This window comes from Mustela nivalis (genome assembly GCF_964662115.1).
Source record: "Mustela nivalis genome assembly, chromosome: 2".
In the NCBI taxonomy this organism is placed as follows: Eukaryota; Metazoa; Chordata; class Mammalia; order Carnivora; family Mustelidae; genus Mustela; species Mustela nivalis.
The window spans coordinates 40,427,158-40,481,751 of record NC_139021.1 but is presented as its reverse complement, the minus strand read 5'-3'; the positions used below and the strand labels follow the sequence as shown (position 1 = coordinate 40,481,751).

The 54,594-nt window shown below is 43.4% G+C and overlaps 1 protein-coding gene across 9 annotated transcripts; it reads right to left on the bottom strand.

The window, feature by feature from the left end:
- Positions 1 to 224: 224 nt before the first annotated feature.
- Positions 225 to 29,565, bottom strand: TP53INP1 (tumor protein p53 inducible nuclear protein 1). Of its 9 annotated transcripts, XM_082722855.1 has the most exons (8): positions 29,097 to 29,233; positions 28,496 to 28,766; positions 23,730 to 23,865; positions 22,380 to 22,431; positions 10,506 to 10,764; positions 9,579 to 9,936; positions 6,241 to 6,278; positions 225 to 5,097 (listed from the first exon to the last, which is right to left on the bottom strand). In XM_082722855.1, the coding sequence occupies exons 5-7, from the start codon at positions 10,615 to 10,617 to the stop codon at positions 6,257 to 6,259; spliced, it is 492 nt and encodes a 163-aa protein (XP_082578981.1). In that variant the 5' UTR covers positions 10,618 to 10,764; positions 22,380 to 22,431; positions 23,730 to 23,865; positions 28,496 to 28,766; positions 29,097 to 29,233; the 3' UTR covers positions 225 to 5,097; positions 6,241 to 6,256. The 9 variants fall into 9 exon arrangements, with proteins under 9 accessions (XP_082578981.1, XP_082578975.1, XP_082578982.1 ...); XM_082722849.1 differs by lacking the exons at positions 6,241 to 6,278; positions 29,097 to 29,233 and adding an exon at positions 29,452 to 29,565; XM_082722856.1 differs by lacking the exons at positions 23,730 to 23,865; positions 28,496 to 28,766; positions 29,097 to 29,233 and adding an exon at positions 22,633 to 22,788.
- Positions 29,566 to 54,594: the final 25,029 nt, after the last annotated feature.

Here is a 54,594-nt window from a genome sequence, read left to right as displayed (position 1 = left end):
AGGTACTGGCTAGGAGTCATCCTCAAATTCATGTTCACTTAAATGATTATTCATTTCAGGTGAAAAATTTTAACATACTAATTTTATATAAACTTTAAAAACAATATTTAAAGTGCATATTAAATATTTTGGATAAGTAAAACTAAACAGCAAGTAATTTAATTAAGTTGTATCTAGTTTTAAGACTGTGGCCATAAAGATAAAATAAGAGAATCTGACGAGTGTGAAGTTAAAGAACATTTTATTTATTGACAGATTAAAAACCACAACTTAAGTAGTGCAAAATGCACCACTGAACCCAAATACAAAGAACTGGTGTTAATACACAATGTTTAAGCCATGCTACACTTATTTTTGGCAAAGTGCTGTATTGTTTAGTCTGTGTAAAAAACTGACCATCTATGAACCAATCAGTATAAAAAATTCTATAAAAACAGAAAAAAATTTAGATAGTGGCTCAAGAAAACAAGCTGCCATTTATGCATAGATGATGTACAGTATATAATCCAACCAAATGTCCCTTTTGAGTTTTCAAGTTGAAAAAAATTTTATGTCCAGAAATACATGGAGAAGGCACATAGTACAATCTACAATACTCTTCAGTCTCTAAAACTGATGCCCTGCCCTTGTAAAGCAAGTGTGTTCACAATTATACTTGAGAAGAAACCCCACACCACTTACACACACACACACCCACACACACACAATTATTGATTAAAATTCCAAACCTCTGGAGGAAAACAACCAAAAAGCAAGCAAAACCACTCATACACATCAAGCCTGGATACACACACATCGAACTCCCCAAGTCCTGATTTGGTTTTTAAGAAGACCACCTAGAAAACAAATATTAAAACTTCAGGCAAATACAGAGCTAAATGGAGCATTTAATAATCATACAATTAAAAAAATATGTTGTAAGGAAAATTCTAAATGATATACAAAACATCCACTTAAGCTGCCTTCCTTTGAATAGTAACATCTCTTCCCACAGAAAGGATACTGTTGCAAACAGAAAAAAGAGGTCTTTATCTGTATGCTTTCTAGTACCTCTTTCTCCACCCCCAAACCACTGTAACTGGGGTCATATTTCAAGGCAAAGTGGTATATGGCAAGGCTGACACCACTGGATTAGGCAAGTTTTCTAAATAAAGCATTTCATATAAAATTTTAAGCATTACAATAAGTAGATAAGGATGCCATTTATAATGCATCAACACAGCTGATGGCAGTGAAGCCATCCGAGAGAGTAGCTGGACTTCTAAAAGAATTTAACAAGTATGAATGGGCCTGATAAAATAAAAGATAACTTCAAGGTAACATTACAAGCATATGCTAGTATCTCCAGTATCAGGAGCAGTCTTTTTACTGATTCTAAAAACAAAACTACCTGGAAACTCTTAAACATTCTCCACTAATCCATTTAAACTTAAATGTCTATCTTCCAGTTGGAATCCTTCATTTTTAAATTTTTGCTTTCTTTTGTTTCCAATTAAAAGAAAATGAGAATAAGAAAGATACTCTCTTCTGCTCTTTTTATCGAAGAGTATAGAAAGACAGTATCTTTCCTTGAGGAGGAAGAGAAATAGCAAAGACACTCAGATTCAGTGAAGGTGTACAGATGACAAACCAGTGTACTGCACAGATCTTAGAAGTAAAATCAATAGGCGATGCTGAACGGCCCTCTCAAGTTTTAAGGAAACTGTCTTCTCACTAGAATCAACGTTCTGATACACAGACTACCTGGGAACTGGGAAAATGTCCAGGAAATTAATGTAGAAAAAACTCACCGGAGTAGAAAGTCAAAAATTCAATCACTGTGCACCTTCTGCAAAAAATTCCCCACCCACCCAACCATATAAATGCATTGCCACAGATGATAAATAATGGATGGTTTGTGTTCACCTTACAGTGCAATATATAGTTGAGAAAGAAAAAGTAAAACATGGAAAATACATTATAAAATGTTTTATTAACAAAAACACAAACTTTGAGAAACATGGTGCATTTTTAAAAACTAAGAAGCTCATTCATGAAGCACTGCTTGTGTGCACCATACAGTCCAAACTTTTTCCAAGTAACATTCCATATTATCAGTCTAGAAACCATCAGAACACTAAATTCAGAGGGGTCTGATTTCTCATTGCTTAAAGTTTTAATAAATATGCACAAAAGCATATTGTAAACCACTAATATTTACAACAACAGAAATAATAATTACCTTATAATAAATTGCATTTTGGCCATGTTTCAAAGAATATTTAGCAGGTCAACATCCTTCTGTTATTATTGGTCTTGTGTCTCACACAGAGATGCCTAACAAACATCTAATGATCAAGAACTTCAAATGAATTGTGTAACCACTTTCTTCAGTTCTAACATGTGCCAATTTCAGGCAGAAACCTTAGATATTGATATAAAAACCACAGTCTGATAGGACAGATGGCTTGGTTAGCCTAAGAAAACATCCCCAAGACTGAAAGTGTTGCTTCCCAGGTATAAACCATAAAAAACTAGGTCTCGATAAGGCAAACAAAAAAGTCAGTAACAGATAGAGACGTATTTTCAGGTATCAGGAAATTTGAAAAAATAATAGTAAAAAACCCCCAAAACCATTGCTATTTTATATACAAATCTGTTCACGCTGCCAAACATATTCTCATGGCTGAACTTCGGTAGCTTGTGAGGTACTAACAAATTGCATGTAATATATGAAAAAAAGAGACCCCCCCATGTATTCAGAGGCTTACATCCAGAAAACATTTAGCTGGTCTATTTTCAAGTTACCGACATATGGCCCTAGAACAGATACGGTGTAAAAGTACACACCTTCATGAAAACTTTATCTTAACCACTCAGCTCTCGTAAACACAAATAGTAACAAAGTAACTTCTAGCTCAGTTTGACAAAACTTTACAGACTTGGCCCCTCATTAGAAAACAAATAAATAAAGGGGTAGTCGAAATGGAACGGGAGTAAGGAGAGAAGGCAGATGTAAGACATTCCTGGCACTTCATCACGGCCAGTGGAAGGACCAGCTACTACCACCATCTCATGAAGCTATTTAACCTCTTCTGACCCCAAACATCCCAGTCTAGGCAGAAAAGAGCACAGCTCTTTACGTAGGTTAAAAAAAAAGAAAAAGAAAAAGTCTCCCATAGTTCCCTGCACCGAACTGTTACAGGGTTACTGAAAAATATAATACTTCACATAACTATATGCTTTTTCCCTTGAAAACCTTATATAGACATGTACTTATTAAGGTTGCAGAAGAGATGGAAACATAAGCTATTTGATTGCAAAGGTGATACTACTGATCTGACAGTAGAATATGCTTTGGATTGTGTATGTTTTAGTTACAGAGGAAACTGGTGAATGTGGATGGCTCAGCAAAACCCATCACAACTGCTAAGAAATAAAGTGACTGGCTGGAGGTACAAAACAGAGTTTCTGTGTGTTAACTGGCCTCGTGTGAATCGAGCCCTGAACGCCGGCCTCGTTAGCACCAACACTCTGAAGAACAGCTGTGGCAGAACACCGCCACAGGCCCCCTCCCCCCATCCCTATCATTAGATTCAGTAGAGAGGCCCTTGGAATTTCACACAAGGTTCAGCTCTGGACAGCCCCGTTCCCATCAGTACACAGTCCGCACGACAACGGTGAGGAAGGTAAATACTACTACTAACCCCATTGGTGGAGGAAATAGAGGCCAAAGTGGTTAAAGATTCTGCCTGTAGCCCCAGTTACAAAAACAAGGGCTCCAACCCATCACTCTTCATTTGGATGCGAGGACAGGATGTCACCGGGAATCCCTCCTCGGCCTCACAGGACAGGTCCATGGCAGAGGATGGATCACTGCATCAGAAATACAAAATCTACTTCTTTTCCCTTGGACAGTCATAAATAAGAAGTCACTAAAGTGCCTGGACGAGTACTTCTGAGTCGACGGCTGACAGGAGGTGGCAAGTGGGCAGAGCTGACAGGAAAGACTCCACACAAGTTAAATAGTGGACTAACGGGTATGTTGTAGATGTACATTTCTCCAAAAACAATTTCACAGGTCTAACTGAATCCCGCTGCGTGGGAGACAAGTGCTTTTGTCCCATGATCTCTGTACCACGTCACACAGTCACGTCAGAATTACTGAATGCACTGTTCACTAATACTTAATGTACCTGAATTCCAAAATGAACTGCATGGCTAATCTGGAAAACAAAACAAAATAAAACAAAACAACCAACCAACCAAACAAACAAAAAAAAAAAAACCACAAACCTATATACACAGAAATGTATCAAGTTTTCTTTCAAGAGAAAGTTCAGCCATAATTCCATTATATCTATGGCAACTATCACCTGTTAATGCTCATGTTAGTGTGTAAAAATGTATTCGTTATATACAGAAAAGATTATCAAGTACTGGTCAATAAAGTGTATGGCTGACCCTGAGAATAAATTCTTGCTTACTCAAAATATTGATTAAGTAATACAAAATAAAATGAAATTGAAAGATGCCTATTCTCATACTTGGGAAGAAATGTCTTTAGAATGCGAACTCATGTACACCTTAATAGATTTAAAGACATCCCCAAACACCAAACACTGTAACTGTATTGATATGTTTCCAAAAATATTCTGAAAAAATTTACAAAAAAGTGTTAAAAGCAAGGCATTATGTGATATACAGCATGTAAATCTGGTTTTCAAGATAGTGTCTAAACACATCGATAAAACTATGTGATTGGTCATCAGTTGGCTGTAAAGAAACAGCATCTTCATTGTCCGTCCACACGCGTCCGTCCACACACATATAAACAAACCAAGAGAATCCAACCAATCTTGAAATTCTTAGTAATTGTACTGACGGGGGCAGGGCTGATGGACAGCCCAGCCATTGTGCTTGACTTGCCTAGAGTGGCAATCCCTGGTAAGATTTTGGCGACGAAGGCTATTTCTGTTCAAAGACTGTCTTTCACTATGTTCTTTTATCCACTGGGAAGGGCGAAAGCTCTTGGGTTGTTCCAGAAAAGCTGTATGCGCAGCAAGAGCTGCAACGTAGCAATGGATGTGCTGCCCCATTTCATTTCGACTTTCCACTCTGAAACAGAAGAAAACGGGACTGTATTAAGTAACAGAGTATGTTATTAATGAACTTGAAAAAGGTACTTAGTGATTCAATTTGCCCCACTAATTTGTTTATGGTTGAATGAGAGCTTAGTGTCTCATAGCTGACAGACAAGTTTATCTTTCGTGACTACACTAACTGACAATGACAGAAAGGAGAGGACGGTTTTTCATAGAAATATGTCATATAATCCACGGATGGTTAATTAGGTAGACTGTATTTTTCTAAAAAGTGCTTCACATTTTGAGTGAATTTCAATCAGGCAGCAAATGCATTTAGATAAGATTTTCTGTGAGGGGGACGAACATTTATTGATTATCTGGATTGGCCAACTGTTTTGCAAATGTAGTGTATTTAATTCTCACCATAATCTTAAAAGGAAAATGTTTTAATTGCCAAGTTTTACTGACCAGAAAGCTAAGGCTCAGAGATGTTAATTAAGGTCACTATTATTACCTCATGCAACCAAGATTCTAATACAGGTTTTACTCCAAAGTCTGTGGTTAGGAAGGGGGTTGGTACTGATGCCCTAGGCTGGCTGCACCTTCATACACGTTTTCTGTCTATAAGTAAATGTTCCAGGAAACAAGCTTTAAACCCACATTTAATAGAAATATGCATAAGAAAATTCTACTCATTTAACACTTTCTGGATAAAAAGCTACCCGCTTATTATAAAAAAGTTTTTCATTGATATCGCAACAGGGCACATTTTGGAATGGCCTTTGCATAGTAATGTTGCAAAGACCTGTGGAGAACACATCTTGAAATATGGCTACAGATCACATGATTATTCTATGTTTTCTACATTAAAAGCTATCTAACAGGATAGATATAAGTTATATCAACACATGACAGGAAGAGTTTTAGGAGTTCTAAGGGTTATTTTATACAACAAGGGCAATTATAGATTATATCTGTAATCACTAGAGGAAAACACTATAGTTTTTAAAGATTTTTTAAAAAATAGAATTAAAGGGGGTCACATTAAGAAGCTAATAGGAAGAAGTTAATATAAAGAAAGCAGTTTGTAAAAGGTGGGCATTTTGATACTTTGGGCTTTCTGCTCAGACTGATTTTAACACATATTACACAGTCTCAAAAGGAATGTACTTACTCTGCGCCAGTGAGTCTTATAAGCAGCTTTTCCTGGCCCTACAAATGTTAAATGGTGAACTATTAAATCACTAGTAAGATTTAAAATGCTATTTAATTTTACTGTTAGGACATGGTGCATTTTCTGTAATTAAAACTGGTTTACTATGGGTCATTAAAGGCACATGTATTATTTAAGATTATGATAGCACACAGACCTCATAAACAATACTTACAAAGGCCAAAATACAATAAAACATACACTCTGAAGCCCATCTGTAATTATGAAGCACCTTCTTGTTACATACTTTACGATAATATCCCTAAGGATAGAAAGGATAGAGGCAATCTAACTTTTGAAGATACCATGTTTAGGAAACATAGATATTTACTACATAGCCATCCAAAGTTTGGTAACACCTGATCTATCTTGGTTTAGTGTTTTTTTTTTTTTTTTTTTAAATAAGGATTTGAAATCCAGAATAAAGGTGTTAAAAATGTTTAGTTATTATGAAACTATGATAATTTGCAGTACTTTTGAAGGAATTCCTAGAAAGTGAAGTGTGTTCTTTTGATTCTATAGATGGAAAAGTATCTATTTGTTTAACTTTCCTGTATGTTACATCAAAACATATAACAAGATGGGGGCGCCTGGGTGGCTCAGTGGGTTAAAGCTTCTCTGCCTTCAGCTCAGGTCATGATCTCAGGGTCCTGGGATCGAGTTCCTCGTCGGGCTCTCTGCTTGGCGGGGAGCCTGCATCCCCCCCTCTCTCTGCTTGCCTCTCTGCCTACTTGTGATCTTTCTGAGTTAAATAAATAAATAAAATCTTTAAAAAATATATAACAAGATAAAGAAACAAACAAAATACAAAAAAAAAAAAAAGATCATTCTGACTGCATCAAAACAGCAAACACATAACTAGATGCAGAGTATGATCTTGGATGGGAATCTGGTCTGGACAAATGAGATGAACTATTCTGGGCTCCAATGAAGAAAGCTGAGTATGATGTGAATAGTAGATGAAGTGAAATTTTACTGAAAAGAAAAAGGTTCAGATCATTTCCTAAAGAAGCAGATTATAAACAGTATATACAGCTTGATCCCATTTAGGTTACAAACATGTGCGTGTATGCGCGCGTGTATGTGTGTGTATATGTGTTTGTGAGAAACAAGTTGGAAGAATGTGCCCTGGGGTGTTAACAGTGTGCATCTCTGGGGCGTGCAAATGTCTTTTTAAACTTTTTAATTTTTACATATTTGCATTTTCTAATTTTATGCAAATGCATATATGCTGTTTCTGGAATAATATTATTTACAAAGCTGTTGTACATATACACACACACTTTAAACACTGAGAAGTAAATATACAAACATCAGTTTTGTATTTAAAGTGAATTTTTTAAACATTTAAAGTGACTATTAATCGTGCTAAACTCTTGAGTGGAATTCTACAGAAGTGAAATCAGAATCAGGTGGGAAGCATTTCTGAGAAATGAAGAAATTAATTTGAATCAATCATATGGCAATTTAATCAATACTATGTCCTAAAATTTTGATTTTTTTTTGTTGGAATACCTGAAACACTGATCTCTCAATAAACTTAAAGCGCTGAATCAGGTGCCAGTTAAAGTAACATTTCCCACCAAAGATCTTACCCAGTATAAAGCCAGGCAAGTGTATAAGCAAATTGTTTCTCAGCTGGGTAAAGGATATGTTTATCCTCATAGAAGATCACAAGATTACTTAGAGTATTCAGACTTGCGAGTGCAGCAAACTCTGGTAAAGTTAAATTAATGAGCTGCCTGGGTTTTGTTTGTATCTGGCAAACAGGAAATGGTAGAAGATATATACAATGATCCAGTTAGTGGAGTTAGAGCCCCAATAATCTAAGAAGAGGCTCTTTGGGTTATAGGACCAACTATGGGAACATTCTGAACGGTTCCAAACATTCCATGTCACCTGAAGTGTATGGTATGTAGTGTAGGTATGTAGGAAATTAGGGGCAGCATCCCCCAAATACTGTTTAACAGCACATTCCACTACCATGCACTGTGAACAACCAGACTTTGGGCTGATGAACATGACCATGGGCTTTCTTTCAGCAGGTGCAAGCATCTTGAATATACTCACGGGATAAAGGCCATAGGACGCCTATAAGTTTGCTTTGAAACATATCAGTCTTTACTGACCAGGCCCTCAGCCTATCTGTCACTCAAACAGAGCCTTTCAGACCTATTAGGACTTCCATATAACAAGAAAATATTGTTTGGGTATGAAATCATTCCTCTGTAAGGCAGAAAACAACTCTCTGGGGAACACGTTTTGGTAAAATTGCCATTCTACTTCATGTTTACAATTTGTCAAGTTTTTGAGGTTAAGTGCCATTTGATGTGACCCAGCTAAGACTACCTGGAAGAAAATAAGAGTTTTAAGATATACTACTCTTGGGGTGCCTGGGTGGCTCGGTCGGTTGAGTGTCTGACTCCTGATTTCGGCTCAGGTCATGATCTCTGGGTTGTGAGATCAAGCCCCACGTCGGGCTCTGCGCTGAGTGGGGAGACTGACTCTGCTTAAGAGTCTCTCTCCTTCTCCCCTTGCCCCGCCCTGCTCGCGCGCTCTCTCTAAAAAAAAAAAAAACAACAACAACAAAAAAGAAAGATATACGATTTTTGTTGAATTTGATAGCCCAAATAATTCAGTGTATAAAGTGCCAGTTACATTGAGACAGGTAGCAGAAATGCCAGTCTTTTCTTCTCTGTCACCATCAGAGTACTATAAATCCAACAGCTCTTCCTTATATAATCAGAGCCATGTTCTAATGGACTTTTTTTGAAAATCTAAAATGAACATGTTTTTCACACCATCCACTACCTTGTGCACCATGCACACGCTTTCACAAATCTCTAACGAGATTACTTTGCATCTTCTAAAAAATCAGCTTTGAATTGTAGTAGAAATAAATAAACTCCATGTGAAACAGACTGCTTGTGGACAGAGTAAAATACAGTCAACCCCTCAACAGCTCAGGGGTTAGGGGCGCCAACCCGTGTGCAGTGGAAAATCCACGTGTAAGTTATGACTCACCCGAAGCGTAACTGCTAATAGCCTACTGCTGACTGGGAAGTTTACCAATAACATCAACAATCAATGAACACATATTTTGCATGTTAGAGGTATTATCTACTGTATTCTCACAATAAAATAAGCCAGACAAAAGAAACTGTTATTAAGGAAATCCTAAGGAACACAAAATACTTTTATAGTCCTGTATTCTGTTTATCAAAAAAAATTCTCTATACAAGCAGACTCATGCAGTTCAAACCCAGGATGCTCAAGGGTCAACTGTACTCACAACGTACCTGGGGCTACTTGGGTCAGGACATTCATTGGTCCCACAACTGGCCTCACTGACGCCAGGGCAGGAATTATGCACAGCATAGACAGACATGCTGGGATGTTCAATGAGAAGGTTTTCCAAAGGACTGGTTTCCACCTTGAGAGTGGTTAATTCACCTGCAGTAAAACATGGGGGAGGGGTGATAAACCAGCTCTCCTCCATCGGACAGGACTCAAACTGGAGAAAGCAGGAGTCACCAGTATCAGCCAAGCACTCAAGAGATGCAGGTAAACAGGAAAAGACTGGTGGGTGCTCAGTATGTGACTCTTCACTGATGGCTTCGGCTTTGGCTTCTGCTGCTGAGAAACCAGGGCAGGCATCTACATCGTGGTCCATGTTCGTTGGTGAAGTCCCACGGGAACATGAGCATCCCGATGGTATCACATTCAGGGCACAGAAAAAAAAGAGAGGATACTATAAGCTGATGTTCACATTCTCTCTTCATTTAGGTGAGACACAAACCCATTTATGTTCATTCGTAATGACAGGAAATGATTTCTGAGCACCCAGTGTGTGTGTAGGGTGGTGTAGCACTGCATAGGATGGGTCATGGTGGTTTCGTGGGAATGGGTTTGAAGACTGCGTCTATCCTGCTGAATAAACGTGATGAGCAGCATGGGTCACTGTTCGTCTAGCACAGGATTTCCTATTAAAGTGCATCAGATGTGAACAGACTATGAGAGTTGCAAAACTGGAAGATCTGACGTCAGTCAGTTTCACTGACTGATCATCTGGCACGGGATGTTTCACGCAATTTTTTTTTAGACAATTCTTGCTTATTTACTCTTAAGGCTTCCAAACCTTCAGAGTTACTGGTTTACTTATGCAAAAACTGAGAAGGACGAGTTTCCACTTTTGCTGGGATGATTAACAGCTAAGAATACCTTACCTATGAAGTCAACGAGAATCCATTCTTCATCTTCTTTCTCACTGAATTCCGGTTCTTGGTTGGAAGAAGTATTGACTTCACCCACAAACATTTTATTCAGTCTCTGGAACATGGTTAAGGCAAGATTGAGACTTTGGCGGGATGTCTTTACAGCTGAGATCTCAAAACACTGTCTTCAGTCTGCCTGATGGCACGACAGGAGATTAAAGTGCACAGGGTGCTTATTCAACTTAGGCGAGAGCAAGGAGAGTCGTTATCCCTAAAATAAATAGGAAGAGAAGGTCATTTCAAATCAGCACATATTTATACAATATGTGTGTGGTTTCGAAAGCATGTGCCCACACACACGCACACACCCCTTTAGAAGAAAGCTCATGCCTTGGCCTGTAGCTACAGCCATTCTCTTCCTATAGGGTCAAACGCAAGAAATGTCAAACACAAGAGATCTAGCACCTCTTATTTATAAACCATTATGAAATGAATACTCAAAAGCAACCTGTACATAAATGTGAGATGAAAGGGAAGGAGCTGGTTCTTTTTCACATCTGTGCTTTCCTAAGGGATAAATCTGACTCATGTAGTTCAAGCTGAAATACTGCTTTTCTGTAAGAAAAGCAAACGCCAGATACTAAGTCTTGCTGTATGACATTCAGTGCCCAGAAGCTGCCAAAGGAAGCCTGCAGCAGGACTGGACGGCCACCAGCTTTCCTCGGCTCACCTTCTCTTCTGTTCTGTTCTTCTGTAGGACTGTAAGCATACCTAATTCCACTTAAAAATCAGCAAGCATAATTTGACCTTCAAAACAATTCCTACAGCTGGCACAGAGAAATTTACACTGCAGAAAACTGAGGAGGACAGCAGCGAGCCACAGAAATCGTTGACTGCAGGTGAGCAGGAAGGTAATGTGGCCCGCACACCTGGGTTTAAATGCTGGCTCTGCTGCTTTTGGAGTTAAGAAGTTATACTACTTCAGTGGGCAATATTTCTACTTCATAGAGTTCTGGTGAGTTCTTATTTTTGTTGTTTTGTTTTTAAAGGGTGAGCATGTGGGAACAGGGGAGCAACGAGGGGCAGAGGGAGGAGAGAGAATCTTTAGGCAGGTTCCATGGTAAGCGCAGTGTGGGGCTTGAGCTGACGACCCTGAGATCACAACCTGAGCTGAAATTGGGTGGCTCAGTGGGTTAAAGCCTCTGGCTTCGGCTCGGGTCATGATCTCAGGGTCCTGTGATCGAGCCCTGCATCGGGCTCTCTGCTCAGCACAGGTTGAGAGGTTCTCTCTCTGCCTGCCTCTCTCTCTGCCTGCCTCTCTGCCTACTTGTGATCTCTCTATCAAATAAATAAATAAAATCTTAAAAAAATAAAAAAAGAGTAGAACACTCAACCAGCTGAGTCCCCCAGGAGCCCCTCTGGTGAGTTCTAAGTGAGGAACTCTGGCCTTGTCTGATCTTCCAGAATTCCAAATACATACATATATATATATATATATATATATATATATATATATATATAAATAAAATACACACACACACATAGAATTTATAAATAATATAAACATAATATTTATATAATATATAAATAATTTATAATAATTATAAATTATATATTTATTATATATGTGTATATTTTATATGTGTGTGTGTGTGTATAACCATTTCTCCCCGTTTACCTGATAGTCATATCAAACCTAACACACACCAAAGAGAACTTTTAATTTCCACCCCCCCACAAATTTACATGCACTGTCATCCTTCCCTTTCCCAGCAGCAGCATCCAGCAGTTATTCAGGCCATAATCCTAGCAGTTGCTCCTTCTGCTCCCCACCCAACCTCTCAACCAAACTTTCACCAGGTCCTGTTGACTCTAGCTGCACATGTGCCCTACATCTGCCCACTTCTTGCCACCACTTTCATCCTAGTTGAAGCCAATCTAGTGGGTGTCCCTCTGGACTCTGCCAATCACTACCTCCCTGATGGGTCTCCCTGATCCTACTCTTGTGAAATGGCATAATGCAGGCAACCACTTAGGCACTTGGCACAAAGTTCTCAGTCAACGTCAACTATTATTCTACAAATATTAACTGAGTACCTATTATGCATCAGGCAGAGTGCTGAGCACAGGGGAGGCAGCAGTGAATACGGGCCCTCCCGTGGCAACCATTAACAACCCAATGTGATGAATGCCATGGAAAAAGTACGGGGTGTTCCTCCAATCCAGGCAGGCAGAGGTCAGGAAGGACTACTGTAGTAAATGACTTTGGTCTTGAGAGGTCAAGAAGATCAAGAATGGAGGAAGCCTACAGAGGAGTGAGAATGTGGCAACCTTCTATGGGACTCAAGATCCAGACGGATGGTCATGAGCGCAGGCTGGGGGGGCTAAGCAAGAACCAGATCTTTTAGGACCTTCTAAACCAGAAGTTACAGAAAGGGAAAAGCCAAGGATGACCCTCTACCAGAAGCCAATGGGGGGGATGATGGGACCATTTAGCGGAAAACGTATACTGCAGAAGGTGCTGGTTGGGCATTTTGGACATGCTGAATTTGGGACTCTGCAAGTCACGTGCTTGCTGTTGTCTAGTGGGCAGCGGAACATTTCCAGGGCTTTGGAGCGCAAGGGCATGGTCTCAGCTGGGGGCACGGATTTGGGAAGTTGTCAACACAACAGGGCTAACAGAAACCATGAATAGATGAGACCAGCCAGGGATGGCGAAAAGCTTCTGACACTCTTTCTCATGAGCATCAGCCTTGAATCCGTAACTTCAGACTCTTGAACCTTTGCTTTCAAAACAGTCATCATTTTTAGCTGGAAACGTAGTTACAGTCTGTAGTGAAGGAGATTCTTGGTTGACGTCTTTATGTGCAAACAGGACTGCTACAACTGTTTGGCATGCTACTACGAATGTGTAGTACTACAAATGTGTGTTCAAATAAATGACATTTGAACACTTTTGTGGTCACAATCCGTCATCATCCTCCATTAATTATTAAAAGAGAGTAAACAGGAAACATTATTTGCATAACCAGTCTGCCAGAAACCCTTCTGGAAAGCAGCGGGGCCAAATCATGAAGGCTGGGGCTTTAGTATAGAATTCAAATTCAGCTTTATGTTCCATGTAAGAGACGTTAGATGAAAAGTGTGCTTGTGGGCGCCTGGGTGGCTCAGTGGGTTAAGCCGCTGCCTTCGGCTCAGGTCATGATCTCAGGGTCCTGGGATCGAGTCCCGCATCGGGCTCTCTGCTCGGCAGGGAGCCTGCTTCCTTCTCTCTCTCTCTGCCTGCCTCTCCATCTACTTGTGATTTCTCTCTGTCAAATAAATAAAAATAAAATCTTTAAAAAAAAAAAAAAAAAAAAAAGAAAAGTGAGCTTGTGTAGTTTGCTTGTGTAGTGCCATAGCTATATCCTAAAAGATGAGCTATGACAAGGTCTGGTGTAAATAAAGGTTTTGGCATATAAGCTATGAGGGAAAAAAGACACTTAAAGAATCTTCCCCCCTTGGGCGCCTGGGTGGCTCAGTGGGTTAAAGCCTCTGCCTTTGGCTCAGGTCATGGTCCCAGGGTCCTGGGATCAGGGCCCGCATCGGGCTCTCTGCTCGGCAGGGAGCCTGCTTCCTCTCTCTCTCTGACTGCCTCTCTGCCTACTTGTGATCTCTTTCTCTGTCAAATAAATAAATAAAATCTTAAAAAAAAATCTTCCCCCCATTTCTCTTAAATTATGAAGGCATATATTGGCCCCAAGTACAATCCTGTGTCTGCTGAACTAGTTGAGAGAATAATCTTAATTATCTCTAGAGTACAGGGCTGGCCTCAAGCACTGCATCAGCTAGGAAGCTGGAGTTGCTGGGTGTAAAGCAGAGCACCCCACAAGGGAACCCCTGCTCATCCTGAATGAGCACCTTGTCCCCCAACATGAGGGTAACTTACTGGGGCCCAGGCCTATAAAGTGGAAGCTACAAGGCAGAAAACAATGCTGGTGCCATTGTGGTTTTGGACAGCTGTGGTTCCCAGCTGCCGACTGCCTCCCCCGACCCCCGCCCCAGCTACAGCTCCAAATCCATGAGACAGAAGCCAGCAAATGCCTAGAACAAATACAACTCTGCCACAGGAAAGGTGCCTTAGGAGGAATTTTCCACGGGGCAGCACAGTCAATCTTCTTTTGGTCTCCTGAAGTCCAAGGCTACCTTGAGATATCCCAAATGTCCTGCAAGGGCAACCAACCTTGGGTGGCCCGAGTATTCAGGAGCCCAACCAGGCAAGGGAAGAGCTCATTTTCATCTGTCCTGAGTCATGGCTCAGATTTAAATGACACACCTGTGGAGGCCCCTGGGAAGGAAAAAGACCAGTTTGGGGACAGGTGGAAGGAGGGCTGGCCTGGGGACAAGCAGGAGAGGGTTCTGGTGCTCTCCCTAACATAAGTGGCTGGAGCTAAATGATCTAACCCTTCTGAGCCTCAGTCTCACCACTGGAAAAATGGGGAGAATGTGTTGGATCACCTCTTCACTCTCCCGATAGACCTCTAGCACAATGAAGAAGTAGGGTTAGACTAACTATGGCAAAGTTCCTTTGGCCTTGCTTTCTGTAGGAGTCAGAAAGAACAAGGAGCTGCTGGAGAGCCCCAATATGCTGAAGCTGTTCAGTGGGTGGCCACAAGGCACATCAGGCAAACGAGCACTTGAAATGACTTGTATGACCAAAAATCTGAATTTTAAATTTTATTTACTTTTAATCCATTTCAAACTCAAATTTGAAAGCTGATAATTGAGCCAATTTTCAGAAACTTCCAAGTATGTTCTGAACAACCGATTAACTATTTCCAATGAAAATTGTACATCTGAATCAAGACGTGATATGTTTAAAAATATACACCAGAGTGTATGTGCAAGGAAGACTTAGTGCCTCCTTGAAAATACTGTAAAATATCTCAAAAATTTTTATATTAATTGTATGTTGAACTATAGTAATTTTGGAATATGTTAGGATAAGTAAAATATGTTAATAAAATTAATTTTACCTATTTTTCTTTTTTAACGTGGCTACCAGAAATTTAAACATACATATAACTCACATTACATATCTCTATTGGACAATGTAGTTCCAGAAAAATCTCTCTAAAATATTGAGAGCCTCACCTCCTAACTGCCCAGGAACTGGCCCTACCTGGTCACTGCCATGCTTCACCTTCGCTCCTGCCCAGGAATGGAGGCTCCTAATGCGGCTGGATCTATGCGGAGCTGGAAGTCCAAGCACAGCCTCAGACTTCACTTTTCATTACATGTCACAGACATTTTTTTTTTAATTTAATTTTTTTTTGAAGTAAACTCTACCCGCAATGTGGGGCCCGACCTCATCACCCTGAGATCAAGAGTCTCTCACTCCACTGACTGAGCCAGCCAGGTGCCCCGGTCATGGACTTTTTGATATTTACAACTCTAGGGCAATGATAAAACTAAAGTGAAAATTCCAGAGAAAGCATGTGTCCTAAGAGGACAAATTTACAAATACAATTCTGGAATTTAGCAAAGAGGTAGGGTCAAAGAAGGCGAGGTAAGGTAGCACTGCTATTTTTGGGGGCATCTGCAAACTTTCCACAGTAACTAACCAACCTTAGCCAATCTACCAGGGAAGTCTCATCCCAGTGGAGAAAAGAAACAAAGTATCTGGGCCCCAGCATTTCAAGAAGTTAGCTTTGTCCCTGTTTTTCTGGCTCAAAATACCTTCCTCCCTCACCAATAAATAAATAAATAAATAAATAAATAAATAAATAAATTTTTAAAAATTCATTATAAAATTAAATAAAACTACATTATAAACAGTTTAGAAGATAGGGAAAATAACTATTTCACTGCTTTGTTGCAATACTGTTAGCATTTTATGCATTTTCTTCTCCACATAAGGTTTCTTTTTATCAGGAAGTCTAGTGAATGCAAAATACTGTATCCTGCTTTGTTACTTAACATTTCATCATTAATGTTTTTCCTATTATTACAGGAGTTAGAAATGCTCTGTGGGCAGAGAAAGGTGGCTAAGTTTAATACTTATGGGGAAGAGCATTCTAGTTTGTGAACTTAGAAAAGGCGTTGCTAGTCTGTAAGAGCTTGTTAGAATGATTTATTTTCTTATTTTTGAGACAGGCAAACAACCAATAGGCACTGTGGCTCTGGAGGTACCCTGCTGTGTTTGAAATCTTGGCTTTGCTACCTGCAACTTGTGTGAACTTAAGGTATTTAGTAACCTTTTGGTGCCTCAGTTTTTTCATCCCTAAAATGGGGAGGATAGTGCACAGATTATGTGTGGATGTGAGGATTAAGTGCGTATCCCTCAGACTAGTGCCTGACAACAGAGCAGGCAGCCAGTAAATATTAACTCAGAATATTAAATATAACTTGGAAAACTTAAGTCCATTCCAAGCCAGCAGCATGAATGTAAGCCACTTAGCATCTTTGGCTCTGAATGTCTTCCTCTGCAAAATGTTTATATAATAATCAGAACTACAATCTACTGAATACTTACTGTATGTGGCAGTGAGTTGAGGTACTTGTCACATGTTACTAACAGGAAACTGAGGCTCAGAAATTAAGTAACTTGCTCGAAAGTGACAGAGCTGGTCAGGTGTGGAGCGGGCATTAGAACATAAATCTGTGCAGTTCCAAGTATCTTGCTTTTCCCTGCACATGATTGCCCAGCCTCCTTTTGGCCTCAACTCTGGTTCTATGAACTTCATAGAACAGTACTTTTCAGCTGGTTTTGGCTGCCAGTAGGAGGCTCCAAAAACAACATTTTTAAATTAAAAAAAAAAAAAAAAAACCCAAACAAAAACAAAACCACAACTTCGATGATCTAACTTTGCGAACTATGTGTACAGTTGTGGCTTCCTGACGGTTTCGAAATATCAGGTGGCCAACCTAACACATCTTCACTGAAAAGCAGCCTCAAAATGATTTTTCTCTTTATATCCTACCCTATTTTAGAACAATAAACATGCCGGTTCAAGTAATTTAGAATTGATTTTAAACTGCAGAAAAACCAAGCCAGGAAAGCTGTCTTTGCTTGTTCCGCTTCTAATCAGCCTATTCAGCTGGTCATAGTGGATTACTCTCCTCCCAGAGACCCACCACTGTCTGCCCTGAAGGGTGAATGACAGCGGACAAAGACAGCAGTGAGTGGTTATTCCCAGCCTGTTAACCTTCAGTTTTTAAGGTAGGGCCATTCCCAAGAGAAATAGGAGGGAACAACAGAGTGAGCAGGCAGTCACAGAAAAGAACAAAAGACAGGAAGAAAAAAACAAAACAGCCCTCGCTCATATAAGTTAATGAGGTCCTGGAACCAGGTAGCGGCCTTTAAAAATTATGCTCCCAGTTCAGAATTATAGGGTCTGTGACTTAAAATCAAATGCTTCCCAGAGATTTTCACATCTGCAATGAACAGTACGTTTCAATTACCAAGCAAATGATTTCAGGATCTTGGGGGTACCTCTTTATTACCTCTGTTCAATGACCTCATGGGTCACACTCTCTCCTCCCCTTTTCCAAAACTACTCTGCATTTAGAAAAGGCTCTTTTAGCAACAAATGCCCAAATACTTGGACGTTCCAGACGGAAAGAGGTTCTTCCTTAACTTCTCCTCAACTGGAAGTCAACACAGAAGATGAGGAGAAGAGGCAGTTAGGAAATGTAACACAAAACGAGGAATGCCCACGTAAAATGCACCTGCAACTTTGAAAGGGAAAACACCATTTCCTTTTAATTGGTTGTGTGGCCTCGAGTCAAATAACTTCATCTCTCTGGGCCTCGGGTTTCCTATCCACAAGATAATGAAGCCGACATCAGAGGGTCTCCGTGAAGAGCAACTGAGACAACTGATGCACGCTAAGCCCTCCGCATAGTCTAGACACTGAGGAAGCGCTCAAACGGCGTCCGGGAGCAAAACGAGGAGGATTTTACCGGTGGCGGCCAAGTACAGGGCCCCTTCCGCAGGTGCAGCGTCAAAGATCAGGTGGAAGATCGAGCAGGGTCAGGGGACACGCAGCGGACCCGCGGACACCCAGGGCGCTTAGGCGGCGGTGGCCGCGGAAGAGAGGAGGGTCCCCCGCGCCGCAGGACCCTCGGTGCTAGGGGCGCGACCCGGGGCGGCGAGGGCTGGCGCGGGAGGCGAGGAGCGAGAGGGGCGCCCGGGCGGTCCTCCCGGAGTCCCCGACGCCAGTCCAACGGCCGAGGGCAGGAGGAGGAGTGGAGGGGAGTCAGGAGGGGAGTCAGGGGGAGGTCCTGCCGCGGCCAAGAAAACAGGCCACGCTCGCGGGAGGAGGCAGAAACCGAACACCCACCGCCGCCCCGCGCCCGGCTCGTCCGCCTCCGCCCGCACCCCGGGGCCTCGGGCCGGCCGCCGCGGGGGGCAGGAGGCGGGAGGCGCGGAAGGCGGCCGGCGGGAGGCCCGCGCGGGCCGGCCGGAGCCAGCGGCCCCGGGGGCCGGCCCCGCCCGCACTTACGTGGGCCCGAGCGGCAGCGGAGACGGGCGGCGCAGGCAGCGGGCGCGTCGCTCGGCGGGGTCGGCGGGGAGCGGCGCGCACGGGCGCGGGGCTGCTGAGGTAGCTGCGGCTCCCCGGACGGCGGGCGCGGGGCGCGGGGCCGGGCCGCCTGTCCCGTTGCTGGACCACTGGCCGCCGGCGGCCCGTCTCGCTCCTTTTGTTGTTGTGCTGCGCTCGGAACAGCTGATCGGCCGCCCAGCCCGCCCGTCGGGCCGCCCCGCCCCGGGGCCGCGCCAGGCCCGACCCCACCAATCGGCGGCGCGGGGGCCCCGGGGCCGCCCTGCGAGAGGTTGTCACTAACGCACGTGACCTGGCGGCGAGCCGGGCGACGCTCTCAAGTTAGAAACAAGCCCGGGCAACAAAAGCCGGGGCGCCGTGGGACGAGAAGAGGGGCGAGCGGAAGGAGGGCGAGGAGCGTGTGTGGGGGGCACCGGCGCTGGGGCGACCGGGGAGGGGAGCAGGGGAGGGCCGGGGCGAGCAGAAGTGGGAACCCGCAGGAGTGTGGGGGCAGAACAGGAAGGGTGAGAGGAAGAGCCCCGACCCCAGCGACCCTTTGCCTGAGTAAGGGCCCGAGGGTTTGAGGGCACTGAGGGATGGAGGGCCATGTTTGTGGGAGAGGAAAATTAAGGGCGTTGAGAGTGATGGAGGCCAAAGACCCCAAGGGCCCCGTTCGGCCCATTGTAGGGGTAGAACCTTAGACGTGACCCTGTACCGGCAGGTCCACTTCTTGGCCTTTTTGGGGAAGAAAGTCTGGCTCCAGATGCGGGGGATGATGCTCCACTTAACCTCCTTTTTAAGCCAGGCCTCATCACCCTGTGGGAACTGACACTGGGAGCTGACTGAACTTGCCTACAGCCTCAGGATTCAACCTACAGCAGGCAAGACAGAAGGGGCCGTGAGACCAGGGCCCAAGGCAGAGAGGTCCGTGACCTGGAGAGGTCTGCTCCAGCAGACCTGGAGGAGAACCTGGAGGAAGGAGAGTGGAGAGCTGCTTCTTCCCCAGTCTCTGCATCCAGGCTCCCATGTGACCCGGGGAGGTTATGACCTCGGCCTGACTGTTGACATACCTGCAGACCGTTGGCATTCACACGGGCCGGCCTGCTCACTGGTTATTCATAGTGAGAAGAAGATGAGATAGTGGGCTGGAAGACGCTTTCCAAGCCTAAGCTCTGTATGCAGATGGGTGGATTAACTGTCTGATAGAGGCAGGGGAGTCACATAGATGCACCTCTGCTCTCATGTGGATCCTGTGTGGACTGAGATGCAATTCTCCCACGCAGGGTGAAATTTATGGCAACCACTGACAGGTATATCATACAGTATCTGAAGGCCTCTCACATTCTGACCTTCCCAAGAATCCTGTGGTCAGCCCATTTCCAACAATACTGGTTTTAAAGGACGAAAATCAAAGTGCAGGGATTTGTTACTTTTTTTTTTTGTTTTGATTTTTTTTTTAATTTTAATTTTTTTGTTGTTGTTGTTCTGATACCCAGAAGTAATAACCAAAATATGGTGGCCATTGGACTTTTTCTCAGGAGGTAGACTGGGGCTATAAGTTGGACTGGATAACCTCATGGAATTGAGTGTGCTTTAGATTTTAGGTTTCAGCAAATCAGGCACACTTATGTTTTCTCTCAAATGTTATTGCTACCTTTGGAGCTCCGTAATCTCTTCCTTCTTCTTAGGAATCCCTGAAGAGACCATTTTCCCGTTAAAGGCGTGATGATTAAAAAGTCAAGTTGAGACCTACTTTTTCTAATGTGATAAGGTTTATCAACTGTTAAAGGCCAAATGTGAAAGCATACAGTACTATGTTATGATAGTGGAAACAGTGTGAGGTAATTGATGCTTCCAAAGACAGTCACAACAATATTTCTTTCATCATAAAGTGGAGACTATTTTTCTTCCCCTTGAATCTGGGCTGACCCTGGGACTGCTTTGATTAATAGAATGTGGCAGTGATAGTGTTCTAGGATATCTAGGACGAGACATTAAGAAAGCCTGACAACCTCTGCTTTGCACTCTGTGGAAGGCTGGCTGCCACAGAAGAAGAGATCACCATGCTCTGGGGAAGCCCAAGCTAGCTATGTGGAGAGGCCACATGAAAGGAGACACATGCCTGGCCAGCCCCTCTATTTAGCTCACCTCAGCTGAGGTACCAAACATGTGTGTGAAAAAGTGGTCTAGGGAGTTCCAATCCCAGCAGACACCACGTGGAACAGAGGTGAGCCAGCCTTACTGAGCCCTGTCAAAACTGCAGAATCACAAGCAAATAAAAGATCATTGTTTTAAGGCACTAAATGTTGATGTGGCTTGAAAAGCTGCAATGGATAACCAAAACACAAAGTTAAGCAAGGAAAGGACCACAGCAGACAGATCAACCTGCTCTAAATTCCACAAAGTGGAATTTGGGGGGATAAAAAAACTTCTTCTTATCTTATCTTAAGGGCTTTTGCTTTCTGTTTACTCTTTCAGTGATTTGTAATCTTCCCACCTGGTGCTTGTTTATCCCAAGAGTGTACCAAGGGGATGGGGGAGGGGGCGTGGGAGAAGTCTACCCCTATGAGGGAGAAGTATTCTGTCACCGTACATTGTTTGGAACTGTTGGAGCATGAAAATAATAAAAAGCAAACTGACTTTTAATTAGTTTTGTTATTGTATTAAAAATTTCTATAGACGCGTACACATACAGAAATTCACTGCTTTTCGCCCACACCAGGAGTGGGTTGCGCCCACTGCCTCCCTCCTTGCTGTGCCACTGGTTTACATACACACATGCAGTGAGACTCGGAATAAGCATAGAGCTGTCTGAGCGCAACCGAACTGTCAAATCACACAGCTGCAAGCCAGCCTCTCGTCTGTCAGCTGACAAAGACCCAGCCAGGTTCCCTGCCTTGGCAGACCCAGTGAATCCAACCATCCTTTAATTCGAAGGATAATTCTCAGTGGGTTGCTATAGTACCCACGTCCAGGCTGACTCCCTGCTGAGGGGGTGACCCTTTCCCCATCTGTCAGAGTCCTCCTGTCCGTTTTCCATGGAGCTCAATACACTCCCTTATCTCCCCCAACAAAAGGGATTCAACCTCAAGTTTTGTTCTGAAGGACTACAGGGCAGGACCACATTTATACCAACCTCCAGAAACAATGCAGTTAATGCCCGTGTGTCCTGCTTACAAAGGCAGGCTGTGGCCATTGCCCTGCCAGTTGCGTCAGGGCTGCTAAAGAATGTTGTTTCCTACCAAGCCACAGATGGGGAACCCCACTGGCTGGCTATTCAGGGCAACCTCAGAACAACAAAGCAACAAGTTGTCCAGTCTATCCTGAGAAGAATCTGAAAATGAAATCTACTCAGGTAACTTACGATCTGTCCTTCAGCAAATCCAGTCTTCCTGTCCTTCTGGCATGTGAAATGTCTGGAAAAGAAGCAATTTTGTTTAGTTGCACTTTAGAAGAACAATTACTTGGAATTCCAGGGAAACCTATTGTCTAGACAAAGAAAGAAAGGGTCTCTCTTGGTCTCCAGAAAGCCTGGAACAGAAGGAAGCAAGAGGTTTGGTGACCTCTACTTTTTGAAATAAAAACAGAAAACAGAAATCTAACTGGGCTGCCATTACCATCTTAGGAAGAAGTCAGAAAGGATACTGGGGCTACAGGTGTAACAGCTTTCCAAGACCCTGGAACCTGGCAACTTGCATATTCATTTTTTAAACCCTCTATCCACATGGTGATTAGAAACAAAATCCTTACAATGAAGAGTCTGTGTTCTGACTGAGGAACCAGAAAGGAGAAGTGGGGTGGGTCTACCCCCTTTCAGCAGCCAGTAGCTAGGGAGAAGAGTCCTGAGGGCTGTAGTGGCGTAGGCCAGAGAGTGAGTGATCAATGACCATCTCCCAGACTCACAGTGCTTTCTTCAGCTCCTATAAAGTCCTGACCTTAAAGGATTTTAGTTTCTAGGTGGATGCACAAATAACTGTCCAATTATCTAAAATTATATTAACACTTAACTGTACAGCCGAGAGAGAGGAAAGTGAGTCATCCCTTAATACATGTGGCCTGGATACATGATACAGAATGTCCCTCCATACACCTTCCCAGACCCAGGCAGCCACAAAGCTTGAAGGGACTGGCAGATGCAGCAGACCCAACCCAGGCCTCGGGCAGCTGCGGCAGTCACCTGAAGTCTGTGAGCAAAGATCCTTATGCCTCCTGCTGCCAACATACCTCTTCACTCACAGGGCTACTTCTGGGTCACTGCCCAACAGTCGTCATGGGCCAGAGACAGCCTGAGGTGGGGGTCTGTAACCATGAATTGCTCTATTATGGGGACAGCTCCAATAGAACGGTTTTTTTTCCTGCTCTTCTCAAAAGGATGACTCAGACAATACGATCAGTACTTACGTAAGCTCACAAAGTCTTCCTATTTAAGGAAAACTTATTTATTGGGTTATTCTTTTTGCCGGAATTAAGCACCTTAAATATCTATTACATTTCGCAAGATTAATTTGTGTTCTTCAATGTCCAGATTGTTTGTGGCTTTGGCCAAAGGCCTAAGCATGTTGATAATCTGAGGTGGGAGGGTTTTTGATTATTATTCTTTTGGGGCCTCTTCTCCTGCTTGACTCCTCTTGGGAGTAGTCATTTCTTTCCCTTCATAGGGCGGACAGAGGGAGGACAAGAGTATGTAGATCTGTAAACGTTGACCACTACTCACCCATTCATCCAGGCCTGTGGTGTTCACAGCACGCATCCAGACATCCACTAATTATTTAATGAGTATCTGCTCTGTGCCGGGCACCAGAGGCACAGCAACGAACAAAACAAAGTCTCAGCCCTCAAGGAGCTTCCATCTAGTGGAGGAGATACAATAAGCAAGTAAACATGTAATGTAATGAGGGCTGTGAAGAAAAACAAAGCTAGGTAAAGAGTTAGAGAGAGGCTGCTGGGGAGAGAGGATGGTCAGGAGGTGACCCTTGAGCAGCAAGAACAGAAGGCACGAGGGGAAAAGGTAACCCAGGCAGCCAGAAAAGCCTGTGCAAAGACTGGAGGCAGAAGAGGTTTTGTGCTGGAGGAAGAGCTCTGTTCCTGAACTAAACATAGTGTCACTGAGAATTGGGTGTGACCTGATATCTGCTGGTTACCTGAGCTGACCCACAGATCTATGAATTAAAGAGGACTGGCCACAGCACTTTTTAAAAAATTTTACTTTAAAGATATTTATTTTAAATATTAACTTATCTAAGGGAGACAGCACACATGAATGGAAGGTGGGAAGCGCAGAGGGAGAGCGAGAGAGAGCCTCCAGCAGACTCCACAATGAGCACAGAGCCTGGCCTGGGGCTCGATCCCAGGACCCTGAGATCATGACCTGAGCTCAAGTCATGCACTTAATCCTCTCAGCCACCCAGGCATCCCAGAACTTTAAAGTCCTTTGCAGTCTTTTGGATTTCTGTAATACTTCCTGAAAAGCATATAGGTCCCTGAAAAGTAACTTTCTATGTTTAGCCTAACATGGAACAAAATTTCAGAGCCCTGAGAACAGGTCTCACAGAATGGGCCTCAGGTAATCAATTGTGTTGCATGCTGGGAAGGCAAAACCACTTTGGAGAATGTGGTATCTGGTACGGAAGGGACAGGAAATTGTGGAGTTCCGGTTCTGTATCAGGACAGTCACTTACCTTCTGAGTTCCACAGTGTCCTCAACTATAAAAGAGAGGAAAATATCAACTCAGGGAGACAATGCAATCAGAAAAGTGTCTGGGATATTAGGTATTCAATAAATGTTTATTTTCACCAGCACGCGGACCTTTTTCTGAGGATTTTATTTAAATGGTTTTGTTTCTAATCACCTTTGTGGAAATAGGATTTTTTTTAAAAAAGCAAAAACCTAAAGCTTAAGAGCTTTAATAGCTTCTCAGAACTTGAGCCTGAAAAACCAACAAAGTTAAGGACAAAACACTCTCATCTTCTTTAATAAGTCTATAAAAGCAAGAACCACAGAGGCATAGATCCATGTTTAAATTTTTCTCTACCTAACTTATGTTTTATATCATCTGAATGTTTAAAGGCAGAATTTGGAAAATAAGCCCTTCCCTACACACACTGATAAACCCAAGTAACTTTATCTGCCCAAACACAAGTGCAAGTGAAACCAAATGTTGAGGCTGTAGCGTTCATAATTAAGAATAGTATCTGGGGGCACCTGGCTCAGTGGGTTAAAGCCTCTGCCTTCGACTCAGGTCATGATCCCAGGGTCCTGGGATCAAGCCCCACGTCGGGCTCTCTGCTCCTCGAAGAGCCTGCTTCCTCTTCTCTCTCTCTCTGCCTGCCTCTCTGCCTACTTGTGATCTCTGTCAAATTAATAAATAAAGTCTTAAAAAAAATAGCATTTAAAGTGAGAAGCAGCTTTATCTAATGGTTAAGAGCACTAGTTCTGGACTCAGACCTTAGTGCAGGCTATCTGACCTTGGATTCGACCTCTCTTAGCCTTAGTTTCCTCATCTGTAAATGGGGATGGTAAGATTGTCTCTATTAGGAGGTTCTGAGGATTAAATGAGATCATGCATATAAAGTGCTTAGTATAATGCCTGACACCATAATATGAGCTTATTAAAATGTTGTAAGTGTAACCTGAGAGGACTGAGTTCTGCAACCTTCAGGAGAGTGATACGTGACACAGTGGGTCAAGGAAGGCCTCTCAAGAGGGTGAATTTTGAGCCAAACCCTGAATGATAATAAAGGAGCAAGAAAGCTCTGTGAAGTTCTAGCCAGTGACTCGTCATAGAGGCAGAAGGAACAGTGAGTGTAAAGGCCCATCATAGGTGTGCAGAGAGGTCCAGCAGCAGTGGTTGGAGAGCGGGGAGGGAGGTGGGCAGTGGAAGGACATGGGGTCAGGAAGGTCATGAGGAAACTTGCAAGCAGGGATGACAAGTCTGGATTTCATTCTAAAAGTGATGGCACATGGGGCGCCTGGGTGGCTCAGTTGGTTGGACGACTGCCTTCGGTTGTCCTGGAGTCCTGGGATCGAGTCCCGCATCAGGGTCCCAGCTCCACGGGGAGTCTGCTTCTCCCTCTGACCTTCTCCTCACTCATGCTCTCTCTCACCGTCTCTCTCTCAAATAAATAAATAAAATCTTAAAAAAAAAAAAAAAGTGATGGAACATGAGAGCTGGTACCCTGGGGTTTCAGACATGTGAGTTTGAAATGCTCTTTGGATACCATGGGGGAAGTTTGGACCCAGAGCTAAAGAGATAGGTGGGTGCTGGTGACATAAATGTGTAACTTACCCACTTGTTCATGTTTAAGACACAGAACTAAATGGATTGGGCAAGGACAGACTATGAACAGAGAAGAGGGCCAAGGCCTAGACCTGGGGCTCTAAACTTTAGTAGAAAGATTGGGGATCCTGGGTGGCTCAGTTGGTTAAGTGTCTGACTCTTGATTTTGGCTCAGATCATGATCTTAGGGTCCTGGGATAGAGCCCCGAGTTGGGTTCTGTGTTGGGAGGGCAGTTTGCTTGAGATTCTCCCTCTTCCTCTGGACTCTCCCCTCCCCACCCCCGCACTCTCTCTCTCAAATAAGTACCTTTTTTTTTTTTTTTTTAAGGATAAGGAACTAAAGTCAGCCAAGAAGACTGAGAAGTAGCGGCCAATTAGGTGAGTGAAAAATTAAAGTGAGTGACCTGGAATCTAAGTGCTTCAGAAAGAAATTGTGACCAAGGGCAGAAAATCTGATTAAGGACAGCAAAATGGTCTCCGGATCTGGCACGGTGGCAGCTGGTGGGGCGGTCAGGTTAGGGATAAGCTGGAATGAGCAGTTCTGGTTTATTGGTGGCTACGGGATTCTGATGACGAAAGGGAAGGTCCCAAGAAAGCGAGACTATGGGAAGAGGGAGCAGAGACCGATCCTCAGTGTCTTAGTTTGCGAGGGCCGCCATGACAGAGTGCTGCACACTCGAGGCTTGAACACCAGACGTTCATTTCCTCACAGTTCTGGAGGCTGGAAGTCCAAGATCAAGGTGTTGACAGGATTGGTTTCTCCTGAGGCCTCTTTGCGTAGCTTGCAGATGGCTGCCTTCTCCTTGTGTCCTCACACGGACTTCCTCTGTGCTGTCTGTGTCCTAGTCTCCTCTTCAGACTGGGACTGGGGTCCGCTCAGCCTGCCTTGGTTTAACGAAACCCCTTTAAAGGCTCCATCTCCAAATACAGTCGCCTCCTGAGGTGCTGGGGCGGTAGGGCTTCCACATACGAATTTGGGGGGTTGGGCGGGGGACACACAGTTCTGTCCGCAACACTAAGCAATGCTTTTTAAAGGAATTTTATTGTGAAGGAGAACAGAGCAAAGGATTGGGGTGGAACTAAAGACCGTCTCTCTGAGTGGGGAGACAGGGAGGTTTTGGGTGTGTTTTGGATTTTTTACAATGGGAGAAGTTCCAGCCGCTGGTATTGCTGGTGAGAATGGCACAATAGAGAATATGAGACTACGGCTGCCGGGGAGAGGAGGTTATTTCAGAAGCAAAGTCCTGGAATACCAGAGAAGGGATGAGATCTAGAGGTGTCTGGTGACTTACCCAGGTCCCTGACTTGTGAGTGGTAGGGCTGGCACTTGACCCCAGAAATCCTAACCTTGAAACACACTGTCCACTGTCTACATTTCCTTCCCTGTTCTTGGGAGCAGCTGGAACCAGAACAATCCCTTAAGAAGGCAGGAGAGGAATGCAGCAGAGGGAGCATGTTCATACATGGAATTATGGCCATCCTGGCTACCTACTACCACCTGCAGGGGTGAGGGAGGCTGTGCGGGTTTCACAGAAGGGAAGGAGGAGAAACAGGTGAGGCTCCACTTGGCTGACTGATGAACTAAAATACCCAGGAAGTCCAGGTCCGAAAGTGGCGGAGTATTTCCAACCCACACCCCAGCCTGGGCCTATTTATTTGACCTGAGCTTGGCTATGGAGCACCGTAGCCAGGGCATGGTTTCAGAAAGTTACACCATCAGCATTTCATAGGCAGATCGCCACGGCAGGTGGCTTTGCGATTTTGCTTCTCAAACTCTCTTATCATAGCACTTGCATGTTGGGGCCTAGACATTAAACAAATCAATCAATAAATAAACCTTGGCTTCACATTTTGTACAGACACATTTAACGGACACCTACACACACACACAATGTGTCTTTGCTGCTGTGCCGTCTCTGGGTCATGGGGTCTCCTGCAAACACTTCCTCCTTTTTTGGGTTTTGTTTTAAGGTTTTATTTATTTATTTATGAGAGAGAGAGAGAGAGAGCACACACATGAGAGAACATGGGGACAGGGAGTGGGAGAGAGAGGAGCAGGGAGCCTGAAGTGGGACTTGATCCCAGGACCCCGAATCATGACCTGAGCTGAAGGCAGACACTTTACCATCTGAGCCACCCAGGCACCGCCCCCTTTTGGGTTTACAGCTTTACTGAGATACAATTCACATGTCACAGAACACACCTGTTTGAAGTGTACCATTCATTGTTTTTTAGGGTATTTAGAGTTGTCTACACTTCCTTCTTGATTCTGGGCTTCTCACTTGAGTGGATGGGCCAGTCTCCTGATGTCGGTGAGGCTGTGCCATTGTGGTCAAAGTGATTTCCTTAACGGAGAAGCTCACTTGAAGGCAGGTGTCCATCTGACTGTGACTTCCCCGGTGGCCTTGGGAACAGCTGGGGACCTGTCCAAATTACCGGTGAAAACCACTCAGTGTCTGTGTCGCGGGTGACTGCTGTGGAATGAACAAACACAGAGCTGGGGGAGCAAAGTCTGAACACAATGAGGGATAGATGCTCTACTTGGGGCTCAGACAACGGCATCCCAGCATTTTTTTTTTAAAGATTTTTATTTATTTATTTGATAGAGATCACAAGTAGGCAGAGAGGCAGGCAGAGAGAGAGGGGGAAGCAGGCTCCCTGCTGAGCAGAGAGCCCGATGTGGGGCTCGATCCCAGGACCCTGAGATCATGACCCGAGCCGAAGGCAGAGGTTTAAACCACTGAGCCACCCAGGCGCCCCCCCCAGCATTTTTAATCCCAAGGGTAGAACACCAAATCCCTTACATTTGTTTCCTATCTTCTTAGGAACCTTTCCCTTAAATGCTCCATTGCATTATTCCTCCAAAGTATTTGTTTTGAAACTACGTCTGTCCTCCTTCCTCTCATGGAAACCACCTGTAGCAGCGACAACTGGGCCTGCTGCAAACATTTGTTTTTGATAACAGCGTATTTTGAACGTCTGTGGTTTCAATTTCTATTTTTGTCCCTTACTGTCGCAATTTTTCGCTCTCTTCTTACTTTTTACAGATAGTTTTGCTTTTCCCAGGCATTTGTACTCTGCTAAAGACGTCAGCTGCATACACTATGACCTGAGAATTTCTACATTTCCAAAAATCAGTACCGCTGCCCGATGACTTACATTTTCCAATATGTTTGCATCTGCAATATTTAAATTGGTCTTCACAACAATTCAGTGAATGAAGTCAGGGCAACTGTTAATATTCCCATTTTATGGATCAGAAAACTGGCTAGCCTGTGGCAAAAATTAAAGTGAAAATATGGGCAATTTTAATTCTAGTCTAAGATTTTTCCCCCCTACCATACAATTGTCCGTAATATATGACTATGGTTCTGCAGCTTCAGCAGAATCAGAATCATTTAGAAGACTTGTCACAGCACAGAATGCTGGGCTCCACCTCCAGCATTTGGGCTGGGGTCCAAGGATGTTCTCATTCACGCCCCTGCCCCTCCACTTCCTCCCTTGCTCAGAATGGTCATGTGACATAGTTTTGGCCAATGAGATATAAATGGGAGTCTTGTGGGAACACCTGTGCTTTCCCAATGTAAAGGGACATCATTGGTTCTTCATCCCTCCTACCTCTTCCTGCTTAGAACTTATATGTGATGCTCAAAAGTGTAGCAGACATCTTAGGACAACGCATTAAACCCAGTCGGATAGGAAGATAGGAAGAAGGTTGGTCTCTGACAGGCCTGCGTTGCTTACCTACAGATTTCCTGCTGTGTGAGAAAAATAAATCTTTATTTAAGCCACTATATCCAGGTTCTTTGTTACTTGCAGCCAAATGTATCTCTGCCCCATACAGAGGAACAGGAAAGAATGATGCGTGAGAGTCCAGGGGACTGTGTGAGAAACGGCATTTAATAAACATTTGTTGTAGTGATCCGAAGGGACATGTGCACTTGCATGTTTATAGCAGCAATGTCCACAATAGCCAAACTATGGAAAGAACCTAGATGTCCATCAACAGATGAATGAATAAAGAAGATGTATATATACACAATGGAATACTATGCAGCCATCAAAAGAAATACAATCTTGCCATTTGTGACGATGTGGATGGAACTAGAGGGTATCATGCTTAGCGAAATAAGTCAAGCGGAGAAAGACAACTATCATATGATCTCCCTGATATGAGGAAGTGGGGATGCAACGTGGGGAGTTTGGGGGCTAGGAAAAGAATAAATGAAACAAGATGGGATTGGGAGGGAGACAAACCATAAGAGACTCCTAATCTCAGAAAGCAAACTGAGGGTTGCTGGGGGTTGGGGGAGAGGGACAGGATGGCTGGGTAATGGACATTGGGGAGGGTATGTGCTATGGTGAGTGCTGTGAATTGTGTAAGACTGATGATTCACAGACCTGTACCCCTGGGGCAAATAATACATTATATGTTAATAGAAAAAAAAAAAAAGAAAAAATAACAAGCATTTGTGAGGCCCTATTCTGCAGCTGACATTGTGCCAGGTGAATGAGCCATGGTTCCTACCCCCAAGGTGTTCATAGTCAAGGTGAAAAAGCCACACTATAAATACATAAATAGTAATACATCGTGAAAATCACAGATACAAGCCAAATGTTATGAAACCCAGGGAAGGAACCCTGTCTAGGGAGGTCAGAGAAGGCTCCCAAGAAGTGACATTTGAGCAAAGTCCTAAAAGATAAGTAACGTTCTGCCAGGTAGAGAAGAAGGGGAAAAAAAAGTTTTCTGTGCTGTGTCCCTTCTCACTCCTACACTTTGGGGCCAGAGGCTGGCCCGGCTAGGCGGGGGCACGTTGAAACAAGCTGCTGGCAGAGTCAAGGCTCTGCAAGAAACTCAAAGCCCAGAGAACCAGGAGGGAAGCTGTGAGGATTGGCTAAAACTCCTGAGAGCAGGTCTAGGGAACCAGAAATCTGGGGCAGAAAGACAAGAGAAAGAGATCAGAGGGCAAATGGGGAGGAGCAGGGCAGGAGCCCAAAAGGATGGGTCAGGGCTTGCTTCTCAAGCAAGTCAGAAACTCAGGGCACTAACGATGCATTTCACCATTTCTTATTATTCAACTGCATTTCGCTCTCAGCCTCCATCTTGTTAGGCTTGTAGGTAATTCTGTCTTGGTCCCTCCTGGGGCTTGCCCTTGAACCCAAAGTTGTGCTAAAATCCTGGTGTGTTACTCAGCCTGCATCACTGTCTAAATGGCACAAAACTCTGGCGATTGAATCCCTTCTCCCTGGTGTATCATGGGTATTTCCACCAGGTGCCTGGTAATACCCTCTGATGCATCTAGAGAGCAGGGCATAGGTCTCTGCTATGGGGGTCCCAGTGATCTCGTTCTTCTCCCCAGGGTCAGGCATCTCTTCTCGGTTTTGGGGAAATGCCTCCTTCTAGCCCTGCTCCCACCAGAGGCACACTCTCCCCTCTTTAGCTCAGTGGGCTCAGGGTTTGGGAACTACAAGCCAGGAAGGCAAGTGTCTCCAGGCTAATTCTGCTGACCACCTGCCCAACCATCCCCAATACAAAGGACAGAACCTTTGAGAATGGGAGGAGGAAAAGGGGGAAATGCAGGGAGAGAAGCTTAAACTTTCAAGTAGTTATTAGGCCACATATTGATGGTGATGGTGTGGTTTAAAGGACCAAGGGCAGGACATACATATCCCATAAGCCGTGAAGACAGAGTCAGGAAAGGGCCCGAGAACAATGAACACCTGGGGAAAGAGGAAGAAGAGGCTGAAGGGGATGCAATGAGATAGCTTCGGATGACCATTCGTTGAATTTGGATTTCATTCTGTAGGCAAGAAAATTCAGGAAAGGTCCATAAGTTATGCTGACATAAGATCCTGGGTTTTCTTTTCTTCCTTTCTCTCTCTCTTCCTTTCTCTCTCTCTCTCTTTCTTTCTTTTTTCAGAAGTGAGAACCCTGATAGAAGGGTGGGAAGGTAAGTTGTAGAGAGCCTATGACTGAGCCATAGAAATAAGAGTAAAAATGGAGATGGAACAGCATGGTCAGAGTTCTAGGACAGAATCAACAGAATTTGGTTACTGATTGGCTATAAGGGGACTGACAGAGAGAAGCTGAAGAAGATTCCAAGATTTCTATCTTCGGAGCTTGGGCAGTTGGTGAAGCCATTTACCTGAAGGTAAGAAGACAGAAGAGAGTAGACACGGCTGGAGGGAGGGGATGGGTGACAGGAACGAGAGTATTACAGGTATCTAGCATGGTTATACGCCAAGCTCTGTTTTACATGGATCTGTGTCATAAAAACCTTATGAAGTAGTAGTATGAGGTTCATTACACCTCAGATAAGAAAACTGAGACTCAGAGATGTTGTTGCTCACCCAAGTTTACTCAGAGTAATGGAGTCAGCGTTGGAAACTATATCTACGTGACTCCACAATCCATGCTATCCCTCAAATGCTTCTAAAGTGTCATCTGGTTGGGATATCTGGGAGTCACTTGTGACTCTGGGTCTAGAGCTTGGGAAATAGGCAGAACACACAGGCATCAGTTTGGGAGTCTTTTCTTTTTTTTCCTAAGATTTTATTTATTTATTTGAGAGAGAGAACGAGCGAGAGAGAGAGAGAGAGAGAGAGCAAGAAGGGGGTGAGGAGCAGAGGGAGAAGCAGACTCTCCACTGAGCAGGGAGCCCGATAAAGGGCTTAATCCCAGGACTCTGGGATCACAACCAGAGCTGAAGGAAGCTGCTTAACCAACCAAGCCACCCAGGCGCCCCATTTTGGGAGTCTTTATTACGTAGTTGGTTCCTGAAGTCATGGGAGCAGATGAGAGGAGCTGGGAAAAGTGTGTGCATGAACAGAGAGGACAAGGGCAGACTCCGGGGAAGTTCATATTTAAGTTTATGTCACTTATGCTATTGATAACAGAAAAAACAAGGAACAAGATTAGGATTTGTATTTCTCTCATCACAGAAGCTCTGAGGTGGGGTCCTCAGGGTTAGTATGTTGGCTTCATTAGAGACCCAGGCCCTCTCTTTTCTTCTACTATATTTAGCATGTGTGTGTTTCATCCCCAAATTTGCTTTAATCATAAAATGGCCACAGTAGGTCCTACCATCACATTGCAGGAAGCAGGAAAGCGGAAGAGGGGAGCCAAGTGAGCCTGCTTTTAAGGAAGTCTTTCCAGAAAAACCGCCCCATAATTTCTGCTTACACTAGCCTGAACTTAGTCCCATGACGTATCTTCAAGGGAAGCTGGGAAATGTAGTTCTTTAGCTAGGCCCCTGACTGCTCCCACTAAATCAGGATTCTCTTGTTAGAGAAGAAGGGAAAAAGGAAACTAGGTAGACAACTGTAGTATCTACCACTAAGAGGGTAGGCAAAGGAAAGAAAAAGATAAAGAAGAACATTTGAGGGCAGGGCAGAGAACGATGCCATAAAAACTGTACCAGTTAGGAAGCTTTTCATTTCAATGTATTGAAAAGTCAGCTCAAGCCAGTTTAAATTTTGTTCAAGTAACCAAAAAAATTTACAGGTAGGGCAGATACATTCATTGGGTTTCTGACTCTGTGACTTTATTTTCTTGGCTCTGCCCACTCTGTGCTGGCCTTACATTCAGGGTGGCTTGACAAGTGGTAATAAAATGGCCCAGGAAGTTTCCAGTACTTGCACGGGAACACCACATTGTCCAGAGCAAAGCAGTCTGTCTTCCCAGCACAAGTGAAATTCATTCATTCATTCATTCATTCATTCATAAGGATTGCTGAGTAAAAACTGTGTGCACTTTTCTAGATTTTGGGGATAATGTGAATAACATAAATAGGAATCTTGCTCCATTGCACCTTGTTTTAGTCATTTATTGCTGTGTAACGCATTTCTCCAAAACTCAGAGGCTTGAAACAACAAACATTTATTATTTCAGTATTTCTATGGGTCAGGCATTTGAACATGACCTGGGGACTCTGGGTGCTGCAGTCTCAGGGTCTCTCATAAGGCTGTAGACATCTCAAGGTCTAGTAGGGGAGGATTTATTTTCCAGCTCACTCATGTAACTATTAGCCTCACTGTCTTTCTGGTTGTCGGGCAGAGACATCAACTCATTGTAGTGTGGGCCTTTCCACTGGTCCAGAGGTCAAGCAAGAAGCAGGAGAGCAGTTAGTCTTTTATAACCTAACCTTAGAAGTGATGTCCAATCACTTTTCCATATTCTATTTGTTGTGAAATAAGTCACTGGGTTCAGCTCACATTTGAGGGGAGGGGATGACAGAAGAGCATGAAGACTGGAAGGTGAGGGTCATGGGGAACCACTTTGAGATTTCTATCACAGAGCTATAACCTAGTCAGTGAAGACAGACAATGAACAATAAATAGATATATCCTATGCAGTTGACAATAAGTGCTCTGAAAAAAAAAAATAAAGCAGAGTAAGGGAAGGCCTCTTTCATGAAATAACATTTGAGTAGAGTCTGAAGCAGATGAGGGAGAAAAGGTAGCTGTGGAAGAGCATTCCAGGCAGAGGGAAGAACAGGAGGGAACTCTCTGAGGCTGGAACCTGCTCGGTTATCTTGAATGAATCACACAACCGTCTTGACGGTTGGGGGGCAAGCGAGGGAGAAGACAGGCAAAAAGGTGGGGTGGGAGACAGTAGGTACAGACTTACAGGGCATGGTAAAGACTTTACTGGAGGGTTCCCAGCATGGTGTGACATGATTTACCTTACTTTGAAAAAGCTGTGGTGTGGGGAACAGATGATACAAAGGCCAAGACTGAAAGCAGGAAGACTAGGTGGGATTCTCCTGCAGTAGTCTGGGTGAGAGATAATGGAGTTTTGGATGGGCAGAAGTGAGAAGTGATTGGACTCCTGATATATTTGATAAGATTTGCCAGGAGACTAGATTTAGGGTATGGCAGAGCGGAGTCAAAGATGACTTCAAAGCTTTTAATGTGAGCCTCTGTAAGGTTGAGGTTGCCATTTGCTGGGTCGAGCAGACAGAGTCTAGGAGAGTAAATCAAGGATTTGACTTTGGTCTTGTGGCCACATTAAGTCTGAGACGCCTACTGGATATCCAAGCAGAGATGTTGCGGAGGAAGCTGGAGTACGGAGTTCAGGGGTGAGTTCATGTTGGCAATAGAAATTTGGGAGTCACCAGCATGGAGTTGACATTTATAGCTACAGGACTAAATGAGATTAATCACCTAAAGAATAGGACTTAATGAACCAGGGAAGACATCTCAGAACCTGTGGAAATTAGGAGGATCTGGTGAAGGGGACTGAGAAGGAGCAGCCAATGAGAAAGGGCAGATGTGCTGAGGAGGCTATCAACAGGGTCCACCTTGGAGGCCAAGAGGAGAGGTGCTCTCTACCTGCCAGATGCCACCAAGGGGTAGGGAGGGGCCACAAGATTTAAAAGGTAGTAGAAGGTCATTGGTGACTTTGTAGAGAGCAGCTTGTAAAGAGTCCTAGATTCGACAGCACGCATGCCCTCTCTCTCTCTCTCAAATTAATAAATAAAATCTTAAAAAAAAATAGAAGTATAGGAAAAACTTATTAAAAGGCTAGAAAGAATAAGTTATAAAAACTAGAAAATATCTATATCAATAAACAAATACTATAGCATTAAGACCCAAGGCCAAAAAAAAAAAAAATAAAAAAGGAATAGTTTTCAGCAAATATGACAAGGGTTAGAATCTTTAAAGTGGAAAAAAAACTCATGCAAATCAGTGAAAGGAACGTTAAGACATACCAGGTAAGTGGACAAAGGACACGAACAGACAATTCACAAAGGAGGAAATACAGTTAGTAAACAAAGATAAAGAAAAATGTTTGGCACCATTAGCAAGGAAAGAAATACAGACTAAAACCACAAGATGACGTGTTTTAAACTATCAAATTAGCAAAAGCTGTTTATTCCCTTTAACCCAGCAATTCGAGTTCAGGGAATCCTAAGAAACCAAGCCAAAATGCAGACGAAAGAGCTGGCCACAGTTTTATTTACAATAGTTAATAAGAGGAAATAATCTAAAAGCTGAACTCCAAAAAAAAAAAGCTTAGAAAATGTTGGTACATTCACACAAATATTATTTTTAATCATATGCACCACACCACATGCACACATGAAAAAAATGGGAAGAATCTGTAGTAATACAGTGTCTTAGTCCATTTGGGTTGCTATAAAAAAAAGTACTATAGACGAGGTCACTTATAAACAACAGAAATTTATTTATCTTGCTAACCAAGATCAGGGTGCTAGAATGGTGGGGTCCTCCCAAGGTCACAGACTTCTCATAGAATCCTCACGTGGTTAAAGACGCAAGCGAGGAGCGCCTGGGTGGCTCAGTTGGTTAAGTGTCTGCCTTTGGCTTAGGTCATGATCTCAGGATACTGGGATCGAGCCCCACATTGGGTTTTCTGCTCAGTGGAGAGCCTGCTTCTCCCTCTCTCTTTGCCCCTCCCGAGCTTGTGCTCTCTCCTTCTCTCTCTATCAAATAAATAAATAGAAAATTAAAAAAAAAATAAGAGGCAAGCAAAGTCTTTGGGTTTTCTTTTCAAAGAGCACTAAACCCATTCATGAGGGCTCCACCCTCAAGGCCTGCTGTCCTAATGTCTCCACCTCCTAATACTGTCACCTTGGGCATTAAGTTTTCAACATATAAATTTGGGGTTGGGGCACACAATTTTTCAGACTAGATCACATAGGAAAATGCCTATATCATGCTCAATGGCAACAAAAAGTAGGATTGCAAATTGTATATACCTTATATTCTCACCCATGGGAAAAATATTTATAGAAAAAGGAAACCTATCCAAATGTCCCCTCCAGATCACACAGGAAGACAGGCTACCTTTCATCTATGCGGTACAACTTTGCATCCTGGCCTCTCTCTGTCGAGTCCTGGAAGGATGAAGATAATTTAGAAATGTCTATTCTTGAGGAGTTTGCATCCAACTAAAGCTTTAAAAAAGTGTTCTGTGGGAGGGGCGACTGGGTGGCTCAGTGGGTTAAGCATCTGCCTCTGGCTCAGGTCATGATCCCCCGGTCCTGGGGTCGCTCCCTGCTTGTACTTCCTCTCTCTGTCAAATAAATAAATAAAAGTCTTTAAAAAAAAAAACAAAACCCCCAAAAAACCAAAATAAAACCCCCCAAAAACCTATTCTGGGGGAGTAAATAATAAAGTCTCAAAAGGTATAAACACAATCGGGATCCCAAAATACCACAGCAAAAATGAGCCACGAAGTGGACATCAGCCACACAGTTGGGCCTTCGGTGGCCCTGTATGGACCTGCAGGCCTAGGGTCAGAGTGCTCGGGCGCTGGGGTGAAGGTGGGGGGCAGGCTTAGCTGTCAGTTGACTTCTTCTTGGAGACTCCCATGCTGGAGCTGAGGTGGCCTTGACCACAAAGGGATGAAAGTCAAGCAAAGGCCACTGGAACTGGAGGACAAAGGTGAGGCTTCCAAACAATGTGTGTCACCTAACCTCCTGCTCTAAGAGGTTTGGCGCAGCCTTTGCTGGGAAGCACTTGGCCCATGACAGTGGGTCACTGCTCTCCTTTCTTCTCCTCTGGGGAGGCTTCTCTAGCCTCCGGATTTGGCTGAGACTGGCTTTGGACGTTCTTGTGGTGGTGTCAGGGTCAGGCTGGTGGGAATGCTTCTGTGTTAGGGTTTCTCATGGATGGAGACCACAGACAACATACCTTCTGTTTCTAGAGTCCTTTACGTGTATTTCATATGTGTTTTTTAAAAATCCCACTCACCTGCAAAGGGAGCATGCTGGTGAAACCAACACTAGTTGTGAAACCAACCAGCTATTGATCATTTCCTGGCAGTGTCGCCTCAACCTTGCTTCTCCCTCCTATCAAATTGCAACTACTTGACAAATGCTACATAAGAAAAATAATGGCTCTGATAGCATCAGGCAGAAAGCTCTGCTGGAAAGCTGTTCTCTGAAAAAATGAAAGGGTTATTTTTCAAAATGATGAAGTGTTTTAGTCAATGGCATGCAAGACCGACTTAAGAGGGTGAAGACGTGATCTTTAAAATAGCACTGGGTGTTATCTGCAACAGATAAATTGTTGAATGCTGCATCTGAAACTAACAAGGTACTGTATGTTGGCTAATTGAATGTAAATGAAAAAGTAGATCATAAAGGTCAAGCTGAAGGCAAATGAGCTTCTAATTACGAAGATGAGTACATTGAAAAACTCAGTTCTCAAGAGGAGCTCTCAGTAATTACCATGTAATCAGGACTGTAAGGTCTAAAGACAAATTGGGTTCAAATCCTGGCTTTGCCACTATCAGCTGTGTGACCCCGAGGGAGCAAGTTACTTAATTTCACCGTATCGCAGTTTTTCCCTCAGCTGTGAAATGGGGACAACGACAGGCCCTACCTGCCTGATAAGGTCACCGTGAGAACTAAATGAGCGTTTGTAAACAGTTCTGGGCAGCATCTGGTACGTGATACCAGCTATGTAAGTGCTTGTTAAGTAAAAATATTAATACAAGCAAGGACTGATCTTTTTTGTGCTACCTTATTAGTAAGGCAATCGTCTCAAGTAAAAACTAGCACAGAAAATAGTTCTGTGACAATATATTGAAGTAGTCTTTTATGTTTCTTCCTTCTCTGAGGTGTCCCTCTCTCCTCCTTCCTTTTTTCTTTCTTTTTTTTTTTAAAGACTTTATTTACTGAAGACAGAGCACACAAACAGGAGAGCTACAGGCAGAGGGAGAGGGAGAATCAGGCTTCCCGAGGAACAGGGAGCCCAATGCGGGACTCGATCCCAGGACCCTGGGTCATGACCAGAGCCAAAGGCAGACACTTAACCCACTGAGCTACCTAGGTGCCCCTTCTCTCCTCCCTTCAAGCAGGGAGCCACGCTCCCGCACCCGTGGCTGGAGGGATTCTTGTGGAGTGGGAAGCCTCGGGCACCTGAAGCCTGTGGCTCTTCTAGTCTCCCAGGAAAGCTGAAGCCCAGTGAAGTGACAGGTGATGCTGAATGTCCCTGGAGAGGAGGAGGTACTTGAGGCCTGGGGGTCCAAGAAGGGGAGGGACAGGAGGAAATTTCCTGGAGAAGGGCCTAGGAGCTAGCGTGCCTGTGCAGGACTCCAGTGGTGGCATCCCCTCAGGGGGATGGCTGTCCTGTGCTCTAAGGAAGGCGGCACCCCTCTTCCCAGGCCTTGTGGCCCAGATAACATTTCCAATAAATGGTGCTAGAACAATTAGACATCATGGGCCAAAAGCAAATAAAAATAACCCCCCAAATCTCGCCCTATGTCTCAGGCCTTATAGAAAAATTAACTCATGGACTTAAATATGAAACTATAAAACTTTTAGAATAGAACATAGGAGAAAAATATCAATCTAGGATTCTCAGACTTTATGTTGAAAGTATGATCTAAAAAGGGAAAAATGGTTAAATCGAACTTCATCAAAATGACAAACTTGCTCTGAGGCTTTATTAAAAGAATAAAAAGAGAAGCTACAAAACAGGAGCAAATATTGCAAACCACACATTCCACAAAGTACCAGTCACTAGAATATATAAAGAACTCTCAGAACGCAACAACAATAATAAAAAAATCTAATTATAAAATGGGTACAACCCATAAGAGACATTTCACTAAAGAGGAATACAGATGGCAAATAAACATGTGAAAAGATGTTTCATCTCACTGGCCATTACAGAGATGCAGATTAAAAGCACAGTGAAATATTACCAGACACCTATCAGAATGGCTAAACCAAAAAACAAAACAAAACAAAAAACCCAGTGACAATACCACAGCTCGGCAAGGTTGCAGAGGAACTGGGTCACTCAGACATTGCTAGTAGGAATGTCAAATGGCGCAACCACTCTGGAAAACAGTTTGGCCATTTCTTTAAAACCACACATGCAACTATCCTATGACTCAACAATTGAACTCTCAAGCACTAATCCCAGAGAAACAAAGACTCATGTTCACGCAAAAACCCGTACATGAATGTTTACAGGAGCTTTATTCATAATAGCCCAGGCATCTCTCAATGTGTGAATGTTTCAACGAATTGTGGTACATTCATACCACAGAATAATACTCAGCAATATGAGAGAATAAACTTTTTGTATTTATATGTTTTATTTGTTTATTTCTTAAGTAGGCTCCACGCCGAGTGTGGGGCCCAATTCGGGGCTTGAACTCATGACCCTGAGATCAAGACCTGAGTGGAAATCCAGATGCTTAACCCACAGGGCCACCTATGTTACAAACTATTGATAAAAGCAATGATCTGGATGGGTCTCCAGAGAATTACGCTGAGTGAAAAAAAAGTCAGCCCCCAAAGTTACATACTGTATCATTCCATTTATACAACATTCTTGAAATGACAAGAATGAAATTATGGGTAAGAAGAACATGTTAGTTGTGGCCAGGGGTGAAGGAGGGGACAGCAGTGGGTGTGGCTATAAAAGGGCAGCAAAAGCAGTCCTTGTGGCGATGAAAATATTCAGTATCTCAGCTCTCTCAAAGTCAATATCCTGATTCTGATCTTGTACTACAGCTACTGTTGGGGGAAACTGGTAAAGGATACTGAGACTTCTCTGTATTATTTCGTACAACTGCATGGGAATCTACAGTTACCTCAAAATAAAAAGTTTCATTAAAAAATGATTGCAAGGACTGTCTGATAGTCTCATGCATATACTCATAGTATATTCATACTATCAGCAAGATCCCAGCCCAAGATCCCTCAGATTCAAGTGTATTGGTGGATGGATCTATCTCTTTCTGAGAGTTTTTGTAGACTCAAAGTGCTAATGGTCCCTTCCAAATGAAATTCACTCCCTTTATTGTGGGTAACCTTAAATCCAATGTATAGAAAAACATCTGGAGGAAGTTGTATAAATCCAGATGTTTTTACACCCCTAAAAATAGATATCCATGAGGTATTGTAAATATGTGAAACATATGTGCATAGCAGGAGATATGTGTGCATATCATATGTGCATAGTTTGGAGAATGTTGCAGATATCACCTGTGTGTTTCAGCTCCTAGTTCCTACCGAGAGAGCAGCTTCCGGTTGGCAACTGAGACTCAGGAGTAGGGGTTCTTTCAGAAGGGCAGACTGACTGACCATCTGTTGAGTGTCTCACCTGTGCTAGGGGCTCTACATGACCCAGTTTAATATTTAGCCCCACGCTAGGAGGTGGGCGATGTTACCCCCGGAACAGGTACTGCGTCTCTGAATGTCTCGGTCTCTGAATTTGCCCCAAGCATTGACCTGGAATTCAAACCCAAGGTATTCTAGCTCCCAAATGAGTAAGTGGCAGCCAGGAAGTCAAACTCAGCTTTGTTTCCAAAATGCCAGCTCTTTTTTCTCGTCGGGGTTGGCCACCGCCCTGCGTCATCCAAATGCTGGGTTGCCCCTAGGATAAGAGCAAGCCTTTCTCTGTCCTCCCTGGAGCGGCTGGGGCCGGGCAGAGACAGGGAGGGGGTGTGCGTGGGATGGAGGCCCCCTTTCATCTACACTCTGCAGGTGGCTTTCTTGAGTCCAGTTTCCCCTTCCAAGCTATCCTAATTGATCATTTTAGCCAGATTGTATCTTCCTAGGAGGGAGATGTGGAAGGAGAAAAGAGCAGATGAAAGCACAGTGAGACGTCGACCCAACTATTCCTTCTTCCAAGGCTTCCCTGTGTGTACCCTCACTGAATGTTCCAGGTGTGCCTCCCAGGCCCTGAATTCGAACCCAACCAAGGCTCGGGCAGAGGGGAGCCAAGGCCGTTAGAGAGACCACACGTTCACAGAACTGTGATCTGCAGCTGCTGGTCGCCTAGAAACTTTCTTTGTTGCTCTTGTTTGCTAGACTTCTGTATGGTGCGCTTTTGACTCTATTTATAGGGTCTAGGATTAGGGATAGAGAAAGAGAGGAATGGAGGCCAGCGGGGAGGAAACAGGCTGAAAGAGCCCTGGGAAATGGCTCATCTGAAGAGACGGCTTTCAAGGTCATTTCCAGTCAGATATATTCAGGTCATTATTAATTTTTTTTTCTGTCAACAATGCTTCAGGGGCACCTGGGTAACTCAGTTTTTAAGCTCCTGCCTTTGGCTCAGATCGTGATCCCGGGGTCCTGGGATGGAGCCCCACATCAGGCTCCCTGCTGGGCGGGAAGCCTGCTTCTCTCTCTCCCGCTCCCTTGCTTGTGTTCCCTCTCTCTCTGTCAAATAAACAGATAAATAAAATCTTTTTAAAAAGCCCCAAAACAATGCTTTGTATTTTATTTTCAGCATCATTAGCGGACTCTTTCTTAGGATCATGTGTTGTTGTTTTATAACCTTCTGTTTTCATTTCACGACTGTGATTCCCTTCTGACTAGCTGCAGTGAGCCTTGGCTACACACTGGAATCCCTTGGGAATTTAAAAACTACTGATGCTTGCGCGTCTCAAGAAATTCTGATTTAACTGAGGAGGGGGTAGTGAAGCCATGGGTGGTACCTGACTCAGAAAAGCTCCCAGGCCATTCCAGCATGGAGCCAGTGCTGAGTGTGTCTCCGAGGATCTGAAATCCGTAATTTTCACGTCCTCATTGTTCTGGTAACTCTGTTTTCTCAGGGGACAAGTTCCTCCTTTTGTTGAGATTTTTGTCTCTTTTGGAGGGTATGTTGGCCTTTCTCAGTGGCTGGATGAGCTCACCGCTACCTTCTTTTTAAAATAATGCTGGAGAAATGGAACAACTCATGTTCAAGTTTAGTCTACCACAGAAGTGCCCGTGGGAAGAAATGGTCTGGGGGAAGCACCCGAGCTCGAAGCTGACTGTGGGGTGTATCCAGAGGAAGGTGTGCCTGGAATGTGGTTTTTGTCAGAAGAAAACTAACATTGTCAACCGATACCTTAACTGTCTTGGGCATGGGGCCATGGTTTAGTAGATATTTGTCTACTTTCATCTGTTCCCCATTTTTTTCAGCAAGAGTGCCTTTTGTTTATTTGGGAATCCACCCCTCCACAAGCCGTAGGGTGTCCAGGGCTAGGCCAATCAGCATTTCACATTCCTCCTGGCTCATGACTGGTTTAAAGGTGAGCAACTAATTTAAGCCAGTTAAATTGAAGCCACTATAAAGAGGCTCTTTTGGGGGGCACCTGGGTGGCTCAGTGGGTTAAGCCTCTGCCTTTGGCTCAGGTCATGATCTCAGTGTTCTGGGATAGAGCCCCGCATGGGGGGGGGGTGTCTCTGCTCAGCAGGGAGCCTGCTTCCTCCTCTCTCTCTGCCTGCCTGTCTGTCTACTTGTGATCTCTATCTGTCAAATAAATAAATAAAATCTAAAAAAAAAAAAAAAGAGGGTCTTTTTTTTGTGTGTGTGTGTGTGTTGTACCTGAACTTGAACCTTGTGGTTCAGCTGTAGCCATCTTGCTTCCACGTGGAGATTGACAATTACACACTATAGGGAGAGGAGCAAATGATTTGTATCCCCATCTGGCCATGGTGAGGCCAGGTCTTCTGCCCTTAGATTTTCAGTTATGTGAGCAAATACATTTCCTAAGCCAGGCTGAGCTGGGCTTTCAGATACTTGTACTCAAAATACTTCTACAAACTGTGCTTATGGAGATGTGCTTTAAAAGGACGACGATAGCGGGACGCCTGGGTGGCTCAGTTGGTTAAGCGGCTGCCTTCGGCTCAAGTCATGATCCCAGCGTCCTGGGATCAAGTCCCGCATCGGGCTCCTTGCTTGGCAGGGAGCCTGCTTCTCCCTCTGCCTCTGCCTGCCTGTGCTCACTCGCTCGCTCTCCCTCTATGCCTGACAAATAAATAAATAAAATCTTAAAAAAAAAAAAAAAAAAAAGGAAGACTAGAGGGTGAGAACTGTTGCCTTTATTCAGTGTTTTCTTAAGAGAGCTGGTGAGAGCTCTATTTCTTGACCCCCACCCCTATATGCTGGGCTGATATATCCCTCTCCTGCAGAAACACTCATCTGGTTGGTTAGCCCAGCATGATGAAAAGATCTCCCCACAGCATCCAACTCCTATTTCTGATTCCAGATTTACAAAACTATCTTCTGACTGGAGATTTGGTCCCTTGACAGGCCGGATGATCAGGTAGGCGCCCTCCCGCTGCTCATGAATATTCTGGCATTACATGGGCTCAGTCAGCTTCCTGGGAGTTTGGTTAAGCAATTAGTAGGCTAGAGTTTGCATGAACTGGAAACCTTGAGATTCTGGCTGCAAAGCGGAGAACTGTGCCAGCTCCATGCTGACCCACCACGATACAAAGGAGCCGACCAACTTAACTCTTTGTATTTCTAACTTGAACAAGCTCATTCACATAAAGAGAGGATTAATAAAGGCAGAGAGTGCACATTCAGCATGTGGCTCTGACAACACTAGTCGGCTCTGGGACATGGCAGGCCTGGGTTTATGGCCACTGTTTCCAGTATAGTCTTGGGCAGGCCAGCATCTCCCTCGGTGTCTGCTTTGATTTTCCTATGATAATAGATAAGATGATAATATCAATTTTCTCATGGGGCTATTGCAAGAACCAAATAGAACAACATACATGAAGCTCAAGCATGGTAAAAGCTACTTAGCCCCAGATTTTACAGGAAGTCAATGAACCTTCACAGTCTGCAGGCCACAAGGGGTGTCCAGGGCCCATGGTTTCTCCATTCCACCTGGTTCCCCAAACTTTGCTGGGCCAAACAATCTCCAGAATGTCCTTAGTAAAGTGCAAATTCCCTGGCTCAGCTCAGAGCTTCCAAATTAGGATCTCTAGGGGAGGGACTTGGGACTCTATTTTTAATATTCTTCCCAAATGAATTCGATGAGTAGGTGGGTAATTGCTCTTCAACCTGTTGCCTCTGGTATAATAAGAGTTCAATGCAAGTTGGCTAAGATTGTAATAAAAATTGTTTTTATTATAATAGAGACCTCAATCTCTATTCACAGAGGAGGCCAAATTTAAACTAAGCCTTGGAGAACAGAGAGAACTTTGCAAAGAGGAAACAAGGAAGGAAGTCTATACACTGTGTATATTTTGTACAAAAAAATGTGATAAAATGCAACCTCTGTAGTTCCTTTTATCTGAACTGAAATAGACATTTACTGAGATCACTTGAACAGTAAAGTTGTGATCTCACCTAAAGGAATTTTGGTTAATTTTGCCTCTGGTTAATTATTGTTGCCAAAATTTGGTGCAGGCTGAGTCAAAAGTTTTTCTTTTCTTTCTTTCTTTCTTTCTTTTTTTTTTTTTAAATGAAAGTTCTCTAGCTTACTTAAGTAAATGTGAAACCATCACATTTGGAACCCATCTGACAAAGACCCAACAGGGCCATAAGAAGTACCTAATCAAATGAAAATCAGTATGTATCAATAATGAAGAGCTTTAACATCACCGATGAGCTGGTGTTTGCCCAAACACTGCACTGGTGCTCTTTTGCCAAAGTAAATGGAAGGATAAAGCTTCATGACTCATTGAACCTGGGGAAGGAAAGAAGAAAACCCTATCAGAAGGCCTGAAGATTTTGTGTCTGAAATGAGTGGAAACTAATTTCCCATGTGTAATATTTAAATGTCTACTATACTTTCTACTGAATATATAGTCATAGGCTTCAAAGTTTCTGAAAGACGGAGAACCAGTTAATTTTTAATCTTACTTATGCAAATTCTCACCGAACATACAAGCAGAGTGCTGTAATGAATTACCGTACATCTATCATCTAGCTTCAACCACTCTTAACATGTTACTAATTTTGAGAAGCAGTTGAAAAATTGATAAAGACTAGTGCTTGGAAGTTAAAGAATTTGGAAGGGTTGAAACAGTCATTCCAATAATTTGAGAGAGGAAAGCAACTGCTTTTAGGTAAACTTCCTAAATAATTTGGGCAAGAGATATTTTTATAATTAAAACGCAGTATAAAACAGAAAAAGACAATGTTGAACTTTTGGGATAGCTTTTTTGTGCCATGTTGCTTCACTCAAATCTCCCCAAATACTATACCAAGAAGAGAAACTTGTTTTCTATTACTCTTCCTTCTGCAGCTCAGAGGGGGAAACAGACACGGTGTTTGGCAATTTCAAGTGGTCTAAAAGCAGGTGTGGAAGGAGACAGAACCCCAGCCTGAGGGAACTGCATGTGCGAAGATGGGAGGCAGAAACATAGCGTGCATTTGAGGGTGTGATACATTATAGACTTTGTGATGAAAAGGCCATTTAAGACCTGTGAGAATCTTAAAGGTGACATCATGGAGCAAAGCATAGGTTCTGTCTGCAGACAAACCAGTCTGGTTACCTCCTGCCTTGGCTGACAGTGCTGGTTGCCAAACCAAGAGCCATTTCCATTGTGTTTTCCTCGCTGGTACAGCTGCCTCCCTCTCTAAAGGATGAAAATGCCAGATGCCAGGTACTCATCAATCAGACTCTCTTGCAGCTAGGGCATGGCCATGGGCTACAACTTTGGCCAAAGAAACCTGAAAGGAAATTTGCAGGTGGGCTTCTGGAAAGAGTTTTCTCCCTAAGGTGGGGGGTGGAGATTCTAAAGCAAAAACTTCTTTTTGACTTGGAACAGAACTGTGTGACGCTCTGAACTTTGAAGCTATGACATCCACCCAGAAAACAGCAAAGAAGTTACTCTCTTAGATTATTTCTCCTTTACAGCCTTTTTCTAAATTTTAAAATTGTTTAGAACATACAAGTGTATTTGGACAGCAAAAACCATTCTTCTGTATTTTAGAAAAACCTCTTATCTAGCCAAATCATGCAGTAAAAATAAAAGGGCTTATGGGAAAAACAGAGTTAAGAACAGGCCACTCAAAATCTTAAGTTTGCAAGCAGAGCCCTGATAAAAATGATAATCATCCTAATGGCAGCCTGGTACACTTCACCCTTGGCATCTGAACATATGGCCTTCTTTTCTTTTCTTTTCTTTTCTTCTCTTCTCTTTTCTTTTTTTTCTTTTCTCCTCTTCTCTTCTCTTCTCTTCTCTTCTCTTCTCTTCTCTTCTCTTCTCTTTTCTTTTCTTTTCTTTCCTTCCTTTCCTTCCTTCCCTGCTTTCCCTTCCCTTCCTCTCTTTTTAAGATTTATTTGAGAGAGTGTGAGAGCGAGCGCATATGTGGTGTGGGGGTAGCAGAGGGGAAGGGAGAGAAGAACCCAAGCAGACTCCATGCTGAGCAGGAATGGATCTGTGGCTCAACATTATGACCCTGAGATTGTGACCCGAGCCAAAGCAAAGAGTTGGACATTCATCTGACTGAACCACCCTAGAACCCCAACACATGGCCTTTCTTTTTTTTTTTTTGGTAGCCTAATCATCTTCCAAAAGAGATGATCAATCTAGCGTTCTTTTTTTTTTTTTTCCCCCAAAGGATTTTATTTATTTATTTATTTGACAGAGATCACAAGTAGGCAGAGAGGCAAGCAGAGAGAGAGAGAGAGAGAGAGAGAGGAGGAAGCAGGTTCCCTGCTAAGCAGAGAGCCCAATGCAGGGCTTGATCCCAGGACCCTGAGATCATGACCTGAGCTGAAGGCAGAGGCTTTAACCAACTGAGCCACCCAGGCTTTCTTGAATCACTTACCTAAGCGTAAAAGAGAGGGTTCACCTTTTCTCATGTGCTTCAGGGAGTAGAGATGCAGAGGTTCTTAAGGCCAAAAAGCCAGCCACTACATCCCCACAAGGAAGGCACAGATGTGGGATTTTCAGCTTTTTCTTTAGGGCCCTCAAATATGATGAACACTTCTTCTTTGTGAGAAGGTTCACCCTGATCACATCAAAATATTAACATATTGGAAAGCTGCCTATGAACCAACTGGGTTTCTGCGTTATGTTGATACCATTCCCTATTCAGCTGTCATGTGGGGGCCAGCAGCCTGAAAAGAACATCAGTGTGGTAAAAATGGTAAGTTTTGTTATATATATTTTACCAAAATTAAAAAAAAAAAAAAAGACTACTTGGGCACATGAAACAGACAAATTGAGGACTGTAAAGAGCTCTCATTTATGTGGTGGTGTCCACTGATATTTATTTGATTAGTCATTAAGACTGAGAAATTAGGGGCGCCTGGGTGGCTCAGTGGGTTAAAGCCCCTGCCTTCGACTCGGGTCATGATCCCAGAGTCCTGGGATGGAGCCCCACATCAGGCTCTCCACTCAGCGGGGAGCCTGCTTCCTCCTCTCTCTCTCTCTGCCTACTTGTGATCTCTCTCTGTCAAATAAATAAATAAAATCTTAAAAAAAAAAAAAAAGACTGAGAAATTTAAAAAAACGAACTCCACTGAGAACAGGTGGTGCTCTGAAAGCTCAGGTACCCACCACTCAGCTTCAGAAATTAAACTCCTAATAGCATTGTGTTCCTTTGTCTTTCCCTGAAAGCACAGCTTCTCCGCCGCCCAAGGTTAACAACTACCCAGGATTTGGTGCTTTGTCATTCCTGCGTCTTCATGATTTTTCCAGATTTGGATATATTCCTGGGCACATATAGTTTTGAAATTTTAAGTCAATGTAATCACAGTGTGTGTGTGATATTCTTCAAATTTTATTGGTTATTCTTGATTCGTTCACCCTTACAGAATCAGAATACGTTTTGAATTAGTTCTTAGCACATAAATATTCCTAAGGCGAGCAGCAGCCACATCGACTGGAACAGTCCTGGCTGGCAGATCTACCAGGATTTAAGCGGGTAAGTTCACGGAGATCCTGGAATAGGAATCTCCCAAGAAGAGAGGAAAGCTGGAGACAAAGAGGAAGTGGGAAATGAACTGCTAAGGGCTCACTGAGGTTGAAACATCAACCTGGTGTTCTGTACAGTAAATTCTGAAAAATGTTCTCTTGTTTCTATCAGTCTCCTTCTCTCAGCCTGGCTTACCAGGCTTAATTTTGATGCTTCTGAGCTAATTTATTCCACTTATCCTTGCTATATGCTATAGAGTGGATATTTGTGTCCCCCCGGCTGCATTTCTTAGCTTCATTCCCTATTGCAGAATTTCATACAAGAAGAAATGAACATGTACTTTTAAGTTATAGAACCTAGGGGATTTTATGGAATGAGCCCTGGCCTGGGAGCCAGGAGACCTGGCTTTGAACCGCCCAGCTGTTATTTGCGTTAGTTTCTTCACATACAAAATGAAATGCACCAAAAAATAAAACAAAATAAAATAAAATGGGATATACCATCTACTAGTGGTTGGATAAACAAAATATGAACTATCTCTATAATGGAATATCATTCAGCCATAAAAGCTAATGAAGTACTGAAACATGCTACAACATGAATGAGCCATAAAAACATTATGCTACATGAAAGAAGAAAGACACAACAGATTATGTATTATAGGATTTCATTTATGTGACACGTATAGAATAATTAAATCTATAACGGTAGAAACTAATACATTAGATAGCAGGTATGGGTTTTTCCCTGGAGCAATGGAAACATTCCTAAAATTGATTGTGGTGATGGCTGTATTCACAACTTTATGAATATAGCAAAAGCCACTGAACCGCACACTTTAAATGGTATGTGGTATGGTATGCAAATTATATCTCAATAAAGCTGCGATTTAAAAAAAGAGGGGACACCTGTGTGGTGCAGTTGGTTAAGTGGCTGCCTTTGGCTCAGGTTATGAGCCCAGGGTCCTGGGATCAAGTTCCGAGTTGGACTCCTTGCTCAGCAGGGAGCCTGCTTCTCCCTCTCCCCTCTGTTTGTGCTCTTTCTCTCTTTCTAGTTCTCAAATAAATAAAATCTGTAAAAAATAATTAAAGAAAAAAAGAAAATAATAATTTCTGGGGCACCTGGGTGGCCTAGTGGGTTAAGCCTCTGCCTTCAGCTCAGGTCATGATCCCAGGGCCCTACAATCGAGCCCCACATCAGGCTCTCTGCTCAGCAGGGAGCCTGCTTCCCCCTATCACTCTCTGCCTGCCTCTCTGCCTACTTGTGATCTCTGTCTGTCAATAAATAAATAAAATCTTTAAAGAAAAAAAAAAAGAATAATTTCTGCCCAGCTTCAGTATGAAGCTTAAATGAGCTATTTTCCAAATACGAAAGGTATTTCAGACTATATGATGATGATGATTTTTAGACCTCACTATTTCCTCGGGTTGGAAGCTGATGTGCTTAGAGTTCTCCCGTGATAACTAGCACTCCTTCAGCTCCGAAGCATGGAGAGGTGATTAGAGGGAGCAGCGTGAAGCTGGTGAGTGACGCAGGAGAGAGCCACAGCTGGACTGTAAGCTCCTCGAGGGCAGGGATTGCATCTCTGTCTTGTTCTGTTGCAAGCCCCGTGGCTAATATGCCAACCCAGCAAGTACACATAAATGAATGAGTAAATGAATAATGGGTGGGAATGTGGTGAAGCTAATGAATGGAGGGTCCCTGCATGAAAATAGGGAGACTCAGCCAGGCCAACACACCATTTCACCAGGCAACACATTCAGATTCTCGCTTTGATGCTGACAGTTGAGGGGGATCTGGGTGTTAAACTTATTCCATTACCAAGGGAGTGCTCCTTCTCTCTCAATTGTTGCAGACCACAGGGGTTCTTCTTTCTCCTCAAGACTGCTAAGAAGGCAAGTTTTACTCTGTGTGGCTAAGATTGCTTCATCTTCTCTTAGTTGTTGTGAGCTAAGGAGAGGGTTGGTTTCCAGAACAAAAGCACCACAAGGTCTGGTCTAGTCATGCTGGGAGGACTGACAGCCTGCAGGCCAAGCCTGGATGTCAGCTTTGCTGCAAGACAAAGGCAAGGCATTCATAAGGTGGTTTGGAACTAGGGCAACAATTTTGTGTGGTCCCTGCATTGCAAGTCCCTGTGATGGGGATAGGAATCACCTCCAGAAGAAGCAACTACTCTATTGTTCCATCTTTACCCAAGAACCAAGAAGTAGACAACTCTCCACTTTCTGATAGGGGTTCTGGAGATTCTCCTCTTTTTCACTAAACGTTAAAAAAAAATCCTTGTTATCCAAAGAGTTCTAGTTAGAACCCCTCTGATGGACTTATATTTCCAGGTCTTTACACTGAAGTAACAACCATGAACATGTGACTAATGGACTTCAGGATGTAAACTGCTCAGACAAAGAGCTACTTGATTCAGGGCTGGGATATTTCCATTTAGAAACGAATTCTGGCTTAAGAGAGATTTTCTCATGACATGGAAAAGAAGACATGATTAGTTAAGAAAAGATCTAGAACACACAGTATAACTTAACCGGGAGCCAAAACATTCTTGCTGATGGATGAAAGCCATACTTTTCCATTTATGCTCAGATAGTAAGTCCTTCCTACTGAGGAGACTTGCAGCAGTGACAGCAGAAGTCTCAACCAGGAAGGGATTTTTCTTCACCTTTTTTTTTTTTAAAGAGTGATTTATTTATTTGAGAGAGAGAGAAAGCAGAAGGGAGTGGCAGAGGGAGAGAACCAACTGAGTGCAGAGTCTGAAGTGGGGCTTGATCCTAGGACCCATGAGATCAAGAACTGAGCTGAAACCAAAATTATTAGGACACGCAACCAACTGAGCCACCAACCACCCCTTTTCTTCACCTTTTATTTCCCTTCCTGTATTTCCGGTCTTTCTTGGACCATATATCCTGGAGCTAAATAGCATAAATGCTAAAATTCAAAAGCCTCAACTAAAAATTACCTGCCTAAGGGAACTGTATGTACCACAAAAAGTAGACCATCTTTCCATCCCCTCCTCCACTTATTGCTTTCAAAACAGACAACTAAAAAGCCAGGAAGCCAACAAAGGAACATATAAACAAACACAAACCACCAGTAAAACCAGCCCCCCCCCCCACCCCGCCAAGAAGAAAACATCTCCCAATCTCTAGCCCTTTGTATTTGTATAAACACTTTAAAATATGTTTAGTTCTTACTTTTGATTATTCTGCCTTCAATATAATTTATTTAAGATCATAGATCTGAGGATTAGGGGCATATATTTATTCAGAGAACAGTCTGAATCATGTTAAAGCATGGACTATGGAATCCGGCAGAGTTAGGCTGGAATCAGGCTCCATGTTTACCAGGTGCGTAAACTGGTCAGCTGGGCAAGTGACTTGGTCTTTCTAATCTCCATCTGTAAAATGGGGATAATAATACTTGCCTCAGATTTGTTATAAGGACCTAATGACATTTTATATAAATGGGAAAATAATCTATCCCTATTTACACCCTTTTCTCCAGATAACCAATTCTATTTGCTTCTTATCCCTCCAGTTTCTTTATGCAAATAAAAGCAAATTAAAAATATATATTATACTTATATGTATAAACGTATTCTTCTCTTGCCTTCTTGCTTACATAAAAGGAGCACACAGCTGTTCTGTACTCTTTTTTTCTTCATTTAATCTATCTTGGAAATCTTTCCATATCAGTACAAGGAGAGCTTCCTCATTCTTTTTTTTTTTTTTTTTAAATAGCAGCATGAGATTCCATTGTGTGTCTGTAGCACCGTTTATTTAACTGTCTCTTATTGGAAGATACTTGGATTATTTCCAGACTTTTCCTATAACAAATAAAGCTACAGTGAGTATCTTTGTACATAGTATCATTTTGCATGTGTGTATGTCTAAAGGGTTTATGCATTTGTAGTATTTTTTAAACAACCTGATTAAGGTGTAATTAACTGCATTTGTAATTTTGATGGCTTTTTTTTTTCCCCCAAATTGCCTCCCAAAGGGGGCTACGTTTTGCACTCCCCAGCAATGTAGAAGAAGGTACACCAGACTCCTAGAAGTGTCTGTTTCCAAAAGGTAGCGGTAGAGGGCCCACAGAGGATTTGACTTTCTTTCTTTAAAAATGATAATATGTTAAGAATATTTTTACATGTAGATCTATTCTTCTGGTAAGATGTAGCAAGCAGCAGAAATATACAGTAAAAACGTAAAGTTCTCCTTGGTGATGGCTCTTTTCCTTCCTGCTGCCAATCCCAGCTGCCTTCATGCTAGGAACTGTGTGAAGTACCAACTGGGAAATCCGATGGCCATTTCTCAGTCCTCATTCTCCTTGAGATTTCCAAAGATCTCTTACCGAGATTCCCTTTCCCTTTGGCTTCCATGAGACAAAATTCTTCTGGTTCTCTCATATTTCTCTGACCCCTTACCATTTTCTCTGGCTTCTCTTTCTTCTCTTGTCTTGAAAAATCAGGCCCAATAACAGGCAGTATTTCTTTAATGCTGATGATGCATAAGAACAACAGAACTCCCAGCTACAAGGTGCTTGCGGTCTTAGGGGTGTGGGGGGCAGAATGTCAGGAAAGGTACAGCTGCAACAATTCCTCCTGTCTTTGTAAGTGTACTAGTCTGCGGGAGCCGCCATAACAGAATACCACAGATGAGGTAGCTGAAACAGAAATGTATTTTATCACAATTCTGGAGGCCAGAAGTCCAATTGGGATCAAGGTGTAGGCAGGGTTCTTTTCTCTTCTCTTTCCTTCTCTCTTCTCTTTCCCTCTCTCTCTCTCTTTCTTTCTGGTGGGGAGAAGCAGAGGGAGGGAGAGAGAATCGTAAGCAGGCCCCACACCCAGCGTAGAGCCCAACGCAGGGCTCCATATCACAGTCCTGAGATCATGACCTGAGCCAAAATCAAGAGTCTAACCAACTGAGCCTACTAGGCACTCCAGGGTTGGTTTCTTCTGAGGCCCTTCTCCTTGGCTTGTAGATGGCCATCTCCATGGTCACATGGTATTTTCCCTCTCTGTGTATCTGTTCCTAATCCCCTCCTCTTATAAGGACATATTGGGCGGTGCTCTCCTTCATGGAAAGGACAGCAAAGTCACATCGTAAAGAAGCATGCTTGTTGGTATGAGCTGAATTCTGCTCTACTCTCCCAATTTCCTATGTTGAAGTCCTGTTGAATCACTGGGCCCCAAGATGGGTCCTTTTGGATTGGAGCTACTTGGAGCTCCAGTAGCTCAGGATGTAACTGTATTTGGAGACAGGGTCTTTAAAAGGGTAATGAGGCTAAAATGAGGTCTTTAGTGTGGGCCCTGATCTAATATGACTAGAGATTAGGGTAATGGCACTCACAGAGGGAAGACAATATGGAAACACAGGTAGGAGAAGACAGCCACCTACCAGCCAAAGAGAGGGGCTTCCAAAGAAATCAGCTGCGCCAACACCCTGAGCTTGGCCTCTGGCCTGCAGAATTGTGAGAAAATAAATTTCTGCTGTTCCAGCCACATGGCCTGGGGTACTTTGTTATAGTAGCCCTAGCAAACTAATAGGAAGGATTACACGGTTTCCCAATAAGTCAAGAAAATAACTTATTTCAGGGAAGAACTTGTTTGTTTGAGAACATGAATCCAAAGGGACCCATCTCGGGGCCCAGTGGTTGGAGTTCCTCCTCCATTCTGAGGCGCAGATGCAGCAGAAGGAAGGAATTCCC

Excerpts from the sequence above, each read along its gene's own strand:
- TP53INP1 (XM_082722849.1), bottom strand. The coding sequence starts at position 10,617 with ATGTTCCAGAGACTGAATAAAATGTTTGTGGGTGAAGTCAATACTTCT. Across the intron at positions 9,937-10,505 it reads GATTCTCGTTGACTTCATAG|ATGCCTGCCCTGGTTTCTCA; the intron begins GTAAGGTATTCT and ends ACCACGATGTAG. Across the intron at positions 5,098-9,578 it reads CCTGACCCAAGTAGCCCCAG|AGTGGAAAGTCGAAATGAAA; the intron begins GTACGTTGTGAG and ends CTTCTGTTTCAG.